The 66,077-nt window shown below is 43.9% G+C and overlaps 1 protein-coding gene across 1 annotated transcript; it reads left to right on the plus strand.

Annotated features, from left to right (window-relative positions):
- Window positions 1-23,350: 23,350 nt before the first annotated feature.
- On the plus strand, window positions 23,351-52,113 carry apln (apelin). Its single transcript, XM_020502598.2, has 3 exons — window positions 23,351-23,991; window positions 39,243-39,418; window positions 47,707-52,113. Exons 1-2 carry the CDS (start codon window positions 23,925-23,927, stop codon window positions 39,410-39,412), a joined length of 237 nt encoding a protein of 78 aa, XP_020358187.2. The 5' UTR covers window positions 23,351-23,924; the 3' UTR covers window positions 39,413-39,418; window positions 47,707-52,113.
- Window positions 52,114-66,077: the final 13,964 nt, after the last annotated feature.

Raw genomic sequence — 66,077 nt, forward strand, 5'->3', positions numbered from 1 at the left:
TCATTAAGTTTTGACTGCAAGTTTCTGCGGTTGCTCTTCGACCAACTTCATCATACAGCCATCGCCTGCATTGTGGGAGGGTCTATTGTCATCCAATCATTAGTGTGTTTTTGTTTGCGAATGAGACCAAAGACATGACTGAAACAGCAACCAATTTGCAGAGATGTATGTGTTCAATGGACATATATAAATAAATGTGATATTTGTGGCTCTCTCGCTAATTGATAGTACAATGTACACGTCATGGTTCCACCTATCACTAGAGGGTGGCAGAGACCGTCCTAGAGACATTAACGACACTCAGGTGTGTCCAATTGACTCATTATGATGTCCCTGTTAAAAGAGGCATGTTTTCTGTTGTCCTTTGCAGAAGCTTGAATTGTTTACCGGGTGTGGTTGTTTCCTGAGTGAGTTGTTGAGACGCTGACGACGCTGTCGTAGTAGTTTCAAGTGTACTGTGAATCTGCGGCTTCTGGTTCTCAGTAAAGTAAAAGTATTATGTTTATCCTTAATCACGGATTCCTCTGGTCTCTTCTCTGCACCTGGGTCCAACCTTACCACATAACAACAGACAATATTATACTAAGATTTTAGTTTGTGAGTGTGTGTGGGATATGGGCTTCAGATACATGTTTATTTTGATATTATAAGGAAAACCTTTTATAAACAATGGCAACACTAGTATGTCTGAGCCTATGTTGATCAGAACTTCCGGCTGTCACAGATGCACATCCACCCGACTTCTCTCCTCGACTTTCTGTTAGCCTGTCGCTTTAGCCTTACCACTCAAATGCACCCAAGATCTGAGGTGCTGCTCATGGCAACGTTATCCTGCTGAGTCTCCCTTTAAATGATAAAGTCAATCTCAATGTGACCTGCCAGAATCAGAAGATTGAAAACCCATTTAAATCTCCCCCAAGATAAATAGTTTCAGTATAGTTTTTCAAACAGTTTTGTTGATTTTATTTCAGTTTACTAAATAATTTTTCATGATTAGTTTTATTTTCAGTTTTAGTTTACTATAATAACCTTGGCACACACGTACGCGCACACACACACAATCTTTCTATCTCTGCTGGTTCCGTGGAGACAGAGAGGTGTTGTGGTGGGACAGAGGCAGCCATGCATCAGTGGTCCGCTGGATGTTTTCACTACTGGCACCAAGTCAGTGAGTCAGTGAGTGGTAACCGCACCAGCTCAATCACACTGAATGACTAACACTGTGTCCGTGTAATTCATCTGTTATGTCTTCATCATGTACATGGGATGTTCTGTAATTTCTGCAAAAACATTTTTAAAGATTTTTTAAAAGGTAGGATAACGTGAGAAACAATTTTATTTATGAGTAGAAAAAAAAACGCTTTCTGTCAAAATTAGAAACGTGTAATATCTGAAAATATCTGACTATGTAGCTATGACGTTACTACCCTGCATGAAGTTATGTGAAGAGCATACACATAACGTTAGCTAGCGAGTGAGCCAGCCAGCTAACATTACCAGGCTAACAGTACACTTTAACTTGACATTAGGTTTATGCAATTTTACTATGTGATACATTAAAAAAAGCAGTGTTTAACACAATTACCTACACATACTAGGTAAATAAAATAAATAAACTTGCACATCTTTTACTCCAGTGTTAATGCTAAATTGTAATTATTTCGCCTTCATGGCCTATTTATTGCCTTACCTCCCAACTCTTCTACATTTATACACTGTACATAGATTTTTCGATTGTGTTATTGACTATGTTTATTTGTGTAACTCTGTGTTGTTTTTTTGTTGCACTGCTTTGCTTTATCTTGGCCAGGTCGCAGTTGTAAATGAGAACTTGTTCTCAACTGGCCTACCTGGTTAAATAAAGGTGAAATAAAAATAAATTTTAAAAACTGACCAGCTCCAACAGACAGCATGCTATATGGCAGACCAATCCAATTTCATCTATCGGCATATCCAGCCCAGTCATTATCTCAGCCAATCATGGATAGCGGGAAGGTTGCTCACTAAACAATAATCGTAATTTAACCATTTTATTCGTATTTACAAGGCACATGAAATTTCACATGTTCGAGAAGTCATTGCTGCCCAAAAAAACACATTTTGATTTAAAAAAAAACTACATTTCATTTACATTCAAACAGCTCTCCTGTGAATTCGTGACTTGCGATACACGCCTAGTTTCCTGAATCGGGTTTGTATTGGCTGATATATATTGTACGGTATTTGTATTCCTTAACACCTCGTAAAAATAAACTTTCTGGGAATGCAGGTTATCATGGTTACCCAGAGGTAGACCCAACTCTATCTAATGTACTCCTTTCCACAGTAGACAAACCAAAAATCTGTAAAAAAAAATCTATGTAGCCCTTTCCTGTAGTCAAATGAATAAATATGATACTTTTTTCTAACACCGAAAATCCGTTGTTTCTATGTCAAACGATGTTGTTATATTTCAGTTTTCTGCGATGTATAAAGTGTATATAAAGTGTAATATTGGGATGCTACCTCAAAATTGAATACATTTCAAATCTATACAGTATATAACATGCTACTAGTGTCTTCTTTTATTTAAGGCCATAACCATGTGTGTGAGGCGTATACTTTTGTTTCAAAGTAGATTGGTTTAAGATTACCAAGAAACACTCTGTGTGATCCTGATTTAGCCCACTGCAGTAAAAGAGCATAGCATAATACAGTAAGATGATGAAAGATTCATCAAAATGTCACTGAAACTACTGTATTGCTCCCTCATTGAACAACATGTGGATGTGGAACAAGCTAAAGTGAGGTACAGTATTCCGAGAATCCAGTCTGAACAAGAGCAACTATGTCATGCTGCTTCCCACAAATAGGTCTCTCTGTGTTTTAGCGGAGATAGTATTAGCCTAAGTGCTCTACTAAATACCAGCAATAAGAGCCGATCAGGTGGAATGGAAATGTCAAATCTGGAACTTTTGGCTAATGGCATATTGAACACATTTGTGATAATCCAACTACTTTTTAGGATGACGCAGTTAAATAATTTCATTTTGCAATCAATATCCAACAACACAGGTGCCTGAATGAACGAACTGGCTTTTTAAATAGCCTTTTATTTTCCACATGTTTACAGTGCATCAGGCCGAACAAATGGATTCCTCTGTAGTCCTCTGGTTCTACAGGAGATGCAGATACTCTCAAGGGAGCTTGGTCCTAGCCGTCAAAAAGTGATGACTCCAACAGCTGTCCTTCGTATGCTTCTAAAACTATTCTAAAAACCCTCGTCCTGTATGAGTGCACACACGCACGACAGCCTCTCATCCTGCCTTCCTGCTCCCAGCTTGTTTTAGGTCTGTCTGCTTCAGGAAGAACACTGTAATCTTGCCTCAATGTCAAATGTGGCACATCCACTCTCCCTTGTCCCCCAGAGAACATGCTCCTTGTCTTTGGGAATCATGTATCAAGTCAAAACAGCGGGGGAACTCGAAATAACATATGGGTTGAAAGTGCCTGGAACCCTTTGAAAACGCAGATTGACACAAAAAAAAAAGATGACGGCCGCCCCCTCTGGTCTACAAAAAACCATAGCCGCTCTGTGGCCCATGAACTCTGAGATAATTGGTCTGGTTTGCAGGGGCTAGAATCCTACTTTAATACCAAATGTTCATCATCACATGTGCGGGTAATGCCTCACTACCTCCTACGTGTCAGTATTCAGAAGGGAAAACCTTATCTTAAACTAGCCTTCTCAATTGGCTCGACACTACACCATGCACATGACTGCACGTACTGTGTATTACTGTATTGCGTCAAAGCTTTAAGGCCTGCTGACTTTACTATTACTTCTAACCAGAACTGCTGGTAGTTGATGGAATCGTACAGGTGTGTTAGCTCCTGTAGGGCACATTGTAGGCTTACTTAATGTTCACTCATGTGTGCCCTCCAACAAAGTCAGTGACAGTATATTCTTGTCAGTTGTTATTCTTCCCCCCCCCCCCCCCTATCTTTGGTTTGGTTGTAGGAACAGATTATGTTCAGGAAGTTTAGTCAACACTTTAATGCCAGCCATAAATCAGCCACTCAGTGGATTATTGAACAGAATCCTATGGCACGGGCTGTTGGTACTGTTCCAACTCCCACGAACAAAGGGGTTCCTCTCTTCTAGCTTCTGCCAAACGCGTCGCACTTGTTGAACTTGGCTTGAGGGTGGTCTTTGAGTTTTCTGTGTTTAGAGCTGCAACTACACGTTTGGCTCTCTGCATTTAAAAAATATATATTTTCCTTCCTCTCTCTCTTCTGCCTCTTATCCTCTTTTCTCATTTGTTGGTCCCCGTTAGAAATCATCCACCTGAGACTTGTCAGTAACTGAAGTCTCTGCCGTGCCTCCGCTGCACTGCAGCGCACAGAGCAACACTTGTTGACAGCCGGCCTGAAATAGACCCTGAAAAACACCTCCTCGCTCCCAAGAACAGAGAAATAATGAGACGAGTGTCCTTTGCATGTTAGATTTCAGTCTTGCCAAGGACGAGGACGACATGAGAAAAGAAACTGGGAATGGGCTACTCGCTATAGACAAATTGCATCAGGGTGAGGGTGAATAAACTCACAGTCAGTCAAGTTGCCGGCTGACACCAATTTAAGTCCGGAATGTGGCCATAATCCAATTTGGAGCCATCAACATACTTGTCTGACATCCTCTGCTGTACTGAAATATTGACTGAGCTGCACTTGAGTAATAAAGGGCATTAAATGGTGATGCTCCATCCCCTTTGAGGATTATGTGCTTACTTGATAGCCTACTGGGCACCAGAGTGAGTGCAGGAAAAAAAGTGTTAATTGCAAAAATGTATTCTCTGCCAACTCAGCAGTGCAGCAAGTCCCCCCACTTCTCCACTAAGGTCTCGCCCCTCGGCTAACAAAGAAGCGAGCAGTCGGCAAGGTTTCGTGAGGAAGAAAGGATAAAAAAAGAATTTCCCTCAAACAGCTTTTCCAACATATATATTGTTCCGCCTCCTATGATTTGTCCCAATCTCTGGAAAGTGTAATGCGCTGCGTCAACTAGGCAAACGAAAACCAGATCCCACTAGTGCAGTTCCGTCTCTCTAGAGTGTGAGTATACATTCTGACCTGAAGTCGAGCTTCTGGAGCCGAGAACGTATACATTATGATATCCAGACCCACACTGCTAAAGTGGATCAGAGCCAGTTGCGATCATTTCCTGATCGGGAGCCAAAAAATGCTGGCCCCCCTCTCACACCTGGCAATGCACGCTGGGATCCTGACGGGCAGGCGCACGGTGACAGTGATGAATGACTGGGTGATGGAACACAGAGGCTGGGTAACCCCCCCCCCCCCCCCCTCCACTCCAAACAGTACCGCCGACCCCTAAGAGGAGAGAATATATTACATTCAGAGCCTATGGCCTTGGAAAAAGTTCAATATGATGAAGCAAGATTTGAGAGGGAGATGTTGGGCCTCACTCAGTTTGCCACAATGGACAGATTTCCTCTCATTATCAGGGGAGCCTGAATATGATACTGTATCCCCTCAGCAAGCCAAACAAAAACTATACTTCTCGCAAAATTCTAGGCATATTAGGTCCCAGTGTGGCCCAAGCTGCAATGATCTCACACAGTTCCTTGTCTGTAATCATTGGTGAGGAAGGAAGCTGATGACGTGATTGTCCTTTCGAAAGGGCCAGCTCTTCCTAATTAAAACAGGAAGAGTGACGACTCGGTTCATCCTTGGTGAGTTATCGCTCTCCAGGCCTCTCCGCTGCTCGGTGACTCAGCTCTCTACATCTTCCTCCAAGATAGCAGAGCCAGGGCAGCAGGCTTCGTGACAAGTCGCAGTTTCACGGTGTCACACCACCCTATACGAACCACTGTCGACTACAGCTTGTTATGAAACAGCCATTATCCAATGTTCAAAACCAAGGCAAACATAGGGGCTGGAACAAAAAACTCCCCTGTAGATTATAGATTTAGTCTTCAATCAAGGACTCGAAGCAGGCTGAGGGAGTGAGTGACACTGATTTTTGAGGTGCTTTGGGGAACGTGCCTTAAGAGCCCAAATGGCCATAATTCAGGGCTATTTAAGGGTTCCCCTTGGCCTAATCTTTAATGAGTCTGTGTATATTTAAACAAGAGGTTCAGCCAAGTCACTCAAATGCAAGTCCACTGCTGCAGCACTGACATTAATCCTGAGGGTAATGTGGCCCTTCCTGTGGCTATTGAAATCTAAAGCCTAATGACACTCCCTAACAGATTTGGAATTTTAAGCAACCATAGCCATTGGGAGCATATTCATATTTCACCCAAAGCTGTCTCCATTCATTCACTTCATTCTTCACCTGATCCCTTCTCATCGCATGTTTGGGTCTGATCATTTAGATTGCTGCTGCCTCCTGTTAGCCTGCTACTATGATGAATCCATAGGTGAGGACGTATGCTAGCAAGCTATCAATGTGCATCATGTCTAAGAAGCGACCTGAGAGTAGGGAAAGAAGAAGAAACACTAATGTGCATTCTGACTGAATGACAGCCAACTTATTTGCCCGCTGCAAGTTTTGAGGACAGGACACAGACACAGTCACACACACCTCCGTGCATTGCTCCGAATCTGATCTATAAACCTGCAGGGAGATAGGTACATTTCCAACATCTACTTAGGCATAATGAAACAGTTACGTTTTTATTCTGATCACAAGTATCAACTGTCAATTTACGGATACATATATAAGAATAGCCAGATTTACCTAGGTTGTCACACCCCGGATAACAACACAGTAGATGAATCTGATACGTTGGCTAAAGGGGACACCCAACAGCGTGTACTTTAGCACTTAGAGGTTCTAGTGTTAGTTGCCTAAATCTCGCACTATCCCTTTAAGGCTTCTTGTAGTCACTGACCGATGTAATGTAATAGATACCCCTAATTTAACATGAAACCAGCAAAAATGGGAATTGACAAGTTATCAACCAATGCACCATTACCAGATCCCACATTGGCCTACACTGTCTCCCACATTGGCCTACACTGTCTCCCACATAGGCCTACACTGTCTCCCAATATAGGCCTACACACACTGTCTCCCATATAGGCCTACACTGTCTCCCACATAGGTCTTGCAATATTTCCAGCCTTTTATTTGTAATGAAACAGGACATGACTGATTTCTCTACACCTGAAATAAATTGTCGTTCAATTATTCCATCCAAATGAGATATACCCAGATGTATTTATTAATGTTACCAATTCTTAATTTTTTTTAAATAAGCAAGTCACTTAAGAACAAATTGTTATTTACATTGACGGCCTACACCGGCCAAACCTGGGCCAATTGTGCGCCGCCCTTACATTGTGTAATTTATTGAAGGCCACTAACTATAGGCTATCCAAAGTCAAATTAATAAAAATGTAAAAATGGATCTCACACCAGCTGGCTGAATCTAACTGGCGAAATTATTTGACCAACTCTTCCCACCTGCAAACACACACACGAGACATCCACATCAAAAGACACCCCGAAACCAACTCACGTTTGAATTCAGTCACGGCCGCTAGCATTTCTAAATTAACCAAATCTAAGCGAGGCAAAATCATAAGGTGCAGTCGTCCTTTAATGTTACATTTTCTGGCCTCACGAGTGGCGCGGTGGTTTAAGGCACTGTATCGCAGTGCTAGCTCTGCCACTAGAGATTCCCGGTTTGAGTCCAGGCTCTATCACAACCGGCCATGACCAGGAGACCCATGGGGCGGTGCACAATTGGCCCAGCGTCGTCCGGGTTAGGGGAGGGTTTGGCCGGCAGGCATGTCCTTGACCCATCGTGCACTAGCGACTCCTGTGGCAGGCCCGGCACAGTGCACATTGACACGGTCGCCAGGTGTACAGTGTTTCCTCTGACACATTTGTGCGGCTGGCTTCCAGGTTAAGTGGGCATTGTGTCAAGAAGCTTGGTTGGGTTGTGTTTCAGAGGACGCACGGCTCTCAACCTTCGCCTCTCCTGAGTCTGTATGGGAGTTGCAGCGATGAGACAAGACTGTAACTACCAATTGGATACCATGAAAAATTAATTTTAAAACGTTTAATAAAAATGACATTTCCTGTTTGGAATTTGGCACCTTTTCTTCATCAACAAGTAGATGAAAGTACTACAGAATATGGGAAAGCTATGGAATACAGTTAATTATGTGCAAAACATAATCTTCATCAAGTATAAATTATGGTATTTTCTTATCTGGTCCCAACTTCCATTTCACTTTACATTTAACACTAAAAGGGTACAATATACTACCTAGTATAAAATGAATATAAAGAATATACCATTCTTTAAAAAACATCTTACATAAATCGCCTTGAGCATGAGACAGGGACAGGGGGAGAATCATGCCGTTTTAGAAGTCATACTGACAGAGCTAACTTGATAAGGAACCATGGCAACAAATAATGACAGGACCAGTCGTTTATGCAGGGGAGCAATCATTGTTCTCCCCACATATAACATCATTTTGACGATAACGGCGCTCTAATAGAAAGGCAGGTTGCTTTGAGATTCAGGATATAAATCAGGATCAGGATCCGTTATGTTACCAGCAAGAGTATTGAAATCCGATTACAGATACTTTTTAAAAACTAGATGATTACTTCTAGGATTACCTTCAAATTCAGAAAGTATGTTTGAAAAAAAATCTTTCTGTTTCCTCAATGACATTCAAATCAGCATTGAAAAAAGGCACAGGTTTAAAGGAAAACCACAACCCAAAAACGATCTCAAGATGTATAACTTTCCCAATACAGAAATACAGCTGGTATGATGCATTTTGCGTCATATGATGCTGCTTTTTCTTTTTTTTACATTTTAAGAAAATTAAACCTTTAAGACAGTTAAACTTCTATTTGATATGCATCTACAGACAGGTGCGTAACTTGCAGGAGACAGGGGGGGTCATGACCCCCCCCCCCCCCCCCCCCCCCCCCCCCCCAATATTAGAGACAGGACAATTTGACCTCCTCAATAATATACCATGATGAATTTGATAGATTGGAAATGATTTTCCCACTGTATCTTCTGGCACTCTGCGGCTTTACAGTACACAATACTACTCAATTCCTTATTTTACGATTGGATCTCCCGGGCCGCGAATTATGCTTTGGTTTGGCCAGATCCTCAAAGGCCTGCACAAGGCTTGTAAAGGAGAACAATGCAATAGCTCCTAAAATAAGTACAGTCACATTTGACATGGTATATTCATAAGAAAGAATAAGAATTATATAGGGTATTTTTCAAATGGAGAAAGTTTCTCATGATGAGATCTTGCATGTGACTGCTTCCACTGGGCAAAAATTGGTTGAATCAGCATTGTTGACATGACATGCTATGTTGTTAGGCTAGGGGACATTTTCATTTTGGAGTAGAAAAGTCACCAGGGCTGCATTCAGTATGAAAAAAACCCCATAATGCAACGTTCAATTAAACGGAAACGGTGCTGTTCTGAACGACCAGTTGAAAAACGGGCAGGGGTTGGGTTGTGGGTTGAAGACGCACCGCTGCCCTTCAAAATATGTCACTCATTGCTTCAAGCCACAGCCACACACAATGGAGAAAAGGTAGACTACCTCAAAGTCTTCAAGAACATTGAAGAACGTTTTGGGGAAACGTGTCGTTCAGTACAAGCCATTACGCAAACGTAGCAAACGTTCATTTGAACTGAACCTTCACCAGAACTGACTTTCTCACATTTGATCGACAAAACAATTACCAAGCATGGTTACTTTCTGAACTGTTTGAGTTAGACCAACAGTTTAAAGTAATACAGAAATTATTGGTAATTTCAGGTGTGGTTGGGATATATTGACCAAACCATCAGGAAAGTGTGGGATGTCATTTTACCTTCAGAATTCAACAGAAACAACTATTTCACAGCTATTTTTTTATTTCTTTAAATTGCCCACCTAGAAGGGTGTTGACCCCTCCAATATGCAACATTATGGTGCATCCATTTAGTCATATTTTGCTACCTTTGAAAAAAAATATTGGTTGCACTGTGGCGAGCTGCACATTGTACCCGGGCACCTCAATCAAAACGTCCTATTTGTTAGGCAGATAAAATCATGAAACAGGAAAGTGCATTATCCTCATGATCGCCGCTGTGCCTGCCTGTTTCGCTGAGGCCAGCTGCTGTAATGATAAGAGCCTCAGACAATCTCTCTCCACCCTCAACATTTCAAAATGTAATTGTGCGTAACAAACACAACTAGTTGTCCGTATTAAAAGAGAAGATGTTCTCAGCTTTCTGCAGGTATCATTTTTTTCCCCTCAACTGTCATTATTGAGCTTAGAGCACACGGTTTTACAATCAAGATATCTGATATGGCTTTAAAATACGAAGTGAGCAAAATACGCATCGGCCAATCTCGAGTGCACTAGGCTTCATTACAAAGTTATTGGACTGGATATTACGTTCACTGTTAGATTAATACATGGCTACTAGCAGTTGTGGGTATAGAGTTAGAGTTAGAGTTAGCAAACTAGCTAATGTGTTTTGAGTTTCCACTTCCTCAGGTGGTGAATGAGCACCAACTGAATTAGGCCTTTATATGTTATTAATGCACATAAAGATGAAGGCAAATTCATCTCTGTTGACCTAAAAAAAAACTTCTAGAACTTCTGAAATTCTGGAGCTCTGTTTTCAAGGTAAAACTGAACAAAAATATCCTAATTGTCAACCCAAAATTCATAACAATCACATTTTGAATCATGCATTCCTGCTTGGACTTGTTGGATGTAACAACATTGTAACAACGTATTGAATGCCATCTCAGTAGCCTATTACACTTCTTAGTTAAGCATTGTGAAAGACTTTATAAAGGACTTTATGAGATGATTACTCAAAATGCTTCTATTGCGTGACACTGCAAAGGGTTTTTTGGGGAGGTGCCGTGCCACCAAATCATGGGCTGGTGCCATCAATTGAAAAAGTTAGTGGCTCACCAGTGCTACCAGGGCAATGTGTTAGTCTGAAGCCCTGATCTGCAGTATGAATCTGTAGGCCTATATCTGTATATCTGTATCCTACATCACTGTAGTGTTGTAAAGTACATCTTTAGACCTATAACTATATCCTACATCACTGTAGTGTTGTACAGTACATCTGTAGGCCTATACCTGTATCCTACATCACTGTAGTGTTGTACAGTACATCTGTAGGCCTATACCTGTATCCTACATCACTGTAGTGTTGTACAGTACATCTGTAGGCCTATACCTGTATCCTACATCACTGTAGTGTTGTACAGTACATCTGTAGGCCTATACCTGTATCCTACATCACTGTAGTGTTGTACAGTACATCTGTAGGCCTATACCTGTATCCTACATCACTGTAGTGTTGTACAGTACATCTGTAGGCCTATACCTGTATCCTACATCACTGTAGTGTTGTACAGTACATCTGTAGGCCTATACCTGTATCCTACATCACTGTAGTGTTGTACAGTACATCTGTAGGCCTATACCTGTATCCTACATCACTGTAGTGTTGTACAGTACATCTGTAGGCCTATACCTGTATCCTACATCACTGTAGTGTTGTACAGTACATCTGTAGGCCTATACCTGTATCCTACATCACTGTAGTGTTGTACAGTACATCTGTAGGCCTATACCTGTATCCTACATCACTGTAGTGTTGTACAGTACATCTGTAGGCCTATACCTGTATCCTTCATCACTATAGTGTTGTACAGTACATCTGTAGGCCTATACCTGTATCCTACATTACTGTAGTGTTGTACTGTACATCTGTAGGCCTATACCTGTATCCTATATCACTGTAGTGTTGTACAGTACATCTGTAGGCCTATACCTGTATCCTACATCACTGTAGTGTTGTACAGTAAATCTGTAGGCCTATACCTGTATCCTACATCACTGTAGTGTTGTACAGTACATCTGTAGGCCTATACCTGTATCCTACATCACTGTAGAGTTGTACAGTACAGGCATTGGATTCAACGAATACGATCACAGTACAGTGGCTAAAAGCGTTACAGTACCTAGTAAAAGTCTACACACTCCTTGCACAGTTGTCCAATTCTGCTGCCTTAACTCGGGTTTGAAGACATACACAATGAAGACATTGTGTTTTTATTTTTTATTTTATATTAATTTAGAAAATGGTCAATTGCTTTTCTTTCACTTTGAAAGTCTGGAGCAGGTTGCCTCGATCAGTAGGAAAAACATGTAACGGAATACCTTTTTTAGGCACTGTAAATAGTCATACAACACAATGGCTGTTCCAAGTTTGGACTTGTTGTAATATCTAACTATAGGCAAATTCTATAAAATTCTACACATACAAGAAAGACATTCTCTGTCACAGTTAGGTTGTCTGAGCTCGGCATTATCAGCGGCAAACGCAGCATTGCTAATTTGTCATGCAACTACAAATGCCCGGGATTCAGAGAGCTAATAGTGACAGAGAATTTTGACTTGCGCACCTGATGGTTAGGATATCTGACAGCCCCCTCTTTGCTGTGTTAGCTATCGCGGTAATAATGAGACGTTGACTCATCAATTCTCAAACGATAATAAGGACATATGGCAACGGATACGTGTGGGGAGATTTGATCTTATTGTAATGTAAACATACAGTACATGCCTGTAATTCAATACATACCAAATTACAACTCCAGCTATGTTGTTGACATATTCTACATTGACACCTCCATGTTCTTCCCATGTGTATACATTCTTTCCTCTAGTTAGAGGCCTCCAGAAAAAGGGGTAAAACATATTTTCTCCTCAAATTGCCAAAGATGTCATATTTCACACCAAGAGAAATTATGATGAGAATACCAGAGACCAATAAATGGAGCAGCCTGCTGAAATATACACCCAAAAGCATCACCAAATGCATACAGAAGCACATTCATAGCAGACTTTTGGTTTTCTTTACAGTATAATTATCTTGTATTGTCTTGCCTGTTTTTCGAGTTGTCAAGCATACAGCTATTTACAACTGTGGTGCAACCAGCCAAACCTCTCCTGAAGATAGTCAAGCTTGTCATAGCTGGGTATAAACATGACATTTGAACCCACATCATTGCAGATACGCAGTAGTTTATCCAAGTATGTAATGTTGTGTGCAATCTTCCACGGCCAAGTAAATCAGTCCATTTACCAACAGCAAAACCACAGAAGGAGGTTTCTCTCGGAGATTTCCTACGCTGTGCCATGGTGAATAAACATCTGTTGAGGAGCACTCAAGCCTATTTCTTTCATCTACAACAAACAAACCATTCCAGCAAACCACCGAGGCACAGGCTGCAGCTGGCAGCCGAGGGAGATTAAGTGTGAAAATGGACAAGACAAGCAAAGCAACAGCATCAGAAAAAAAAGAGAAAGAAGATAATTCAGTTTTTTCACATACACTCCGGGAAACTGTCGAGTGATGCTGGAGGAAGAGAGCCTCCCTTTTTGATGGGAAAGGGTACTTCTCAATACGAACAAAATCTGTGCGTATTTTAAAGTAACACTTATGGAAAGCATTACAGGCTTATCAGAACTACACCCTCCCACAGTACGAAGTAGTGTCCTGACAGTGAACAAGCCTTGCAGGGCCAGATACTTCACTACCGAAACCTGCTCACTCAACTATGTTGACAGTAGTCAGAGTGATGACCCACTACCGAAACCTGCTCACTCAACTATGTTGACAGTAGTCAGAGTGATGACCCACTACCTAAACCTGCTCACTCAACTATGTTGACAGTAGTCAGAGTGATGACCCACTACCTAAACCTGCTCACTCAACTATGTTGACAGTAGTCAGAGTGATGACCCACTACCTAAACCTGCTCACTCAACTATGTTGACAGTAGTCAGAGTGATGACCCACTACCTAAACCTGCTCACTCAACTATGTTGACAGTAGTCAGAGTGATGACCCACTACCGAAACCTGCTCACTCAACTATGTTGACAGTAGTCAGAGTGATGACCCACTACCTAAACCTGCTCACTCAACTATGTTGACAGTAGTCAGAGTGATGACCCACTACCTAAACCTGCTCACTCAACTATGTTGACAGTAGTCAGAGTGATGACCCACTACCTAAACCTGCTCACTCAACTATGTTGACAGTAGCCAGAGGGATGACCTACTACCTATACCTATTCACTCAACTACTGTATGTTGACAGTAGTCAGAGTGATGACCCACTATCTAAACCTGCTCACTCAACTATGTCGGCAGTAGCCAGACTGATGACCGACTGCCTAAACCTGCTCACTCAACTATGTCGGCAGTAGCCAACTACTGTATGTTGGAGGTAGCCAGAGTGAGGGAAAAGGAATGTGCTACCATGCTGGAGCCCTTGCCAGGCACACACGGGGCTGCATTCCCAGCAAATACAGCTGTTTCTGTGGATAGACTTCAACACAGTTTGCATCCTGGATGATAACGTCATCCTCCCACCCTCTTCGACACCCTTCTGGAACAGGCAGGGGCTGTCAGGAGGCTGGGGTGGTGAGACAGATCTGGAACATTCTTCTCAGTGAGAGACCCCAGGGCCAAGGGATCCACACCCAATGACACAGAATACAGTATGAGCCACATGACCAAATTGCTAGCCTCCAGTTTGTGCTCATTCGATTTGTACTTTTTCTCCTCCAAGGATGAGTTTTTGGCTTTCTGTCAAAAAAACGTGGGACATTTAGCGAGCAGGCATTTCCGCATACCTCACAGCAAAACGACTCCACACAGAGTCTCTCAAGCTGGAAGTCGGTGATTGCATAATCTATTGGGAGGCTGGAATTCCCAGTACAGTAACCATAAATGTTTTTCTCATAATTGCTTTGGATGGTGGCCTGGAGCCTTTGAATTGAAGTATATTTTATAATACATTCTCTGATTCATCTGGTAACAGTTATGCACTTCAAATCAGATTTTTGGGGGGTTGATTTCACTAAACAACAACAAATATTTGAATAATTGACCACTGTTCAATGTCCCAAATGTGTTAATTGTCCACTTTTATCATGAGATCAGAACAGTCAAGTCTGAGAGGTCGGTGGGAAACGTTGTGTTATTAGATATTGCTACTAGTGCTGACATGGGGTTCAAGAAACTGTGAACACTTAGATTTATGATATGTGTTTGCTAATAGACAAAAATGATGTGAAACACAATTCCTGCCGAAAGTCTAGTTGCCACGTAACTGAGAAGGGTCATACACGTTGTTCTTTCACCAGAGAAGTCCATTTATCAAGTGCCGCCGACGTGCCGAGCACACAAAGGACAACACATCCTTCGCTGGCTACGTTTCCCTTTTTATGTCTCTTTCTCTGCTATTTAAAACTCTTTTGAACACCACCGCAAAGGTTTCTATAAAACCTTAACAACTACTCACAAAAACAACGAAACAACCCTATTCCTTCTTTGTGAGAAGGACGTGGACTTTATTAGAGAACTGATATGCGTCTTTAACTGTGAGGGAATAAGTCATTTAGGTCTAGTGTTTTCCTTTCTCTAGGGGCCCTTATCCTCCCTTTTCGACCAAACCCGAACACGCTTTTTCAACTACTAGACTACAGTTCTTCAACAAATGCGGCTGCTTTATATTTCCTATTGAATTTAGCTGCCATGTGGAAAATGCTCAAGGTTTTCCATCTGTGTTTCGTTGAGGTACAAAGTCAACTTTTCTTAATGGGTCCATGAGCACGTGTTGAGAAATGCCTTGAAACTATACTGCCCGGAGGCAGGTGAAGACCAGAGTGGCACAACGCAAACAATAAACGATTCATGATTGGGATATCTGAAGTCCCATGTCGGCCATGAAACATAGGTCATCAATGGAGTTACCTTATCATGCCCGTTTCTCTTTCAGTTGATAACAATACACAGCTGGGGGGGGGGGGGGGGGGGGGGGGGGGAGTGTCACAAGACCTCTTGGCACGCCATATAGCAGAGAAAATGGTTCATTATGAATTGTGACTTGTGATATTATTCTTCCCAAATGTGAGCAAAGATCATTATTTGAAGACAAAGTGATAGCACATCAAGGAGACATTTCACAAAGGCATGAGAGACAGAAAACGTTGGGTTCAAAACACAAAACACCTTTTTTTTCATGTAGAGCCTGTTTATTTTCCACTGACTCAAGTCGAAAAGGAAAAGTTTCCCATTTCATCCTACTGCTCCTTCTACCTCACGCCAAACTCAGACGAGAATCTCTGAACATGACACAGGGGGCACTCAAAGAAGCACAATGGCAAACCATCAACGAGCGTCCAAGAGGAGGGCGGTTTCAGCAGAAAGGAGGTAGGGGGGAAAAAAAGAGACCTCTTTTTATGTCGGCATGCCCCGTAAACTGCAGTCGCTAAACCCTTCTCTTTATTGACATTTCTCCCTCTCTCTGCTTTTGTTCACCTTGGCCTGATTGCATCAGCACCAGAATAACCTCTGAGGGAATGGCTGCAGTTTTCCCATGAAAGTCTCTCTGCATTTGCAGAAGCATAGAAAAGAGAACGTTGGCTAATGATGAAATTTACAACACGACTCATTACAGCGGTAATGAGGACAGGAAAAGGATCATAAAAAAAAGAGGGCCAAATCAGCTCACAATAACATGCTGGTTTTTATTATTACTTTTTGAGTGATTTTAAGGCTGCCCACTGAGCGTAAACTGGTTGAATCCACGTTGTTTCCATGCCATTTCAACAACAATAATGTACTGTGATGACGAATCAACATGGAAATGGATTGGATTTACAAAAAGTCATAAAGTCATTCGGGAATTGTTGTCTTTTTTTCACCCAACTTTTAATCTAAATCCAATGAGATGGTTACATTTTTTCACTGATTTCCCCTTCGAATTGACGTTAGTTGACAACTCAGGGTTGAACTGAAATCTGTGCCCAAGGGGTGCTGTTCAACAGGTAATTCTGCCAGCCTTAGATTACCATCTTTTGGGACATGCTAGCCGAGTTTCATGCTCAGAACTGCGTTTATCCTTGAACTTCTCCGAACTTGTATCAGAAAGGAAGAAAAAAATGTAAACAGGAAAAACTTCCAATGAAAGGTTGAGTGTGTCGAGAGCGTAGAGAGACAGCAATCTTCAAGCTCTTATTAACTGATGGAGGCTTTGTGCACTTTCAAAAACCCATTCAGCAACACCTTACGCCTGTCTGCCTAGTCTTTCCTCCCCCATTCCTCTTATCTCTCATCTGTCAAGTCGCATCTCTCCGTCTCTCAATGTGTCAGAGAGACCAAGCCAGAGCACGCTCGGTCCCCCTCCCTCCAAACCCCCAGCACTTTAAATCCCGGGATCCATAAGAAACAAGCAGTCCATTTCCAAACTGCGTGCCACTGCGCTCAACTGATAGAAATCCCGATAAGCACAACAATATTGGAGGGGGAAGAGAGCACTATCCGCTTTGGCTACTTCACACCAACCGTTTAATTTGTTTTGACTCCTTTTGATCTCCTGCTACAATAAAGGAACTGTGGATGATCAACATATCTTCTCTCCAGAAAGAGACAGAAAATCCTCTAAGCATGAAGTGCACTTGAAGTGCATGGAGGCAGGTGAAAAGATGGCAGACTTTCACACTCCATGAGGACATACCCACAAGCACAGCAAAGTCAGGAGTGAGGATCAAACTCTAAGCTTTAGATGATTTCTCTGGCACCCTGATCACTTCCACAGGGCATTGAACACTGCCACTGAGACACACAGTGCCGTAGGTGACGTCAGGAGCAGTGCTCCTCTTACCTGTAACCTGGAGAGAGAACAAAAACTCAGAAGATCTAAGGTTTGATTAGAGGCAATGTGAAATCATTCAAAAGCCAGCCTTTGTTTGTTCTTTTAAGATATCTACAGAGAATCTCCATCTGACAGGCTTATGAGGGCGTGGAGCAGTTCTTATACATTCCCTTAGGGTTTGATCATGCCCCAGCTGCAGGATAGAGCAACACACGCACAGTACACGCATGCTCGTCGTCCAATGCTTACAGTAGGCTTCTATGATGTAAGTGCATAGGTAAAAGAGACGATTCCTGCAGGTGCAACATCACAGGAGACGAACTCTGGTCCCTTTACCACAAATCAGCAGAGGCGGAAGTCACCGAGCATAAATATTATGATTTATTAAACTACCCGAACGGCTCATAGCGGTGCATTGCGGTGCACAGTTTCCCAGTGCTAATTTCCGTTCCCTCTGTCGACGCGGCCCTAAACTGTCAACTCCCATATCGGACACTCAATTACTGCTCTGGGACTGGATAGCCTAGATTATGGAGACAGCAGCTGTGGAGTCACGCAACACTGGAGCAAATGGTCATAGGGGATAATTGTCCCAGGGCGGCTGAAAGTGTGTGTTAGAAATTGGGTAGTGAGGGGATATGTGAAACAAGCACCATGTTATACCTTATGCGTGATGGGATGAATGGCAAATATTCCCATCTGTCAGTAGAAAAGCAAGAGTGTTCATTCATTATTTGGATGTTGGAAAAGAAGGCCATTATCTTGTGACATTTGCACCCGTCTGCTTCCTACGTCAACACTACTGAGGATGTTGTATGAATTTGTTACAATGGGAAGAGGAAGAGGAGGAAAAGGAAGACGAAAAAGATACGGATGGAGAGTTGATATGTATTGTTGGGATTGCGGAATTGGTGGGAATACAGAAACGTTTGGGGACACGTTGAGTAACTGTGTGCGTGAAGTCTCGATGATTACTCTTAAGGGCTTTGTATGTATTTGTTCATGACTCCCCAGACTTACAAGATAAAACCCAGACATCTTGCCATATAGAGACAAAAACAGAAGCATCTCACCCATTTTTCATTCCGTTCGCACAGCAGACTTAACCATTTCAAGACACCTCTGCCTGTTGCCTGTTGTTCCAAGAAACCCTTCATACTACTGCAGCAGTGCTACTGTATACTGAGACTGACCTTATGGAATAAATGGGATTGTGGGACAATGGGATTGTTCAGAGGAGAGGTGACTGAGTGAGAATCAAAGACAGGGCAGCAATTTTCTGCCAATCTTCCATCCAGGGCCTCGGGGAGCAGAGCACATTTCTCAGTTGAATTTCAGAGCCACCGATAATGTTACGATTAAAGGCAGAGAAGTTAATCCACCGGCCCTGTGATTCTTGACATTTGTGATATGAAGCACTGGGCCGCCTGAGGGGAGTATCGCGCTTGTTTAAAGCATCTGTGAAGAAGTGGAGAGCGCTGGCTCGTCTCCTTCAGATCCCTTTCATAAGACACAGACTTCAACAAGTCTTAATGAAGATGTCACAGTTCCCCCTTCTCATCACTGATCACAAGAGAACCACATCTTACTTACTGTCTTACTAACAACTTGCATACAGTGGCAGGCTTTGTGCCTATGGTTGGTGAATGAGGCTCCACCTTACTCAGTCTCGATATGTTCTCCACTTTACAGTAGGCTGATTATGACGGAGGCCTGGGGAGTAGTACCGGATGGTCAGGTATTCTCACCTCTGCACAACAACAATAACAAAAACAACAAACAATCCTCCGCTTCTGCTCATTCACTCATCGGGACAATTAAAACAAACATCCGCCCACATAAGGTCAGACATCTTTTCGAGACAGGAGGTCTGCCATGGGCATATTCAGACTTTCAGATTCTTAATTTAGAGTCAGATCGTAAACAGGAAACACAATCTTGAATCAAGAAAATAATGCCGGAATTATTCAACATGGATCCGGGACCTAGTTGTAGCTGTACAATAAAAGGAGCCTGTTGATTTTTCCACAGTAATGATGGATAGGAATGGGAAAACATGCTTTGGAGAGAAGCACCTATTTCCTCCACTCCTTCCGATTACACACGTCACTGGAATTATGGAATACAAGTTTAACTATTAATAATACAAGTTAACAATCAGGAAAGCCTTGTCATTTACAGACCACAAGGGCATCACCAGTGTCGTCATTGCTGACCAAATCCAGGCATAGATGGAATTCTTTTTATCAGACGGGTTTCCTGTTAACTTCCAAGTGCTTCCTGTGTCAGGGCAGATGTGGTTGTGTTGCGGTTCTGTTACTCACTCCGCTCCCGGGAGGTGCCCATCAGGCAGATCCCCACTGATCCATCAGGAAGACCTCCACTGGCCCATCAGGAAGACCGTTACTGGCCTACACTCACGTCAACACAACAGACCGCGTCCTGAGACTGCATGTTCGACATTATAAGCTTTTCTTTAACGCAAACATAATTAGAGACAATACCATGCAAATGTTTTTGATCTTTATTGGCAAGTTTGTGTCGACTCATACATTCCTATCTTAATAACTCGGGGCGTTTTTAACGGTTTGTAAATCCACAAGCAGTCAATTTCCGCAGCCAGATGCACCTGGAACCCCGCAAGTATACACCAGCTCACTCAATATAAACAGACAAATCCCTACTGATATTCGACAGTAAAAAAAATAAAAAAATGCCTCTAATACAGTCATCCCAAAAGGCATAGAAATGAGTCCTAAAACACGGAACATGTAAAAAAAAAAATTGGAGTATGATGGAATGTGGGAATTATACGCCCAACCCCAGACTGAGCAGGGACTATGCTATTTCCCAAAATGTCAATCATTGTGCAACTTCTGGGACACAGGGGCTTCAAGAGACAAAGGCTGGGCTATGTGAGGTTTAGGGTGGGGCCTTGGGGGGCCGTTCTCAGGTCTCTACAGCAGTAAAGTCCCTTTTTTTGTGACAGCACATAGAAAAGGTATCGGGGTTGTGACCAAGGGAACACCATCCATCATGTGTCACTGTTCCCCTTTAGTGACTCTCTAGCGCTGTTGGCCAGCCTCAGTTAGCTTACGAGAACCATCATATATCAACTTACATATTATGGCAAACACGGTTTGTGTTTGAAGGATTAAAAGGTAAAATAATGAGCTACGGTTTCCAATTTATGAAATATTTTCTGTGTAGTGTGAACCATTTCCCTGTTCGAACGCTAACATTTATTGTTCAGTCATATTTTGACTGCAGCTTCTGTATTCTGCTGGAAAGGGTGGACCTAAGCAAACCTGCAAAACCAATGTGAAGGGTTGGGTAAGGGGGAAATTCTGTAGATATTTCTGATCAGAACAAATGTGTTTTTACCCCCAAAAAAACATCCATATCCTTTTTGGAAATAAACCAGCTGTATTTGTATTTATTATGAATCCTCATTAGCTGGTGCCAAGGAGGCAGGTACTGTTCCTGGGTTCCAGCAAAATGAAGGCAATTATACAATTTTAAAAACATTACAATAAATTCACAACAGATTTCACAACACATTACGTGTGTGACCTCAGGCCTCTAATCTACTACCACATATTGTATCAATAACACAAATCCACGTGTACGTGTGTGTATAGTGCGTATGTTATCGTGTGTGTATGTCAAGGGTGGCAGGCAAGCCAGGAGGAGTCGGCCCATTCCAGGACAGAGGAGTGGACAGTGTTAGGAACAAACATCCAGTTATCTGGGCCCCAGTGGGTTCGGCTGAGAACGCTGCTCCTCACGGACCAACTTCCCTATTCCACAGCTGAGTGCAATTACCAGGCATGGGGTGGGAAGGATGGTCTCGGGGCCCAAGGGTGTAGCCACGGGGCTATAGCGGTGTGACAGCGCATCCGGCTTGATATTCTTGGATCCCGGTCGGTAGGAGAGGGAGAAGTTAAACTGGGTGAAAAGCAGGGCACACCTAGGTTTCCTGGAATTGAGACACTTGGCGGTGCGGAGATATTCCAGGTTCTTGTGATCCGTCCACACAATGAACAAATGTTCCGCCCCCTCCAACCAGTGTCTCCATTCCTCCAACTCCGTTCTTCACTGCGAGAAGATCACGATTTCCCACATCGTAATTCCTCTCCGTGGCGTTGAGGCGATGAGAGAAGAAGGCGCAGGGATGTAACTTGAGGTCCGGTGCAAAACGGGATGGGACAGAGTCTGAAAGGTACAGAACGTCACGGCAGGCAGGCTCAGTGTCAGGCAGAGGTCAGTAGTCCAGAGCAGAGTCTGAAATGTACAGAACGTCAGGCAGGCTCAGGGTCAGGCAGAGGTCAGTAGCCCAGCGCAGAGTCCGAAAGGTACAGAACGGCAGGCAGGCTCAGGGTCAAGGCAGGCAGAGGTCAGTAATCTAGGGTGGTGTGACAAGGGACAGAATGACAGGCAGGGTCATGGCAGGCAGAATGGCCAGGTAAGCTCGAAAACAGGAACTAGAGACAGAAAGGAGCACGGGGGAAAAAAACGTTGTGATGCTTTACAAAACAAAAGGAACTGGCAACAAACAAACAGAGAACACAGGTATAAATACACTTGGCATAATGAGGAAGATGGGTGACCCCTGGAGGGGGGGTGGAGACAAGCACAAAGGCTGGTGAATACAGATCAGGGTGTGACAGTGTATGCATGTGTCTGTGCCTATGTTTGTGTTGCTTCACAGTCCCCATAGTTCCTTAAGGTGCATTGTTATCAGTTTTTTTAAATCTCATTTTACTGCTTGCATGAGTTACTTGATGTGGGAAAAGAAGTTCCATTTAGTCATGGCTCCACGTAGTACTGTGTGCCTCCCATAGCCTGTCGTGGACTTGGGGACTGTGAAGAGACCTCTGGTGGCATGTCTTGTGGGGTACTTATTGCTCCAATGGCGATAGTGAAACAGGTTGCATTCAACATGATGTGACAAACTATTCCTCTTCTCTATGGACAAAGCTGAAAAGAGTACTTGTTACAGTTGTCGTGGTCGCCCAGATAGTTCTCACAATTCGGTACCAGAAATGCAACCTTTCCTCTTTACACGTCTAATAAACAAACGGGGGGGGGGGGGGGGGGGGGGGGAACAAGTGCATTTATTTCAGAGCCTTCACAGGGAGGGTAGCTTTCTGACTGCTTTGTTCACCACAGAATGAAGCATTGGAAACGAAACCAGACAAATTACTCAGAGTCAGTGAAACAAACAACTCGAGAGATTGGATCAAGCCAATGAGTCTGCTAAGTTTTTCCTAAGGGGACACTGACTTGAAATAACGCAAAACATTTCAACGCCATGCCCTTAGTCTCTAAGGACTGGAGTTTTAGACAGAGAATAGCAGAAGGGAGCTACATTCAAAGACTACTTTATCATCAAGGGCATGTGGTTGGTTATTATGATAAACCTTGACACCCCCCACCACTCCTCCTTCCCTACCCCCGCCTGCCTTTCCTTCCCTCTCTGTATTTAGTGGGAGGGTCGATGTGTGTGTGTGTGGGGGGCAACATTGTGGGTGGGGTGGCCCCCTTCTCCAGGACCCACAGAGTCAATGATACATAAGCCACATGACCGACTGGGCTCCTGTTATCCAAGGCAAACAGAGGACTTGCACACACATACAGCCAGACAGACCTGCTTCAAACTGCAAGCTGACTCCCAGCACATTCACAGCTCCACTGAACTTGGCACAGGCTGCCGTCTTCTCCGAGAAGGAGAAAAAAAAAGCTGCACACCTCCGTGGGAGAGCTCAGATAAAGACGTGCCTTCAGTCTTGGAGTGGCGTTGTCACACACTGATATACAAATACGCATTTAGACACACACACATACAGAAATACACACACGCACCAGGCAGGCAGCCAGACACACACACACACTCCCAGGCACACAAACACACGCACACACCAGGGTGCATACAGAGGCACGCGCACACTCACTCTTACACACACACACAGAGAGAGAAGCAAACAGTCTTGCTCTCTCCCTCTCTCTCTCTCTCTCTCTCTCTCTCTCTCTCTCTCTCTCTCTCTCTCCCTCTCTCTCCCTTGCTCGCTCAGTCGCTCTCTCTGCCTCTCTCCCACCCACCCTCCCATCCACACACACACACCACTACAGTATATCAGCTAGCGACTACCGGAGAGCCAGAGGGGAGTGCAGAAATGAATGTGAAGATCCTGACGCTGGTGATTGTGCTCTTGGTGTCTCTGCTGTGTTCTGCCAGTGCTGGTGAGTACAGGGCTCGCTCGGGCTTCTGCCTGTAGCCTCCCTATGCTTTTTCTCCCTCTATATCGGCCCTGAGGCTCGGCTAAGGCAGCTGTAGTTGATCAGTTACCCAGTGTGATTAGCCTTGTGTGCCACTGAAAGGGAAGGAATATCAGTTCAGCACCTGACTGTGTACAGTACTGCAGTGCAGTGGTTTCCATGTTATTGTTGCCGAGGCTGTATTTTGTATTGAAGTTTATAAGGTGCTATAGGTCATATGCTTTCACTTGATTCAGCTTGAGGGACAGCAGAGATTGTGGCTCATATGAAATATTTAGGGGCTTTTATTGATGGCCATTGCTGTCTATGCTGAGTGCTGTGGCTGAGTGTTGTCAAGGCTGTATTGCCAAATGACTGTTGTGACTGTTATGAAACGGACAGTGGACATGGCATGGCACATGTACTGCAAAGGTAGTGTGGGGAAATAAATCAACCATAGCTGGTAGAGGCATAACTGGTTGTACAAATGTAATTTCACCTGATCTAATGCATTTATAATGTATCAGTGTATTGCTATAACTACATTGTAGCAACGCTCATGCCTGTTCTCATGGTAATCCAATGCTCTGATTCATTTGGTGTGCTGCTGATGAGGATTGTATTTAGAATGTCTATGGGGGAGGCACATAATCCTAGATGCATGGTTGGATGGTCTCTTGAGGAGCTCAATTTGTGCTCCTTTGTCACAGTACATTTCCGTAAGGTGCTGCCGCAGCTCTGGAGCCATTGTGTTGGACTCGAGTGTGAAATGAGAATCTCTGTGCGTACAAATTACGACAAGCCACAAAGAACGTGGAGAATAGTATCTGGAGGTATTTCTCAGTGGTGGGTCATGGGAGTAGGAGCCTTGAGTGATGTGGGAGGTGTGTGGGGTGTGTGGGTGGGGGGGGGGGGCTGACCATTGGCCAGCCTGCAGATGTGGTGCAGGTAACAGTGGAGTGTGAAAACACAACAGTGGGTCTTGTGTCAATGCTTCTAGCTACCTCTCTGAGGATTGACATCTATCTATGAACCACTGCTGGTCGGCATGTGCGTGTACATAATTGTGCATCTGTGTATATCTACTTGTATTATGTGCCTGACTGTACATGCATCTGCGAGGTATGCTGGCCACACTAGGCGTATAAAATGGCAAGGTGCAGCAGTGAGAGCTCATGTCTCCCATGCTTCCGAGCGTTGCATTCATGGCGGTGTGACGTGCTATTTTTGGTCTCGGCCACACGAGTAAATGGGAAGCAATTATCCTGCATTACGGTCAGTGTCGTTTTTCACAGCCCCTGCGTGTGCCTGACTATGTTCCACGCCCGAGAGCTCACCACCGCGCTACACGTCCCCTTCCCAGTGCTCTGATGACGGAGGAAAAGAAGCTGTGCGAGCTCAAAAATGCTTATTCAAATTATTCTACGTCTTTCAGGACATGCTGCCTATATCTGCTCTTTCTCCTTGCCTGTTTCCCTGGCTGGTACTGTAGAATTGTCTACATTGAGAGGGAGAAAGGGAGGCTACTGTATAGCAGCGTTAGTGGGTGTGGGGAGAGATGGATGCTGCTAGTTGGAGCTGGAGTCTGTGTCTGTGCCTGTGCAGCACCAGCCTCTGCTACATGCGCTGTGCTGTCGCGGGAAGGTGTCGGGAGAAGGCTCTGTGTGTAGGAAGTGGGTGTGAAGCCTTTCATCTTGAGACAAATGCTTTTCCAGTTCACCAGGAGTTTTCCCGGGTTATCTGTTTTCAGGCGTGTGTGTGTGTGTGTAGGCTGAAGCACTGGCATGGTCAGGCAGGGACTTGTGTGTGTGTGTAGGCTGAAGCACTGGCATGGTCAGGCAGAGAAAGGGTGGGGACTTGTGTGTGTGTGTGTATGTGCTTGCTTGTGTGCCTGTGTGTGTGTGTTTGGCAGTCAGAGCTCATGGTGCAACAGGCGACAGAACCTCAATCTAACACTCCCCTCCGGCAGTTCTTCAGTGTCACCGAGTAGATTCAGTAGCACTACAGTGGCCTTGCTGGTTCTATATCACCATCATCATACCGTACCTCAATTACCCATCTTCAAAAAGGCACACTCTACCTTGAGAGCAAGAGAGAGCAGGCAAAGCCTCAGATGTGGTATTCATAATTCATTCTGAAGGCGATCACTTGTCTTCCTCCCCCTCTAACTCTTAAGGGCTGGTATGTAAACAATCCGTATTGTGGAAACAGTCTGGCCTCTCAGGCCTGTCAGCCGAGATATCAAAACCCCATCTTTCACAGGCATGGAAACACCTCCGCCCAAATCCCTAAATGCAGAGAGTTGCACAGGAGGAAAACAACAGATGCTGACACACACACACCACACACACACACACACACAAAAGGCACAATGCTTCTGAGGTGTGTGATGTTAGAGGTCTGGTTGACTCCCGGTTGACACCCAGGCACATTTGAACAGGTGAGGTGGTTGTTGGTTTTGTGAGGTGGGCATGATAGGAGGGCTCCTCTTACTGGAATTATATATGGGAGACATCATCTGCATTCGAGTAGGGAGGCAATTTCACGTGAGCTGTCAGCAATGCTATTATTCCGTGTTAAACTTTGATGTGTTGTCGGTTCTCGGGATTCGGGCACCAGCATAGTCCCGACTCAGCTGCACCTGTGGTGCTTTCTGGGTCAGGGAGAGCCACAGAGAGGCCCGGAGAAAATAAATACAGGCCCTCATTAAGGCACCTACATCCACACAATGTTTCTTTTCAACAATAAAAAAAAAGGGGGAAAAGGGAGGCGGCGAGGAAAAGCCAGGATATTTGGCGAAACAACATCAATGGGACCTATGCTAACAGTACCCAGGAAGCCTTAAATCATAATCCCAGATCCTTCACACTGGCTCTGGTAATGCAAAGAGTTTTTTTTGTGTCCGCTGTTGCTGCAGTGATTATATGGGCCGTAGAGAGAACAAAAACAGGCAAACTTTTCCAGATGTCCCTCAATAACATAATAATGGTGGGCAAAACATTTGCCACAGAGTAGGCGCAGTAGTTAGGTTATTAGGGGATTATGGGGAATCATTCAGAGGGTCTAGCTTAGTTGGGCGAGTGAGTGGCAGCTGGGTTTGTCTTGTTCTCTCCCACACACACAGATACATATGCAGAATAACACATTGGGAATAACCTGGATTTCCTCTCTACGCAACGCTGGCAGAGAATCAGAGCCAAACCATCAGTTTCAAGATAGGACAGCTAGTCTGAGAGACACGACACAGACACTCACGGCTCTGTCTCTTTACAGAGGCAACCAGACATGCGCAATAGACAGCAAGAATGTTTGACCACTGGCTACAGTATGGTGCATGGTGACAATCCTGAATGGACACATCATGTAGGCCTAGTTTCCTTCTTTCACCCCCAAATGATTTTATCAGCAACCTCTACTAACTACTAACTACTTGTTGCCCTCGCCACTTGCCTGCCATATAAATGAATGACAAACATGGAGAAACCAAAATAAAGTCCTAAATCCCTAGTAAAAATCCATAGCCTGCGATTTACTGTATTGAAAAAAACAGTCGGGTCTTGTTGGCTTCAATAATAAAGTCTTGGGACTTTATTCATGTTTTTGCGATAAGCCACTTCATACTGCACATTGGTATAACTCCCACTCGTCGTGGACTTCATATAAACCGTCCACAATTGAGGGGAGAGGGAAGAGATTTGGGAGGGGAAATCATAAGTCAATCGGTAGGCTCCAAGACGTTAGCATATGCGACTGCTGAGGCGCTGTATTGTAATTCAGAAATCCGCTGAATGAATAAATCAACTCACTTAGAACTTCGGCCAGAGGTGTAGGCCTATGCATTAGGAGAAAGACACACGGAGCGAAAAATAGAAGAAAAAAAAGAAAGGAAAGACAGAGAGAGAGCAGCCATCTTGGAGAACAAGGCTTGTTTAAGCTTTCAGTGGCGAGGGGAGCGCCATGCAACGACACTGAAATATTAAAAAGCCTTTAAAAACTTCACAGCTGGTGGTCTCACTTGCCTTCCCAAATTGTTGCAGGTGGACGAACAAGAGCAATAAAAGGTGGCATGCAACGGTAGTAAAACAATTAGTCTTGAAACGCTCTCTGCCTCTGCCTGACCCAGAATCCATTATGTGGCCCTAGCTGTTCCGGAGTCGGGCCTTAGTCTGTCTCCCTCATATGAGAGCTATGAGAATGCTGCCCTGGGGCAGATGGTTGGGGTTACCCACCATGCTAGCCAGGCCTCTTCTAAGCACCACCAGATCCCTATCCCCAGGCCCAGGTTACTCCCATTCTCGCACCCAATAGCTTAATCAAAGCCAGATATTTTTCAAAAGCTGCGCTAGTTCCACCAGGGGCTCAATATTAACGTGATTTATGACTCCCTGTTCAAACATTAAGTGTTACATTTAAAGTGAGTGTCAATTGGGATACGATCGGAGTGGACATTTTTATTAACAGCACACCAAAAACCACTGAATAAATATTCTGGAGCCGTTGGAATGAATGAATGGAGCTTTAATTACCTACGCGGTCAATTTACGCAAAACATGGAAGGGGAAAATATTACTCTTGAACAGTGGTGGTCACAGGTATCATTTCCCATCATTTCTTGTGGCCAAACACTGTTTTGTTTCATCTCGTTCTTTCATGACAGATATCCATGATTCAATGCTTGGAAAACACAGGAGCAGCTGGACATCACTTTAGAATGAGGTGAAACAGAAAGAGAGTGGAATGAAAATATAACCAAAGGCAACTTTGTATCCCTATTAATGCTAAAACCACGGACAGCACACTCAATATGGACACAGTCCGTTTACCTGGTCCAAGGCAAAACACAGCTGGCACTTGTTAGGGACTGTTATTGATAAGGAGGACTGGGGAGATTCATGCAAACTCCGAAGTCGTGGATCATGCATTGGGGACGATGGGCCGTGCAAAGTGGGCTTAGCAGAGCTTGGGAACACTTACTAGTGCCCCCCACCGGGTTTAGTCTTACCTCCCAGGCCCTAGGCCACAGGATATCCTTATTTCGGCTATGCCTCTTTATTCTCTCAAAGGCACGCATACAGAGTCAAGGTGGTGGAGGTGTACCTCCTTTCTCTCCCCACCCCTCCCGATTTAAATGAAACGCATGGAACTAGAAACCATCAGATCACTTTTCCTTCCTATACCCAAGTGGGCTACGCGGGGAATCATTCATTTATGAAGCAATACATTATTCACGGCGGGAGGAAGTTGCCATTGTGCGTAGTTTGTTTACTAATGGTATTTGACTATTTCACGCATGCAGAAGAGAGAGAGAGAGAGAGAGAGAGAGAGAGAGAGAGAGAGAGAGAGAGAGAGAGAGAGAGAGAGAGAGAGAGAGAGAGAGAGAGAGAGAGAGAGAGAGAGAGAGAGAGAGAGAGAGAGAGAGAGAGAGAGACAGAGAGAGAGCTCCATCATGGGTCAACCAGCCTGTGACTGAAAGGTGGAATCTCTCAATATGTTTCCTAATGGCCATATTTGGAGTAGGGCTGGACCTCCCACAGTACCTCTTTCTCAATCTCATTTACTGATGAGGAGAGAGAACGGTTCCCTCCTTTCTTTGCTGGCCCCTGACCATGAACAGATGTTTGTGAAAGAGGAAAACAAGAAGTGGGATCCATAACCGTATGTCTCGATCAGGCAGAACGTTTAGTCAAGTAGCGGCGGAACATCTCAACATCTCAACGGGGTGACAGCGTAGCCTAGTGGTTAGCGTGTTGGACTAGTAACCGGAAGGTTGCAAGTTCAAACCCCCGAGCGGACAAGGTATAAAGTTGTTGTTCTGCCCCTGAACAGGCAGTTAACCCACTGTTCCTAGGCCGTCATTGAAAATAAGAATTTGTTCTTAACTGGATAAATAAAGGAAAAATAAAAAATGCTTCAGGACAAACACGCACAGGTTAGCATGTGCAGTGCATTTGTCAATGAAACACCGTAAGAAGCTTATATATTGAAGTTTTAATTGACCCAAGGGACAGGTATCTATACCACAGTTTGTATATAAAACCCTTTTAGAAAAGCCTTTTCCCCTTGACTCGAACGTTCACAGTAATATTGTTATAAATGCAGGTGGCATAAATCCTGCTACTACTAGGATGTCTGCCAGTCGGGTAAGAGTAGCTGACTAGGCTGTTCACCTATGTGTGCGTTTGCTGTTTTACCTAACCATGTCTGACGTCAAAATGCCCTCATTAGCTGAGAAACAGCCTCATGCAATGTTGATGCTATGTTCCTTTAAATCCTACCCTAATGGAGAGGCACTGATTCCTAAAGTAGCAGAACTGCAGTGAACCTTTGGCGTCTCACATACACACACACACACACACACACACGCACACACACACACACACACACACACACACACACACACACACACACACACACACACACACACACACACACACACACACACACATACATACACACACACACACACACACACACACACACACACCTCCCCTATAACATGGGAGAGGGCACGTCAGTTCACAGCAGGGGAGCAGTGATGACACAAGAGAGGGGAGGGGCGAGAGCTGGTGCTTCACATTTGATTAGCGTGCCCATGGAAACGGGCGGTTAGAAGGATGCCTCTGCCCTTGCCTTGCTGTTTCTGGAGATTAAAGCTACACCCACCTCACCTACTCGCTGATTAGACTACATACCGACCGACCTGCTGGGCCTCGGCCCGCTACTGCTTACTGGAATATCCAGGTCTAAATCGCCATTCGCCTACTGCTACCTCCAGCCTCCTACTCGGGGTGTTAAATCCTCTTTCAGACAGCAGGCTGCTACCGAGTTCAGGGAGAAATCTCTCTTCAAATGCTATGCGTGATCGGCTCTCTGATTTTGCCTTGTATTTAAAAGGCCCTAAAATGCCGTAAACTCCTCGCCATAGACTCACACCAATCCACTGAGTTGGATGGTGGATGTATGAAAGCAGCCAGGAGGTCCAGTGGTGGACTCCGTTGCCTCAGTAGTTGGTGCCTTCAGCATCGCTGGCGCCGCCCGAGGCCCTTTGAACATGCAGAGCTCTGACCATAGCTACCAGAGCAGGCTGCCCCGTCTCACACCTCATCACGAAGCACTCTCGCTCATTTGGGAGCATGTGCAGTTCACTCAGAGGGCTGCAACCTCGCAGCCGACCTAGGGGGTAAGGTGGGGCACAAAGGGACATCTGCCGAAACAGAGCGGTCTGCGAAATTCATTTAAAAAATAATTATAATTCTGAGCCCTCAACTTCAGTGAGTGACAGTTAGCAGAGTTTATAACTGGGGTTAAGTTAGAGCTGGGAACGTGCAGCGGGCGCTACGTTTAATGCACTTTCATTTCCTCTGGGGAGTGGTTAGGGACAAAGCCAGCCTTCATTTCACCCCCACAAACCCATTATTATCACAGACGAGCACCACAATGCTACATATCAAACAGGGAACAGTGGAACACACTGCTTGGAACCCTCTGCTCGCCATGAAAGCAAAAAGCTGACACACACACATACAGGGCCCAAGCCCCTCTCGCCCAGGGGAAAGGTTTGAACAGAATAAGCTGCCCAGTCAGGTTAATTATGCGCTGAAATTTGTAAACTGGGAAACCTGATCCATTTCAACTGACAATGTCATTCTTTTTGCTCCCCGAGTGCCTTTCACAGTGGCTGCCATGGTAACGTGGGTCTGAAAGTCCGCTAGGGAATGGCACCAGTTTCTGCCAAGGCCCAGAGTTACTGGTAGGCATGCGATTAGCAGCACACTGACAGACTCCAGCTTCAACGGGCAGAACATTTCCAAATGGGGGTTCTGAATGCTGAACAGGGCAGGGGTGTCTGCTCCTTCCACTGTGTTTCCACATCCGAGGTAGTGGTAGATGCAAAGGCGAAAGCTCGACTAGCAGACGGCTAGCAAATCCACCACCATACTTCAGCAGCATCAGCAGAAGCTCTGCTCATGCTAGGGCCAAAAGAGCGAAGCTAGGAAAATGGGTTGGCTTGTACTGCATGCACTTGCCTGATTAACGTGTCTCATTTGTGCCTAAACATTCTTGATCCCCCTCATATACCCCTGGAGGGTGTGGGGTGTGTCTGTGTGTGTCTGGGTCTGGGTCTGTGGGAGTACTAAACACACAGGGAATCACTGGCTACGCGTCCGTGCCTTATTTTAGTGAATGAAGGAAGCATGTGATGGAGACAGTGTGGGCTCGCTCCTCTTACCGTACGTCACACTAATAACCATAGCTACACTCACTAGGGTATCTGTTCTTACTCTCACGTAAACACATCCCTAGCAGTGTTCCCCATAAGGATCCCCCAGGCAAATGCACGGAATTAGGTGCAAAGCAAACTGTCTCAGTGTTCTGTATGTACAGCTGCAGACTATGTGTATGCAATGGTGTGTCTAAAATGCTGCAGATGGTGTTAATGGTATGACATACACATAATAAAGTGCCATCGTACCATTCACCGAAGATGGCTCTTCCCTCGGCTAAGTGGACTACCATGAAGCAGAGTGTCTTTTCTGCGGGGGTTATTACTTCCACGGAAAAGGGACATGCTGTACTGTAGGCTGCACTGATCCATGGTCTTGAACAGAAAATGCATGGTCTTTGAACAGAAAATGCATCTCTGTCTGAATCAATGGAGCTCATTATCACGTCCCCGTCACCTGTGACATGAGGCACTTAGCCGTTGCCAGCATCAAACATGAGCCAGACGATGCCCCATGGTAGATGTGGCATCAAGCGGCGAGGCAATGGGCTAGGCACTGGAGCCAGTGTTTTACCAAGCGAGGCTACTGGTTCTCTTCTTTTCTGTTCATTCCTGTTCTCTCCTCCACCTTCTGGTCCCTCCCCTTCTCATCTCTTCTGTTCTCCTCTCCTCTTTCTTCCACTCTCTTCTCGCCTGTTCTCTCATGTCCTCCACCCTCATCTCTCGCCATGGTTACTGCAGAGCAGAGCCCGGTTCCAGTCCGATGCTCTCGTTTCCACTCTATGGCAGCTGCTTGTTTACACATCAAGGGCCTCTCAGCTTGCCTCATCCTCTGCTTCCATGGAAGGATGGAACGGAGAGAGCAAGATGTAGGGTGTGGAGGAGCAGGAGGAAGGATGGATGGAGGGACAGATGAAGAAAGAGAGAATACAGAGCAAGAAGGATTGTTTTCCAATTGCTCTGTGAACCGTGAAAGATAATCAATGAGATGGTGCACTGATTCATAATCAGTTTAGCTGAGCAATGAGCAAAGACTAGTCCAGTTAAGAATCAGATGAGATTAGTTGAAACGATGTATTCATTCGCTTTTACGCACAGAAAATGAAACACTGCAAGGATTCAATTTCAGTGCGACACGCTTGAGGTGCCTTGTTGATTCTGTATCCCATCCATAAATAACCAGTTCAGCCTTCTCACCTGTTGCTGGTTTACTCATGGACCTGGAAAGAGAACAAATCTCACATTTCCTGGCGACAGAGTTAAGTCTAAAGCCATTGGTCCAGAGATATGTTATGTGGGCCTCTTGGCATCCTACACAATCAGCTTTTCTCTACAAAAGAAACAGTGCTCCTCATTCTCCATCCCCTGTGCGCTTCCTCCATCGGCGTGCCACGTCTCAGCAATGTGATATCCAATTTGCCCATGCGGCTATCGATCGCTAGACTTGGCACCAGACAGCAGGCATCCATTTCTCCCTCTCTCTCCGACAGAACGACGAGCGCTGGGAGACGTACAACTCGGCCCGGTTGACGGGGATGCAGGGGCATTGACAGGGAAGGGCTGTCAGAAACGCTGTGTATCGGCCGGTTCTGAAATGAGATCGAGAAAGTGAAAAAGGCAACGTAATGGATGGCACCTGAGGAGTGTGGTGAAACAAAGGAAGGGGAATTAGATAGCAGCCGACTGGCGATGTATCATTAAAGCCTGGACGCAGGCCAGCTTGTGACACAGCTCTGCTTCTCTCAGTCTTCCTCTCGCTCTCTTTCTCCCTCTCTCTCTCTCTCTCTCTCTCTCACCACTTCCCTCTCAGATAGGTCTGGAGAGGCAGCAGCGGTAGCTGCAATATTTCCGGCATTCCAGAAATTCCCTATCAATTCGAGTTTACTTAGGGAATTACCGGGGAAGGGGAAGAAATGCCTGAGTTTGGTTGTGATGAGGGCCTGGGCTCTGGGGTCAGATGTTGAGATAAGGAGGGGTGGTATCTAACCTCTGCGATATTGCTTCCTTACCCGCTGATCATGTTTGTGGGAATCCCACAGTGGGAAAACATCAAATGGGATGCTACATGTGCTGGATCCATTTTCACAGCAATACGATAGTATAGTGGTTTTTGTTTATGGAGATGAAATGTGCATTAACAAATGATTGCTTTGAGTTGGGCCTCATTTACAAGGTATTATGTCATTTGGATGGCTGCCTTCTCATCCCATCTATCCAGATATGGCTAAAGATACATGCCTGGAACTGGAAGTTGCTATATCATGTCTGGCCCAGCTTGATACCTTCTCTCCTGGTGGGAAGAGTCAATCCATAACTGCCAGTCTTATCACTGGGTCCTGGCTTATTTTTAGCAGCTTTCATTACACCTTTCTTTCCTGTGGCCAGACGGGCGGTAGGGCTGAGATCTGTCAGGAGATGTGCTCCCGTCAGAGCCCAGAGTTGAGCAGCGGCTGACAGCTCGCCATGGCAGGAAACATCTAAATTGTCTCATTACAGATCCTGGTTATGACAGACTGAGCGACCCAGAGAGGAGAGGGAAGCGGGTGATGAGTTGTGTTCAGCACAGCCGGCCCGGGTGTAATTACTGTGTGTGTGTGTGTGTGTGTGTGTGTGTGTGTGTGTGTGTGTGTGTGTGTGTGTGTGTGTGTGTGGTGTGTGTGTGTGTGTGTGTGTGTGTGTGTGTGTGTGTGTGTGTGTGTGTGTGTGTGTGTGTGTGTGTGTGTGTGTGTGTGTGTGTGTGTGTGTGTGTGTGTGTGTGTGTGTGCGTGTGCGTGCATATGTCAAAGTGCCAGTTCCAACATCAGCCGTAGTGGGGGGGATGTAGCTTTAGATGCTGAAATATGCAACAGAGCCTTTTCCCCGGTGCAAATGAATTAGCCCACTGTTTCCTGCAAATATGTTATATGTGCCCAGAAGACGATTAGCCCAGGAAATGAAACTTGAGATGTCTGGCATTTCATGGGGATATGCATCGAAAAAAAAAATTAAATGACATTTGCCTTCTGGTACAATAACGGTTATTCACCATTGTGTAAAACCCTTCAAATCGTGGCGCTGTCTCTATTTCCTGATTCTAATGCCATTCTAAACTGTTTAGAACATGATCAATGAATATCAAGTGTCAAAATATGTTGGGGGTTCAACCACTGTACATGATATGTGTGCTGATATGTCTGCTTTCACTGTAATGGCAGGTGGATAATGAATTCAATTCAGGCAAAAGCTGTTCCCCATTCAAATGTGTTTACCTTGTCAGCTGGAGAAGGGGTCTGCATGTGTGCAGCGAAGAGATGTTAATTCAACCCTAGCCTGAAAGCTCCTTAACAGAAGATGAGGATCCACCATCCACCACCCCACTGACAGCCCTTGCTAGTTCATTCATCAGCCTCCGTTTCTCCAGGTGTGTTTTGATGTGCTGGATACAGGAAGCAGACATGGGGAGAAAGTACTGGTCTCCGGACACTTTCCATAAACCTAGTCAATGGGGAGAATCACTAGAGGCTAAACGTAATCATGGCTTTGACAACTTCTCTATTGCTGCCCTTAAGTATCTCTGCTCCTTTTCCCACCTGTACGGGAGGATGTGGATGATTGTCCAGTCTAGGAGAAGACATAACACCTAAAGAAGGTTCTTCCCAGGAGAATTCTAAAAATGGTGCCAGTCTCTCCTATGGGAGGAGCCTGGAATGTCATGACACCATGTGAGTGATGTCACTTTGGGTTTTGACAGGAAAACCCTAATGGGAATTGTTGTTTATTTTCTCAGGAAAGGTATTTATGTGTCTCTCAGCAAAAGATGCCTCTTTTAGGAACGCACACGCATCTTTGGTTTCGGATGGACGTGAGGTTGAGAACGGAAATGTGTGACGAATTCTGATCGACGAAGTATAGCTTAGATTTCAAATGCAAAAATATTCACTGGGTCGGAAATAACCCAGCTAGCATATTTGGTTCCTTGGATGTTTTGGGAACATACTATGTTTTTGGTTTCACATTGGTTGTGGGAATGAAGCCAGATGTTTCTTGACCGGGTCAAACAGAAAGATTTGAAAACGTTCTGAAAACAGAAGTGAACATTTTGAACGGTTCTGGGGTTTTACGTTCATTAGGTTGCAGGAGGAGGTCCTAAAAAGGTTTTACTCCTTGAAGGTTTTTCCCTGGGAGGTTTTATTACCACTCTGAGAACGTAAATGATAGGTTATTTGGAGGTGTTTGAATAAGTTCCTTAAAACTTTCACTGAATGTTTCAATGAGACTTTTCATAACAACTGTTAAGTTATCTGCTTCTCTGAATTGCGTAAGATCGTATTTTATAACTTAGCTAGTCATGTTGGCAATAGAACAAGCTGTCAAATGAGCCCCACCTGACCCAGATTGCAATTCATAATGGACCGTTTTTGGATTGCGTAAACAACAACAGTAAGTGTGTGATGGTGGGGATGCAGTGATTGCTCTAGTTCCTCAACGGCACAGCTAGGAGAGCTCAAAAACACACTTTATAGTCGAAGACTCTTCTTTGAGTCATAAAAGTGCATTGAAATTTCACTTGGAGATACCAGTTTGGCCTCTAACTCAAACCTTTGTCATTTTGTTGTGTCTCATGTTGCACCTACCCCACATTTTAAAGAATATTTGTATGTTACTGAATGTATCCAGAGTATTTTCACACAGGAAATGTAAAATGCACATAAAATAAAAAATGTAATGTTTGGATTCAGTCTTGTATCCATATAAACCAATTCCTTCAAGTTGTTATTCTTTTTTTAATTTAACCTTTATTTAACCAGATGGGCCAGATGAGAGCAAGTTCTCATTTACAACTGCGATCTGGCCCAGATAAAGCAAAGCAGTGCAACATAAACAACAACACAGAGTTACACATGGAATAAACAAGCGTACAGTCAATAACACAATAGAAAGATCTATATACAGTGTTTGCAAATGAAGTAAGGAGGTAAGGCAATAAATAGGCCAATAGTGGGGAAGTAATTACAATTTAGCAATTAACACTGGAGTGATATATGTGCAGATGAGGATGTGCAAGTAGAAACACTGGTGTGCAAAAGAGAAGAAAAACTCTAACAAATATGGGGATGAGGTAGGTAGTTGTATGGGCTGTGTACAGCTGTAGCGATCGGTAAGCTGCTCTGACAGCTGACGCTTTAAAGTTAGTGAGGGAGATACTGTATGTCTCCAACTTCAGTGTTGAGTTAGGATCAGTGGTGGCCAATCAGTGGGTGTGGCCAACACAGTTGAACACACTTAACAAGATGGAGGACAGACAGTGTTGTTAATGCTAAGAACGGAATGTATATGTTTTCAAATAACAGTGTTAGAACGTTCTCTGAATGTTACTAAAGTTTTGTGGTTTTTAACGTTTTTTTCACATTCTGAGAACGGAATGTAGATTTTTAAATAACATTCTTAGAACGTTTACAAAAGTTTTCTTGTGTTTTTTTATGGAAAGGTTTCTTAACGTTCTCGGAACAATTTGTGAACATGACTTTAAATAGAACCATGAGGAAACCTGTGTAGGCAATGTTATCCTCAAGTACTGACAATTCCCACAGAAGAATGTTGTTTCTGAACATTCTCTGAACTATTTGAGAGAATTCCCAATGTCCAACCAGTTGGAGAATGTTCCTAGAACATTACCACAGTTGTGATTAAATGTAACCATGTTTGAACTTTTAGGAAAAGTTCTGTTAAAGTCATGAAATACTAAGAAAATAACATTTACTTGTCAAGTTCCTTAAATGTGCTGAGAATGTTCCAAAGTCAAGCAACTATCCTATACCATTTCCAATTGTGGGAAGGTTGTGTGCAATATAACACACAGGACAACCACGCTTTCACCAAACACTAAGAACATTATATGCTAGCTAGGAAGGGTTGTGATTGATGGATTACATCATGTTTTGCGAGGTTGTCAACTTGTTCAGTTAATTAGGTTAGCAAATTGTAAATTAATTCCATACAAGAGTTGATTTCATCCATCTTTTAGTTACTATAATAAAACATTTAAAAAATGTTTTAACAAAGCCTTTACTAGAATTTTCCACTGTGAGACATTCAATCTTTTTGACAGGCTCAGACAAAAATTCCAACTAAACTAAGTACTGACATTTTATGTGACTAAAGCAATGAATGGGGGTTGTGTGAAAGATCACCCACATTAAATATCATATAATGGTATCAAGATACTCAACAAACAAAAAACTTGGAAGTCTGTACTCTCTCAAGAACGTCTTTGAGTTTGCAAAAAGGTCGAAGAGGTTACGGAGACACTGAAGTGGATCAAACCATTTGGAGAAGAGGCTTAAAAGATCAAGCCACACTTATTGAGAAATGACTAGAAACATCTGGGTTCACTCTCTGACACACACACACAGACACACACACACACACACACACACAGACACACACACACAGACACACACACACACACACACACACACTGTGGGACACATACTACTATTTAGCCTGTCCCTAATCTTGGGTCAAACACAGGGTGCTGTGGTATGTACCTTCACCAAACCTGGTGTGTGAGACATCTGTAATCTTGAAGTGAGTCACAAGGGACATGAGACACTACGGTTTGAGTTTCTCACCGAGGTCGAGCTACATCTGCTGTGTTTTGGTTCCACCACATTGACTTGATGAACTTCAATGCATGGGTGGGCTAAGAGAGGCCCACACACATGCTATCTTTGCATATCTTCGATTGGCTCATCCGCCATAGCTCTTATCCATATTTGTGTCTTATATACACATGACTGAGAGTGGGATCACGGAATTCACAATCAAAATGAGGATCAATCTAGCTGAGGATAGAAGTAGCGAAACTCATTGATAGGCTACATACAGTACATGTGCACAGGGAGGCCATTTTAGGGTGCTATAACATGCATCACCTCTGGTCCTACAGAAGTAGAAAAACTAATTGATAAAGCACATGTGTGTAGTGGTGGCCATTTTGGGGTGCTCACAAGAGTTTACTGTCATTCTACAGGTCCCATCATGGCCTCCACGGAGCATGGCACAGCACTAGAAGAGGCGGGCGCCGTGAGAAGGCTGGTCCAGCAGAACCCCGGCAGGGGTGGCCAGAGCCACAGACCGGCCGGCTGGAAGAGGAGACGCCCACGACCCCGTCTCTCCCACAAGGGGCCCATGCCATTCTAGAGCAAGGTGAGTTCCATACCGCACCACACATCTCGATGCATAGGCCCCTGTTGCCAAAGTTCCTTCCCTTTCAAGAGAGTATCTTACCCTTTATCTGGTCATCAGGGCTGATGATGAAAACGGTCTAGTGTGAGATCCAGGCCTTTGTGACTGATCCCTCTCTTGGACGTATCACTCAGCATGTTTAGTCAGTGTGTGGAAAAGTCAAACTGTAACAGGAAGAAAAGGACATCTGTAAATGGCTATCACGTCCTCCCCTCTCAACTCAATCACAACACAGGGACGTTATTGTTGGCACAGGCAAAGCCTACTGGTTTAATGTATTCATCTTACTCCAGAAGTGTTGTTTACACAGTGAAAGCTAATATACTGCTTTTTGAGGGAGGTCGATTATACTCAGAAACATAATCTGGGTGAGTTACCTCTAGAGGAACAAACGTTTTCCTTCAATCTGATAATGTCAATTAAAATATTTCACCAAAGATAATACTTAGAGGGGTTGAGTTCGTAGCAGTGCCACCGTAGTGTATCTTTCACGTGAAAGAATATTTTACTTTCCGTCAATAAAAACAAGACTTTGTGTGAAACGTCTTTCGTCCCAAAATGTGTGAAAATATTGTCTTTTCACCTTCTACCGGCACTGTCTGCACACACTTTTCAACGCTGTTACAAAAACATACCCTGTGTCATTCAATTGACTCCAAGCAGGTTTTACGGGGAAAAATAGCACTCACGAAAATCACACAGCACCACAGCTATTATGTTAGCACAGCTGAAAACTGTTGTGCTGATGAAATAATCAATAAAACTGGCCTTATTTAGACTAGTTGAGTATCTGGAGCATCAGCATTTGTGGGTTCAATTACAGGCTCAAAATGGCCAGAAACAAATAACTTTCTTCTCAAACTCGTCAGTCTATTCCTGTTCTGAGAAGTGAAGGCTATTGCATGCGAGAAATTGCCAAACCCACAAATGCTGATGCAGTTTTATTGATTATTTAATCAGAACAACAGTTTTCAGCTGTGCTAACATAATTGCAAAAGCGTTTTTTAATGATCAATTAGCCTTTTAAAATGCTAAACTTGGATTAGCTAACACAACTTGCCATTGGACCACAGGAGTGATGGTTGCTGATAATGGCCCATTGTACACCTATGTAGATATTCCATTCAAAATCAGCCATTTCCAGCTACAATAGTCATTTACAACATTAACCATTTCTACACTCTATTTCTGATACATGTTATGTTATTTTAATGGACATAAAATGTGCTTTTCTTTCAAAAACAAGGACTTTTCTAAGTGACCCCAAACTTCTGAACAGTAGTGTATGTTCTACCATGATGGTCTTGAATGGAGGGCCATTCAGCCAGGCATGTGCAAGAACTGCCATGAATTGAGGAACCCAAGACCCATTCACATGTCTCTCCCAGATCACATGAGATACAGGGGGAGCTTGGCAGGATACAACATCCCTGCAGGAGGTGCCAGCCACACAACGCCAGCCTGCCATAAATTAATCCCAGTAATAAACGAGGCTGCTTGGGATGAGGAAGATGTGTCATTCCCCTTAAGGCATGCTTAATCAGTTTAAAAGGGAAGTGGATAAAAGCCCTAGAAGGTGAGAAGCTCCACTTTCTTTTGTCCCCACATGGGTTTTACAATCTATGGAAAATTAAGGATTGTTATTGTTTTTTGTAGCATTTTTGGAGAGAGAATTATTTAGACTTTCCTCTCCAAGCCCAGGGGAACTTGGCACAAAGGTGCAAGCAAGGAACAAGTCCCAAGCTAGGAGATACGTGCTCGTGGGACAACACAGGACCTCAAAGGTTCAATGTTATGCGCAGCCCCAAAAAAATTTGCGTTGCGCAGTCAATGGCTTATTTTCAGTGTCAGAATGGCGGCCGCACAATGAGGGAAACTTCAGGAAGTTGGTGGAGCTCTATAAAAGAGAACGGCTCACTGACTCACAATGCTTTCACCGCTAACAGCACTTCAATCACAACAAGACGAAGATTTACATGTTCTCTGGCTCCTCTTGCCTTGCTATGTTCATAGTTCACCTCATTTAGAGCTTTTCCCCTGCAAATCAATCAAATGTATTTATAAAGCCCTTCTAACATCAGCTGATGTCACAAAGTGCTGTACAGAAACCCAGCCTAAAACCCCAAACAGCAAGCAATGCCGGTGTAGAAACATGGTGGCTAGGAAAAACTCCCTAGAAAGGCCAGAACCTAGGAGGAAACCTAGAGAGGAACCAGGCTATTAGGGATGGCCATTCTTCTTCTGGCTGTGTCGGGTGGAGATGATAACAGAACATGGCCAAGATGTTCAAATGTTCATAGATGACCAGCAGGGTCAAATAATAATAATCACAGCGGTTTTCGAGGGTGCAACAGGTCAGCACCTCAGGAGTAAATGTCAGTTGGCTTTTCATAGCCGATCATTCAGAGTATCTCTACTGTTCCTGGTGTCTCTAGAGAGTTGAAAACAGCAGGTCTGGGACAGGAAGCACGTCCGGTGAACAGGTCAGGGTTCCATAGCCGCAGGTGGTACAGTTGAAACTAGAGCAGCAGCACGGCCAGGTGGACTGGGGACAGCAAGGAGTCATCAGGCCAGGTAGTCCTGAGGCATGGTCCTAGGGCTCAGGTCCTCTGAGAGAGAGAAAGAAAAAAATAAAGAGAGAAAGAGAGAAAAAGAGAAAGAGAGAGAGAATTAGAGAGTGCATACTTAAATTCACACAGGACACCGGATAAGACAGGAGAAATACTCCAGATATAACAAACTGACCCCAGCCCCCTGACACGTAAACTACTGCAGCATAAATACTGGAGGCTGAGACCGGAGGGGTTCTGGAGACACTGTGGCCCCATCCGAAGATACCCCCGGACAGGGCCAAACAGGCAGGATATAACCCCACCCGCTTTGCCAAAGCACAGCCACCACACCACTAGAGGGATATTTTCAACCACCAACTTACCATTCTGAGACCGAGTATAGCCCACAAAGATCTCCGCCACGGCACAACCCAAGGGGGGGCGCCAACCCGGACAGCAAGATCACGTCAGTGACTCAACCCACTCAAGTGACGCACCCCTCCTAGGGACGGCATGGAAGAGCACCAGTAAGCCTGTGACTCAGCCCCTGTAATAGGGTTAGAGGCAGAGAATCCCAGTAGAGAGAGGGGAACTGGCCAGGCAGAGACAGCAAGAGTGGTTTGTTGCTCCAGTGCCTTTCAGTTCATCTTCACTCCTGGGCCAGACTACACTCAATCATAGGACCTACTGAAGAGATGAGTCTTCAATAAAGACTTAAAGGTTGAGACCGAGTCTGCGTCTCTCACATGGGTAGGCAGACCATTCTATAAAAATGGAGCTCTATAGGAGAAAGCCCTGCCTCCAGCTGTTTGATTAGAAATACTAGGGACAGTAAGGAGGTCTGCGTCTTGTGACCGTAGCTTACGTGTAGGTTAGTACGGCAGGACCAAATCGGAAAGATAGGTAGGAGCAAGCCCATGTAATGCTTTGTAGGTTAGCAGTAAAACCTTGAAATCAGCCCTTGCCTTAACAGGAAGCCAGTGTAGAGAGGCTAGCACTGGAGTAGTATGATCAAATGTTTTGGTTCTAGTCAAGATTCTAGCAGCCTTGTTTAGCACTAACTGAAGTTTATTGAGTGCTTTATCCAGGTAGCCGGAAACTAGAGCATTGCAGTAGTCTAACCTAGAAGTGACAATAGCATGGATACATTTTTCTGCATCATTTTTGGACAGTAAGTTTCTGATTTTTGCAATGTTACGTAGATGGAAAAAAGCTGTCCTTAAAACAGTCTTGATATGTTCGTCAAAAGAGAGTTTAGGGACCAGATTAACACCGAGGTCCTTTACAGTTTTATTTGAGACGACTGTACAACCATCAAGATGAATTGTCAGATTCAACAGAAGATCTCTTTGTTTCTTGGGACCTAGAACAAGCGTCTCTGTTTTGTCCGAGTTTAAAAGTAGAACATTTGCAGCCATCCACTTCCTTAAGTCTGGAACATAGGCTTCCAGGGAGGGCAATTTTGGGGCTTCGCCGTGTTTCATCGAAATGTACAGCTGTGTGTCATCTGCATAGCAGTGAAAGTTAACATTATGTTTCCGAATGCAAAGACCTGCATCCTCATAACAAGTCATTACAGTTAGCTCAACCTGACCAGCATGCCAAACAAGCCATTAGTTTGCATTGGTTGGAATGTGTGAGAAAGTTAGGAGACCCTATAGGAGGATGCCATTGTCTACTGTGCTCCATTGACTCCATGATAAAACCATCAAAACCCTTCATAAAGAAGAATCTTCTTTTATCAACATGTTCAACTGAACCAGAGAATATATAAAACATTCTCCCCCAGCTGAGTGCAGTCTGGGAATGATCTCTTCACGAGGCATGATAACCAGCAGGGATATAGCCGGCAGGCATCATTGAAACCACTCTGTCTTTGTTCATGCCTCCTCCTTTCTTTTCTTTTTCTGATGGAAGGATGCATGTCTTGAGAAAAAGCTGTTGCAGCACATTGTTTCACCCCGGAGGAAAGATCTAAGCTCGACCGAGTTCAACGGAGGCACGAGTTGGAGAAAAAAATAGATTTCTTAATATGCCAGAATAATTACCCAAGTCATAATTGTCCCTAATTAGCGTACGTTATGAGTAGGGAAGGTGCTTCACTTGACAATATCCATCACTCTACTTAAACCACACCAGATCCAGAACCACAACCTCCACCTCCCTCCGTTTCATTGTCAAAGGCAGCTCATCCATTATATTCTGACACCTCAGGCAAGAGGGTGGTGAACTTGACTTTTAGGCACGTTACACAAACGAGATGTGCGGAAATATTCGAGAAGAGACTGAGACTCGGGTCATCCCATTGAGATGCTGTTGAGTCGCCGAGCTGAGGAGGTGCTACAGGATTACAAAAATGTTGAACGACGGTATTGCAACAGAAGCACGTTTTCAACGGTTCCTTAGGGAGTCTCCATAAATCGGGCAAACGAGTCCTAAAGTTAGCTCTCTATCACAACAATATAGAGACTGTCTGCGGACTTTTTGTCCAAAAATTATTTGTTAAATATGCTTATTCAGAGTAAATATTGCTAGTTAGCAATCAAGATTAAATGTTTTTATTTATTTATTGAAAAGTTCTCATTCAACTTACCTCTTGGATATGGCTAGCACAAAATAACTTTTCTAGCTAGCACGCTAACAGGCACCTGCCATGGTGTATTGTGATGACGGTCAGACTTAGTGAAAAATATTGCCGTTGCCTCACATAAAACCACACCTCTTTAACTTTTTGCAACAAGAAATGATAACTCTTCTGCCCAAAGAATAGAGTTCGCTACACTTTGTTAATCTGCACTTTGCACCCCTGACACGGACTCTCTAATACATTCAGAAAATCTGCCCATACTGAGATCATACCACAGAGAAAATAAACAATAGAGTACAGACACAAACAACGCCCCAAAGGGTGAGTAAGATTCACATCAGAACACTGGCATTCCACAACCACAGAAATATGCCATCTGGAAAAAAAGGTTGGGCTCTCGTCAATCAATGAACCCGGATGTCGAGCAACAAAGTATACCGAGAGCACTAGCCATCTGAAAACATAAAAGGCCAGGGAAAGATAAAAGATTGTCCCATTGACAGGAACTCATCAAATCAAATCCATTTTTATTTGTCACATACACATGGTTAGCAGATGTTAATGCAAGTGTAGCGAAATGCTTGTGCTTCTAGTTCTGACCATGCAGTAATATCTAACAAGTAATCTAACAATTTCACAACAACTACCTTATACACACAAGTGTAAAGGAATGAATAAGAATATGTACATAAAAATATATATGGATGAGCGATGACCGAACGGCATAGGCAAGATGCAGTAGAAGGTATAGAGTACAGTATAGACATATGAGATGAGTAGTGTAGGGTATGTAAACATGATATAAAGTGGCATAGTTTAAAGTGACTAGTGATACATTTATTACATCCAATTTTTAATTATTAAAGTGGCTAGAGATTGAGTCAGTATGTTGGCAGCAGCCACTCAGTTAGTGATGGCTGTTTAACAGTCTGATGGCCTTGAGATAGAAGCTGTTTTTCAGTCTCTCGGTTCCAGCTTTGATGCACCTGTACTGACCTTGCCTTCTGGATGATAGCGGGGTGAACAGGCAGTGGCTCGGGTGGTTGTTGTCCTTCATGATCTTTTTGGCCTTCCTGTGACATCGGGTGGTGTAGGTGTCCTGGATAGCAGGTAGTTTGCCCCCGGTGATGCGTTGTGCAGACCTCATTACCCTCTGGAGAGCCTTACGGTTGTGGGCGGAGCAATTGCCGTACCAGGCGGTGATACAGCCCGACAGGATGCTCTCAATTTTGCATCTGTAAAAGTTTGTGAGGGTTTTTGGTGACAAGCCGAATTTCTTCAGCCTCCTTCTTCGCGCCTTCTTCACCAAGCTGTCTGTGTGGGTGGACCATTTCAGTTTGTCGGATCGGATCCCAACCGGCGACCCAGAACAACGGCGCCGGAGGAGGGGCAGAAGATGCGGTCTTCTGGTCAGGCTCCGTAAACGGGCACATCGCGCACCGCTCCCAAGTTTACTACTCGCCAACATCCAGTCTCTTGACAACAAGGTAGATGAAATCCGAGCAAGGGTTGCCTTCCAGAAAGACATCAGAGATTGTAACGTTCTTTGTTTCATGGAAACGTGGCTCACTCGAGACACGCCAACAGGGTCGGTATAGCCACCTGGTTTCTTCACGCATCGCACCGACAGAAACAAACATCTCTCTGGTAAGAAGAAGGGTGGGTGGGTATGCCTTATGATTAACGAGACGTGGTGTTATCATAACAACATACAGGAACTCAAGTCCTTTTGCTCTACTAACCTAGAATTCCTTACAATCAAATGTCGACAACATTATCTACCAAGAGAATTCTCTTCGATTATAATCACAGCCGTATATATCTCCCCCCAAGCAAACACATCAGCCCTGAACAAACTTTATTGGACTCTATGTAAACTGGAAACCACATATCCTGAGGCTGCATTCATTGTAGCTGGGGATTTTAACAAGGTTAATCTGAAAACAAAACTCCCTAAATTTGATCAGCATATCGAATGCGCGACCCGGGCGGAAAAAATCCTGGACCATTGTTACTCTAACTTCCGCAACGCATACAAAGCCCTGCCCTGCCCTCCTTTCGGAAAATCTAACCACGACTCCATTTTGTTGCTCGCAGCCTATAGACAGTAACTAAAACAGGATACGCCCGTGCTCAGGTCTGTTCAACGCTGGTCCAACCAATCTGATTCCAAGCTTCAAGATTTCTTTGATCACGTGGACTGGGAAATGTTCCGCATAGCGTCGGATAATAACATTGATGTATACGCTGATTCGGTGAGCGATTTTATTAGCAAGTGCATCGGTGATGTTGTACCCACAGCAACTATTAAAATCTTCCCCAACCAGAAACCGTGGATTGAATGCAGCATTCGTGCAAAACTGAAAGCGCGAACTACTGATTTCAATCAGGGCAAGACGACCGGAAACATGACCGAATACAAACAGTGTAGCTATTCCCTCCGCAAGGCAATCAAACAAACTAAGTGTCAGTATAGAGACCAAGTAGAGTAGCAATTCAACAGCTCAGACACGAGAGGTATGTGGCAGTCTACAGTCTGCAGTCTACAGTCAATCACGGACTACAAAGAGAAAACCAGCCCTGTCGCGGACCAAGATGTCTTGCTCCCAGACAAACTAAACAACTTCTTTGCTCGCTTTGAGGACAATACAGTGCCAACAACATGGTCCGCTACCAAAACCTGCAGGCTCTCCTTCACCGCAGCCAACATGAGTAACTAAAAACGTGTTAACCCTCACAAGGCTGCCGGCCCAGACGGCATCCCTAGCCGTAAGCATAGCACAATAGAAACAACTAGTGTTCTTTTCCACAATGGTTTATTATTTTTTTATTTTTTTATCCCTTCAGACAGTAAACTGCAATTTCTGTTTTTATCAGCTGGTTATATCTTTGTGTTTGAGGGCGATTTGATTCAACATTACTATTTCCAATCAAACATTGCATTATTTAACTCAAGAACTAATGTTGTGAAAATGACACCAACCAACACTGAATCCTAGAGGGCTTTCTATTGTAAGGGGGAAATAAAATGGCTGCATGACTCACATAAATGCTCATGAAAATTTCACTGGACTTACGGCACTTTTGTCGTCTCTGTTTTTGTTTTGCAGGCACTGCTTCGAGCGCCCACCCCCAAGTTCTGATTTCTATGCTCTTCCTTTGCCTTGGGGGGCCTTGCAACGATGGGCCTACGCTTGCCCAGCCTGAAGAGTGATGTCCCATAGCACCTGCTGGTTCTTCAAGCAACTCTTCTCTGTCCACAAAACAATCAGGACAAGCCACTCACCCTCAGCTCTAAGAAGAATTGGGGGCAGAGAAGGGGGGGAGGGTACTGAGCCCAAGCTATCAGATTCTATTTCGCTCTCTCTCTCTCTCACTCCCTTGCTCCCTATCTCTGTCTCCTCCCCCAAGTGTTTTCTATAATTTGCTTTCTAGAGCCCTGTCATAGCTGGTCTCGTCGGTGTTGCACACTTTGCATGATGTGTGGTTGACAGGGAGCCTGGTTCCAAGCCGTCTTAGTCTTAAAGAGTCAGTCACTTCTCCATGGTGTGGTATTCCCGTCCTCTCAGATCCAAGGTGACCACAGCCATTCGTTCCATTGCCGTGTAACTACTTCTGGCTTTACTAGTAAAACGGGTGGTGATAGTGAGGAAAGGCAGTGGCAGAGTTCCACAAGTTGACTGCATTTATTCTACAACATGTTTCGCAGATCCATTAAATCCAGGTTAGCAAATTCACTCAAGACATTCTCACCTGTCTGCAGCAAAACTCGATCCGAGGTTTTCCTTTCAGAAAGTAGAGAAAGGGTAAAGGATAATGATTCCTTTTTTATTTCATGATAATTTCGGCAAAAGATGTGAAGTAAACAAAAATTGGACCCGAGTGAGGATTCCATTTTACCATTTGAAACAGCATGTGTAGTCAAAACAATCATGATAATTACTTCACCTGAAAGATTATTTAATCCAAAGCTCTTTACATGTTACTAACCCCATTAACACCTCGGGGAGGTTAAGCAATTTTCCCAACGTTACAGACACGTTGTCCCACCTGAGATAAGAGTCCTCTGATCCCAATTCCCAATCCTCAGCCTCCTTGCCACTCTGAAGCCCCCAGTAGCTTCTCCACACGACTGTTAACTGGCAGGGGGGGTCTGGTCTGCTCTCTGAACGACAGACTCCCTTGCCTTTTAATGAAGTGCCAAATAATAAACTACTCCACAATGCTGCCAGGAACGAAGGAACGAAAGGAAGAGAGAAATGGTAAACACATTACCTCTTGTTTGAAGTCTCGATAACACTGACACATGTGCATTACGATACATTTCTAGACAACAAGAAAAATCCCATTTACAGGCAGTGGTAGCAAGGAGTCCAGTTAAATTAGACCAAAAACACGTTTCAAGCAGACATGCTGTCAGCTCAGTAAATATACCACCATGTTCAGCCTACCAATAGTGCTACTCTTCTCTGACTGTTTAGTGTGAGGCTGTTTCGACCCTTTGACCGAGATCTTTGATTGATGGAATGTGCTACGCCTTTCCATCATACTGGAATATATTACTGTTTGGTTCAGATTTTTTGTTTCTGGTTTCATTTCTTTTTTCTCAGGGTGCTGTGATAGAAGCTTGTGCCAGAGCAGTCTCTATTTTGCACATTTATTTAAGAAACACAAACATTTATATATGATAAGCATATTGACGTATACTGTATCTTTACTCTCCCTGCCTATGTATAACACCACTATAGCCATGTATCCAGATTCAGTCCTTGCCTATGTCATTATGGTTCTTTACACCTCTGTTGGGTACAGTTGCCTTTTTAGCTTGCGCTTCCACAGCACAGGTGGTCATGGCTTTGATCATGATGTTCATCAAATCCCATGGCTCATTTCTCTCAGATGGGCCTCCCCATAGGCTGGCAGGGGACACTCACAGGCTGAGTTTATTGTCAAATTGGCTTAGATTGGAACCACACCCTCCCCCCCCCCTCTACAACCTTAATCCCCCTGATGATTTATGTAACATGCTACAATTGGGACATTTAGAGCAGATGCCATCCAATCAGCATCCAGTTTGCTATTAGATATGGAGGGAAGGGGGAAATCTGTTTTTCGGTTGGTCTCTTAATCCAAATCTGGTTTCAACTACAGTAAGAATGGCTTTCACTACTAGACTGTTACCAATCACCCCACAATTATTTTTACATGTGGCCAAGAGAGGAAATTGTAAGGTTGTTTTTTTAAACTGCTTGGTTTCAACCAAGATTTCCAATATGTTATCTTTCCCCCATTACTGTTTCTCACCCAGAGAATAGAATTGAAAAGCAGTTTCCCGGCACCTCTGCCTCCCAGCATGAGACGCTCTTAATAAGAGAGCATCTCAAATCACAGTGGAAACTCACCCAGCCAAGCTCACCTTGATTAAAAATGTATTCAATCTTAAGGGCACTGTGAAATCATCATTTCAGTCACACCATGATTATTTCATACCCTCTCAGACAGAGCATTTATTAATGCTCCTTCTAAATAAGACAGCTTTTTCTCAGTGTCTTTACTCACATGTTATTATGAGGGGAGGTAGCTAGTAGGGAGATAGGAGCTGGGGATGAGCATTAACCACAAGAGTTGGGCTGGATTGGCTCAAAATAATAGGTTTAAAATCACTATTTTCCGGTCTGAGAAGCTAGTGTTAAGGAAGCAGAGCAATGTCTGTATCCGCACTGCTCTTCATGAATGTATCCCCACCATCTGCACCAGCCGAGCCGCCCCTCCATATGCAGACCCAATGTTTATGTATGGAGTACAATTTGAGTCTTGGTCTCCCCAAATCACTGCTACTCCACCCTGGTTGGTTATCAGTTGGATCCAAACTTCCAAAGCCAAATATCAATCACCTGGCTTTGCTCCAAGACTACTTTGTACGGGCAAGCCAGGCTGCACTTTTGCAATTCCATTATGCTGCTGGTAAAAGAAAAACTGAAAACCCTTGGTATAAAATGGCTCTCCAGTGTTTTGTGACAATTTTTGGTCGTCTGATTCTTGTCTAGCTGGTTGTCCAAAGCGTACTTTTTTTTTAAATAACAGTGTGGAATACAGCTGTATGTTTTGTGGCCGTAAATAATAATAGAGCATTTTGTCTGCAGTGCAATATGTCGTAGACAGGTGAGAGCTTCACGCATTCTTCTCCCATAAAACATGCCCCACGGGCCTCCATTTTAGGTTCATGGAGCTTGTGGTGTAGAAGGACATCCAGGCTCAAACTGAAATGGGAAACCAATACATTTTCCTTAATGGTCTTTTCCAGCAAAGCTCACGCAAGAGAAACGATTCCCATCCACTCATCTTGTTTCCTCTCAATCCTCTTATTTGTGACATCACAAGGCCTGAGTAATGTTCCTATGCACATGTTAGCATGTTTTCACTGGTTTGTTTGTTTGTTCCGAGAAGAACGTACCATGTTTGTGCTCAGCTCATTTTCCACTTTTAGAAATGTTCACTTGGCTGGGAGTGTGTATGGAGTAGGAAGCAGTGGAGGGACGCATGTGTATGACTGGTGGAGAAAGGAGTCTAGCAGCTAGCAAGCTAGTGATGAAAACTGCAGCTTAGCCATGGGTCACTGTCTCGCTCTAGCTGTAGGCAGTCCCCACAAAGAGTCAATCAAAACCACTAGGTTTTTAATCTTTGATGTCGCTGTCACTTTCTCTCAGCTCTTGACAAGCTACAGTAAAACCCCTTTTCCAAACGTAACACGGTCCACCAAGAAAAACGACTTAGCTAGCATGCAATACATTCCATGGTTTTACCTTATGCATCTAAACACGTCATACATCACACGCACAGAGTGGGGGTATCTGCAGGATCAAGTGGCTAAGATTCAATCCCGATGCAGTCGTACAATTCCACAGGCGGGACAATCCAAAGGATAACTAGATTTGATCTCCCGCGGGAGATGAAAATTATCTGTCATTATCTCGCTGCCTCAAATGAGACCTTCATACCCCAGGATAGAGAAGGCCCCTCCTCCCATTGATTACAACAATGTTCTCCATCTACATGGCAAACTGGGTCCACCATCAATACCATTCAGAGTAGTTGAGGGAGCTCCAGAGTGTTTAGGCTGAAATGCCATTGCAACAGTGTTACTTACTAGGTCACAAGCAAACTGCAGTTAAAAAGACAATGTATTACACCTGAACTTCTTTACTACTGTCGAAGGTATGTGCTCATATTACTCACCAGGCCAACTGTACAGTCCCTGTCTCTGTTTTGATGTTGAACTGGGCAAAAATTAAATAAATAAATGAAGAAAACAAGTGTATCAGAAATGGTTGAAATAATGTGTACATATTTGAACTTTTGGTTTCTAATTTATAAAATATAAGCTTTAGCTCTTGGAGTACTTATTTTATTTTTTTCCTTTCACGCGTAGCTTTGTGTTTTTATTTTCTATTTCTGTAAAGTGTGTAAATATATCTTTATGATAATAAGTCATATTAAAAAATCTTATTTTAAGAATCTATTGTGTTTTGTCCTCTTTGCGATGGTCCCTCCGAAACTAAGCATGTTAATGGGTGTTACTACTGAAAGCAATTGATAAAATTGCAGCATTATTGCAGAGGAAATAATAAAAGTATGATCATGATAATTAAAGTATGTACACTACCGGTCAAATGTTTTAGAACACCTACTCATTTCAAGGTTTTTCTTAATTTTTTACTATTTTCTACATTTTAGAATAATAGTGAAGACATCAAAACTATGAAATAACACATATGGAATGTAGTAACCGAAAAAGTGTTAAATAAATCAAAATATATTTTATATTTGAGATTCTTCAAATAGTCACCCTTTGCCTTGATGACAGCATTGCGCACTCTTGTCATTCTCTCAACCAGCTTTTTATTTTATTTTATTTTTCTAGGCAAGTCAGTTAAGAACAAATTCTTATTTTCAATGAGGGCCTAGGAACAGTGGGGATTTTGTACCTTGTCAGCTAGGGGATTTGAACTTGCAACCTTTCAGTTACTAGTCCAATGCTCTAACCACTAGGCTACCCTGCCACCCCCAGCTTCATGAGGTAGTCACCTGGAATGCATTTAAATTAACAGGTGTGCCTTCTTAAAAGTTAATTTGTGGAATGTATTTCCTTCTTAATGCGTTTGCGACAATTAGTTGTATTGTGACAAGGTAGGGGAGGTATACAGAAGATAGCCCTATTTGGTAAAAGACCAAGTTCATATTATGGCAAGAACAGCTCAAATAAGCAGAGAAACGACAGTCCATCATTACTTGAAGGAAGACATGAAGTTCAGTCAATACGGACATTTTCAAGAACATTGAAAGTTTCTTCAAGTCCAGTCTCAAAAACCATCAAGCTCTATGATGAAACTGTCTCTCATGAGGACCGCCACAGGAATGGAAGACTCTGCTGCTGAGGACAAGTTCATTAAAGTTACCAGCCTCAGAAATTGCAGCCCAAATAAATGCTTTACAGAGATCAAGTAACAGACACATCTCAACATCAACTGTTCAGAGGAGACTGTGTGAATCAGGCCTTCATGGTTGAATTGCTGCAAAGAAACCACTACTACATGACACCTGTAGACTCAAAATTGTAGATTTCTTGTTCCAACCACCGTGTCTTTGTGAGACGCGGTGAGGGTGAACGGATGATCTCCGCATTTTTATTTCCCACCATAAAGCATGGAGTAGGAGGTGTTATGGTGTGGGAGTGCTTTACTGGTGACACTGTCTGTGATTTATTTAGAATTCAAGGCACACTTAAACAGCATGGCTACCACAGCATTCTGCAGCGATATGCCATCCATCTGGTTTGGGCTTAGTGGGACTATCGTTTGTTTGCCCAACACACCTCCAGGCTGAGTAAGGGCTATTTTACCAAGAAGGAGAGTGATGGAGTGCTCCATCAGATGACCTGGCATCCACAATCCCCCGACCTCAACCAAATGAGATGGTTTGGGATGAGTCGGACTGTAGAGTGAAGGAAAAGCAGCTAACAAATGCTCAGCATATGTGGGAACTCCTTCAAGACTGTTGGAATAGCATTCCAAAGCTGTCATCAAGGCAAAGGATGGCTATTTGAAGAATCTCAAATTTCATGTGTTATTTCATAGTTTTTCTGTCTTCACTACTATTCTACAATGTAGAAAATAGTACAAATAAAGAAAAACCCTTGAATGCGTAGGTGTTCTAAAACTTTTGACCAGTAGTGTACATTAAATTATAATATGTATATTTGCATTTGACATTCAAAAGCTATCCAAGTCAGCCCTGTCATCAGCTCTTGTGCCAGTGTTTACCAGTCTTGTAACTCTGCTATAGAATAGAACTAACTTTGGTCCCTAGAGAACGCTGTCAGAAGCCCCGTTTATACCTGCCAACTAACATGCGTCCTTATCTTGTCCCGATCTTGCCCGTTTACACTTATAAGATCTGATCAAAATCAGTTCACAATGCATCTTTAAATCATCTACACCTGTCTAAAAATGTGAGCACAATCAAAATGAGGACAAGCTCATGACAAAGGGCGCATGTTGGAACCAGGTATAAAACGTGGCTATAGCCAATGCCAGGTAATAGGACACATGCAAATAACTCCACCCACATCTCTGTTAGAATGCTATATCAAACCCATGACCATCAAGTAACACCTTGCCTGTGACAGGTTCCTAAAGCTTGAACTCCTTATTAAGCATAATGCACATTAATACAGCATAATTGCTGAGTATGAATCTCACGGAGAAGTCCAGCTGTATTAGCGTTTAGCGATCATGCAACGTATTGCTACACAGGAACCCCTGATTCTCTGATTACACTCAGCTGCGGGATAATCTTAAAGGAATCCAGCTAAAGCAATTACAGTTGACATATTGAGTCATAACATTTCTCTTCCTCCGTGAAATATCCGCGTATTACTCAACCGTCGCCTCAGGCTTCAAGCTGCTCTCTTCTAGCTTCTAAAAACAGTAACGTCTTGAGATTGGTTTATATCACCACCTGCATCGCTAACCCCTACTTTTGCGCTGTCCTTTAATTGACCCCCATGAACACATAGACCTATTAATATTGCCTATTATCACAAAGAGTAAAGGGTTTACCTCTAGTATTTTCTCTGGTCTTAAAAAAATGGCTAAACTCAAGTGACGCCACTGACTCCAGTGAAGTTCTATCAACTGACTTGGAATGTAGGTGACTTACTTTAACCCTCAAAGTGAAGTGTCCTACCGAAAGAGGAACATAATGTCAATTTGAATTTACGAAGTACCCTCTTTAAGTGTCTATTATGGTCTCACCTATCATGTAAGGAATCTTTGAAAAGACCTCTGACGGGAGTGTGCGGGCGAATAAGTTAAGGTAGATGTCTAAAGTCCTGCGTGGGAGCCACTCTCCTTCCACTAAGTCCAGTGGGACCACTCTGGGAAGTGCCTTGTTAGCATGCAGAGTTGACACGGCATGACAGACAGGAGGTACCCCCTCTGTGCTGCGGCACCCCCAAAAGCTGCCCAAGGCTATGTCATCAACCCCGGGTCAGCTGTATAATTGGGCTGGGGGTCACTGGGGCGATATGGAGCGTGACAATGAGGCTACAGAGTTACAGTGCAGTGTGAGGCAGAGAGCGTCGCCAGTGGGGCGTTACAGCCACCGGACGGCCCCTTTCAATGGTTAAAAGGCTCAGTACAAAGAGCGGCTCCAGTCTGTTCACTGTCATTGCTGGAATGCGTGTCACTGCCACTGCTTTCCAATCACAGAGGTTGTCAACGGGCTGGGAGAAGAGGGGGAGGAAAGGTGCGTCCGCTTCAGTTGGGAGAGAAAAAGGTTTGAGGCGTAGAATATGATGAGCAAGGCACCATGGGAAATAAGTGTCAGAGTCCCTTGTGGCTCTCTTAATTATTGACAATATCCCCACGGCAAGCGAGGGAGAGCAGGGGAATCGACTGTGGAGGAGGCACACAGTGTGCTGTGCCTAGCTAGCTATGGAACACAGAGACAGGCTGCAGGAGGCAGAACATCTGTACTGCTGTTGGCACTGAGTCCCAGGATCACTTCTTCTGCCACATTATTTAAAAAACTTTACCGCAGTTGGCTGGCCCATTATACAACCAACAAAGCCCTCAGAACCACTGACAGATCAAATACTTGCAGATTCTATCCAGTCCAAGGCTCTATTTTGCTCGCAAGGACTGGATCGAAGATCTCACTAAATTGTGATCAAGTGGATCTGTCCACACTGCTCACTGCTGGATAGGCACCGGTTCAAAGGTAGAACATTCAGGAAGAACTAAAGAGAACACAACACCATGGGCAATCAACTACACAACAGCCTGTGAGAGATGCCACTTAATTGTGGTGAGGGGTGGTGTTGTGTCTGCAACTGCTCTGAGATGAAAGGAAAACACTACGGATGGCAAGCAGAGAGCCTGGAGCCAGGTAAGAGGCAGGAACAACAGTCTGTCTAATTCACCTCAGCTGTGGTAACACCAGCAGCCTCTGCAGTGGGCCACGGATCACTGGAGTGGTCATAAAAACAAGGCCAGTGCAAACACAGGACAGCCAGGGGAGTGGGGAGGGGAGAGGAAACTGGGAGACTGGGAGAGAGAGTGACTTCTGGCACCTTCTGTTGTTAAAGGTGGACAACAATATGACATCATAATAAAAAGGGTGATTTCCTAATTACAGACATGAACCGAAATCAAATATGCCAAGACTGCCACAGCTTTTCCTAATTTGAATCTTTCCTTTGGTGAATGTCCACATTGGGAATAGTCGGAGGGTTGCCAGTTTGAATCCCGGGTCCAACGGGTTATTTCTGTCAGGAAGTGAGCTGGCAGCTGAAGGGTTACTGGTATCAAATCCTAAATGCTGTTATGCCCTTGAGCAAGGCACTTTACCCCCCACAACAACAGCTCCCCACTACTCTCAAAACCTGTATGTGTGTCTTTCAGGGGGGTTGAGTTAAAAACTGAAGCAACATTTTGGTTGGACCTTGTGTGCAATTTACCAATAAAGTGATCTTAATTTCTTAGTGGCAGTCTTTGAAGATTAGAGTTTTGTTATTGTTGATTTCTTAAGGAGGAAGTCGCCCTGCGGTACATACTACTGCTGAGTCTAACTTTAAGGTGGAAATTCTCTCCAATGGGGAATGTACTGTAGAGAGGGTGTCTTATGATATCATCCCATGTTCCTTTGAAGTTAGAGAGCACTTCTAAAAAGGTATGGTGAGAATGCGGTGGGGGATGTTGGGTAATGTTGCACCTTTCATTGAACTAATTTCCCTCGTCACTGAGCCTAAACTGTCCTCCAGGATTAAACCTCACACTGTACAGCTCAGCCACATTAGCCCTACATCGCAGGATGGGAACAAAGCAAGTGCACTGGCCCATAGGCTAATGTATTCAGGGTCATACTGCACCTTTCCCATAATTCTATTGTTACACATTTGTGATGCGAAGAGACAGAGAAAGTCACCTTCCCCAGGCCTAGTCTAAAAGCACATTTTGGGGGCATTTGGAAAAATGACAATTCCTTCCCAAGACATAGGCCGCTGTTAGTGACGGTCTCTTTCTGTGTGTCTGTCGGCTGTGGTCAGAGGAGTGTGGAGGAGAGGTGTGGTCAGAATAGTGTGGAGGAGCGGTGTGGTCAGAATAGTGTGGAGGAGCGGTGTGGTCAGAATAGTGTGGAGGAGCGGTGTGGTCAGAATAGTGTGGAGGAGAGGTGTGGTCAGAATAGTGTGGAGGAGCGGTGTGGTCAGAATAGTGTGGAGGAGCGGTGTGGTCAGAATAGTGTGGAGGAGCGGTGTGGTCAGAATAGTGTGGAGGAGAGGTGTGGTCAGAATAGTGTAGAGGAACAGTGTGGTCAGAATAGTGTGGAGGAGCGGTGTGGTCAGAATAGTGTAGAGGAACAGTGTGGTCAGAATAGTGTGGAGGAGCGGTGTGGTCAGAATAGTGTGGAAGAGAGGTGTGGTCAGAATAGTGTAGAGGAGCAGTGTGCAGAGAGGCCTGAGGTCGTAGGCTATGGTCAGAATAGCGTGGAGGAGCGGTGGGCAGAGAAGCCTGAGGTTGTTGGAGGCCGATGCACACAATGCTGCAATCTTTACGTGTACATTTCTGTCAGTAAACACAATCCCAGAAGGGGTTCCGGTGATATTGCAAAATGGAGCAAGGCCTTCTGCTGTGCTGTCATGTTTAAAATAACCAAATAACATTTTATAGGTGTGTTTTCTGTTGTCATTGGGAGTCTTGTATGATTAACACTTGCTGGTTTTCAATGGTTTGTTTGTCACCAGGATGACACGTCAATAGACAAGAACAGCATTTGAGGTGTCCGTTTGTCCTTGAGTTCCATGAAACAGGCCTGCCTCTACACCCCAGAGGCAACACATGCAAGAGCCAACATAGGGCAGGGAGGAAGTCAGATCGCAGTTGTGTGCATGGTAGAGATTGCCGGATGACAATAGCACATCATGGGCCCTGGAAAGACCATTGATGAATACCTTTGAAGCTCACACCAGTAAACCTTTCTCCCTCACCCACACAGCAGCCCACCCAATCCCAAAACAACATTTAAATAAACATTTTGCTGCTGTTCAGGGGGTGCATTGCCGTGCCGTTATCTTGTTAGGGCCAATTAATTAAGAGGAAATGTCTTTAAGGGGCCGAAGCAAGGCTTGTCAGCAATATTTAGGGTGATTTCTTTGACCAAACTGTTGTGTTTTTTCATCCTTTTTTTCTGCCAACAGTGATAATTGACTGGAAGTGCAGATATAATGAAGTTATATGGGCAGCTTCAAGTTGAAAGAATGGGACAGTGACAGTGATAACAGGGGGAAAAACCCATCACAATGAAAATCCATTCAGCTTCTCCCTCCCCCAGTTCCCTTTGTAACTTAGCGGTATTCCAAAAACACATCACACAACAATGACTCTTGAGTACAGTGGCCATCTCCTTACTGGATGTCTTCCCAGTCAAAATAGAACAGGAATAAACATATAACTGAATGCAGCAGGAAACAGGGCACAAAAGCATTCAAAACTGAAGACAATGATGCTGTGACACACACTAACCTATAATTGCACACAGCACAGGATGCGAGGCCAGTCATTGGCTGCCTCTCCAGGGCCCTGTGGCCTCCGAAGATGAAAGCCATCGTGAAATTGCACAGGATCAGCAAATCACTGTCAGATGGCCACCGGCTAAACCTTTCCAAAAGAAACCCATTTTCCCATAAGCGTGAAGAAGTTTACAAAGCACAAGGTAGGGAGAGAGACAAGGATAGACTACAATTTGTAGTGGCCTAATAGACAGATGTCAACGCAATGATCTTAAAACACAATCCCCGAACAGGCTCCATTAGCAAAGGAGAGGAGAAATTGAGCTTTTAAATCTCGATAGTGGTCCCCCACAATGACAACATTACCTCAAGCTGCTCGAACGCATTAGGTTACTTGGAAAGTAGTGTAGTAGTACTCGAAAGATCTTGGCTCTGGAGATTCATTCATCCGATGAGACAGAAACAGGTTGCCTTAGTGAATACTATACAGCTCATAAATGCATTAGCTTGGAGACGGAGACATTAAGTGAAGCAGCAAGTATTTGGGCTACGTCCAGACAGCTCTAATCTGCCAGCATGGATTAGATGAACCCTATTAAAACTGTAATAGCAGATTTCCCTAAATCACTGCCAAAGCTTTCCTCTTTAACAAGCTTTTGAAGATGTGCACTAAGACCAGCCCCCTTTAACCGTCAGGCTGTTCTTGATGCCTTAATGCAGGTCAACTCTCAGGTGCCACAAACCAGCTGCAGAGAAAAGAGATAGAAAGAACAGCAACATAAGAACACCAGAGGGAGAAATACTCCACATATTTGTTTATTGAATGAAAAGGAGAGCGAGAAGTAGAGAGTAAGAACATGGAGTGGACCCAGAAACCAGCCAATTCCCTTTTCCTCCTATATCTCTCCCTCTCTCTGACAGACACAGCATTTCAGGCCCAGCCAGTCGTTTCTGGCACCCCCCCCACTAAGGAGAAGACTGTGTAGACCCATCTACACCTCAGTGTGAAGCCAATGCTCCACACATCAACATCAGTCAGGCAGCGGCAGTGGCAGGCGCATCATTTATGGCAGACAACCGCTCTCTAATCGTGCCAAGTGGAACCATACTGTGCTGGCTCAGATATTTTCTCTTAACATTGTCCAGTTCCAACAACTACGGTGGATGCGTAGCCAGGCCAGCACAATACAGTTTGGCTTGGCTCACTGGTATGGAAAGGGTATTAGACAGCCACTCAAACTGTATGTACTGCAGATCACTGTATACATGGGTGTAAATATGAGCCATATGCAAATATAAAATAACTGTCCTTGGCCCCCCCCCCACAATCCCAGTGGAGTAAATCTGCATTTTCTAATTTCTCCCTTTAGGTCCTTAATTGATTAAAAATGAATATGGTATGGTAATATTAGGCAGGCTTTTAACTGTGACTGGTTGTAGGCGATATTTGACATCGGATTCCCTGCGGTTAATGAAAGTGATGTCTTATCATCTAATTATTTTCTCAGAATTGTTTATCAAACACAAACCCTGAATTCCTTTCCTCCTCCACTCTGGGCATGTGTGTGTGTGACATATCTGGTTAGCATTCCGAGCCCAGGGTTAGTAAACACAGACGGGAGGAATATACAGAGCAGATTACCGAAAAGACATGCATAGGGTGCTAAGAGCTAGCATCGTGAGGCCGTGACTGCTAGCGGATAGCATAGCTATTGCTACTACTAACGCATAGCATGCTAGTAATGTATAGCATATGCTAGCAATGTATACCAAGCTAATGGGTATTATAGATATACAGCGCCTCGTGAAAGTCTACACACCCCTTGCACAGCTTTACATCTTGCTCCCTTAACATTTGATCTAAAAATGGGTTACGTCAAAAAATGAAATCTGCCAATGTACATAACCTACTCCACATTTCCAAAATCAACGAAAAATAAAGCTTTCCAAATAAATAAAAATAATAAATGAAGATTACAGCCACAAAACATTTTGAAAAAGATTCAACATACATCCATATTCTTAAGCTCAGTGAATTTGGTTGGGAGTCATTGATGGACAGCAATATTCAAACCCTGTCTCTGGTTTTCAAGCAAATTTAAGTCAGGACTGAGACTTGACCATTCAGGAACACTCAACATTTATTGGAAAGCCATTCTGAGGTGTCTTTTGCATTAACATTTGTGTCATTTTCAGCCCTGAAAAAAATACAACTCTATCCCAGAGTTAGGTATTCAGAAGCCTATGGCAAAGGTTCCTTTAACTTGTGATCTGTTCTTTGCTCCTTTCATATCTATTTTGACCCTGACAAACTCCACAGTCCCTGGCAGTGACAAGCAGTCCTATAGCATGATGCTGCCACCACTATACTTGAAAATACAGAGGATCAACAACATTGCATTCACTCCACATTACTGGCCTGTATGACAAAGTTAAAAGAATGAGGCCTGTTTAAAAAAACAATACACTCCAAATCATCCATTATGTTTGCAACAAGGATGTTTAGTAATACTACAAGACAACACGGCAAAGAAATTAACCTTTTGGCCTCAATAAAAAAATAAATACAGGCTTGGGTCAACTCCAATACAACACAAAACAGAGTGAAAACCTCTGTATTGTGGGTGGCAGGATCCTATTATTGTTATGCTTGTAACCGGCATGGACTGGGGAGTTTATCAGGATCCAAATAAATATGAAAAGAGCAAAGACCAGGTAAAAAGTTTGAGGAAAACACACCTGCTACGGTTTTCTTCCGGTGAATGAGAGGAGGACCAACATGCAGCGTGGTTATTTGTATACATCTTTAATAAAGTTGAAAACACAAACAATACAAAAATCGTGAAAACCTAAACAGCCTATCTGGTGCAAACAAACACAGAGACAGGAACAATCACCCACGAAACACTCAAAGAATATGGCTGCCTAAATATGGTTCCCAATCAGAGACAACGATAAACACCTGCCTCTGATTGAGAACCACTTCAGGCAACCATAGACTTTTCTAGACAACCCCCACTATACCACAATCCCAATACCTACAAAACCCCAAGACAAAACACACCACATAATAAACCCATGTCACACCCTGGCCTAACCAAAATAATAAAGAAAACACAAAATACTAAGACCAGGGCGTGACAACGCCTCAGTTTTCTAAAAACCTAACCCTGGGGAAGAGTTTTTCTTTTCAGTGGGACAAATCCAAAAACATGTATGCCAAAGACACACCAAAATGGCTTTCAAAGAGGTGTTGAGTATTCTTGAGTGGTCCAGCCTTAGACCTGTCTTGAAAATCTGCTTGAAAATCAGAGACAAGGTTTGCTATCCATCAATGACTCACAACCAAATGTGCTGAGCTTGAGCAATTTTAACCAAAAACAATGGATAAATGTGGCCCTAAGAGTTGTCCAAAGTTGGTAGAATCTTTTTGAAAATGATTCACAACTGTATAATGGCTGCCAAAAGTGCATCCAAGACATACGCAATCAAGACATCTTAAGGCAGCAAAATGCGAAGACCGTGCAATGGGTGTGTAGAGTTTCACGAGCGGATAGGGGATGTGGTTGCTGTGCTACAGGGATACACAACATGGAGGTGCAGCCTGGGATAATAGTCTCACTCTCAGCCGTATGGCTTCATAACATCAACGTTAACCTGGCTGGTTAAGGGAAGGCAAGCTCATGAGTTCTCAGAGTTCCCGGGGATCCTGGGGAATGGATTGTCCACCGCGAGGGCAGGTAACTGCCAAGGCCACGTGACAGAGCGTGCTGTCAGGCAATGGACCAACCAAAACCTAGCCAATCACAGCTCAGACAAACACAGAGGATTATTAAATGATTATTAAATGTACACACAGAGAGATAAGGGTAGCACTGGAGAGGCTATTTGGCAGGCTAGTTGGACCTGTTCTTCAAAGTTTACGTGTGTGTCAACCATAACATGATCACAAACATAATCTAGCATTGTATTGGAAGTCATTACAATGTTATTACTGAGAAATATCAGAAGTATTTTATATATCTACCTGTGTTCAGTATTGTCTGTGACATTTTGGGAAATCAATATTGACAAGCCTAATATTCTCGAGTTAACTACTCGCAGCTGTAAACCTGGCTACAGTAACAGTCACATACTTTACTATGTTATGAATAATGATATGAATAATGATATGAATCATGTTCATCGCACTGCGGTCAAAGCACTTCAACTCAATAGCCTCACAGTGTATAGAGAGACAATTCCCAAGGTTTTGAACATTAACAGCCAAATCACTTTTCTCTCTTTGCTCAGGAAAGTGGTATCCACATGGGTGTCATCTCCTCAACAGCTCCTTTAGTTGTGTAAACATGACGTCGAGCACACGAACAGCCTGAAATATTGTCAGTGTAATCTAATTTGAACAGGAACACAATGTAAAAAAAACAAAGCCATACACTTTGAGGAAAAAAAGACAGTTGGTTGCTAAATCCGGTACTAGGAAAGGCTTGCTGGAGCTCATCTGAGCGGTTGGCTGGATATGCCCTCACCCGCTATTTTCTGCTGATTGGTTTTGGTTCTGCCCATTATTGTGCTGTCCGGTTATTAAAACGTGATGTTGAGGCCCATTACTGTAACTTGGCCACCACACACACACACACACACACACACGGACACAGCTGCTTCCATTCGAAAGGGTTTCATATAAGTGTGGTTCTAAAAAAGGGAGAGCAATACAATCCTTAGGATCCACTTACAAGAGGCTATTGAGATAAATAGATGCAATACAGCAGACATGCAAACTATAAGTGGAGATCAGGAAGTGTTAACATATGACCTGATGAAAGCATATCAACGAATGCAATAATAATACAGGCTAACACGGGGATATTCACACATCAGCAATGTAAACATATTGCCAGAGAGGAAAGCTGCAGCTGTACATAGTCTATTGGTAAATAGCCCACCCTTTCTCACCTACCTCATCCCCATACTGTTTTTATTTATTTACTTTTCTGCTCTTTTGCACACCAATATCTCTACCTGTACATGACCATCTGATCATTCATCACTCCAGTGTTAATCTGCAAAATTGTAATTATTTGCCTACCTCCTCATGCCTTTTGCACACATTGTATATAGACTCCCCCTTTGGTTTCTACTGTGTTATTGACTTGTTAATTGTTTACTCCATGTGTAACTCTTTGTTGTCTGCTCACACTGCTATGCTTTATCTTGGCCAGGTCGCAGTTGCAAATGAGAACTTGTTCTCAACTAGCCTACCTGGTTAAATAAAGGTTAAATAAAAAAATATATATATAAAAAAGAGAACTGAGTCTAGGGATATTAAGATGTATGGCCCTCTATGGCCTGGCTACAGATCTTATCTGGGGCAATTAACAACTGCATGTGTGGGGGCACGAGAGAGGCTGTACTTTGCAGCGGTAGCATGTAAACAATATAACCATTGTTAGCACACTTAATACTGAGTAAGCTAGCTGCACTCAGTAAACACTCTTGTAACAATGAATAAACAATACTAACTGGATGAGGTAGCATGCACAGGGTACATATAACCAGACAGTGCTACCATTAGCTCAGAGCTAGCAACATCAATTCAAACCTCTTACTTACAAACGTATCTGCACCGTTACATTGCACAGTATGGTAACCATCACTCACTAATATTACATCTAATCTCATCCCATTAACATTTCCAACACTTAACTTCGTTCACATTACCCATAAGCACTCTGTTACGTTGCACCGGATGTCATGCATTTCAATGGATACATCCACAATGGAGTGGAAGCGCAATGCCCCCTTCCGGTTGAAGGATCCGTTCGAGACTTTACGTTGTCTTCAGTCCAGACAGAGTCCATCGAGGAACAGAAGTTACTAAACCACAGGAGAAGATGAAAATATGTGGTTTTTGGTGATGGCTTTATGGGATAGATAGCAATTTGTAAACTATTACTTATTCCTATAAGTGAGTACTATTGTAATAGTAATGTTAAATAATACACATTAATACACATTGTCTGTTAAGCCAATTGTATTATATGACTGTTGCCTCCCATTTATTGTGATGGTTTGTTTTTGATAATAATTATGAGGTGAAGGTCACTAGATAGACTCAAACTAGCCTATCTTTTAGTTAGCTAGCTAGCTAGCTGCTCTGCAGTGCAAGCTTGACTTGCTATAAAATTAGAGTAACAAGTTGAGGAAAAAGTAAGTAAACAAAACATGTTTTATTATCACCTGAAACAAAATATTTATCCTGTCTTGAATGAAAAGGTCATATATTGCAATCTCCCAAAAGAAATGCAATCTCTGACGAGAACTCACGGGGCAAGACTCCGTGAAGATAACGTACGGCATAATGAAATACATCACAATGCAAACAGGGCATTACTTATTTCAATGGATGCACACAACACTTTGGTTAGAAAACAGCACGAGAACAGTCCGTAGGCGTTGAGGTGTAGCACTAATGGAGCTTACTGCTTACCTACTGAGGCTGGGGGCTGCTAACCAACTGAGGGCAGAGCCTGTGGATCAAGGGAGGCAGGTAACCGAAAGCCTGGCAGAGCAGAGGATCATGGGCTGACTAGGGCTGGAGACAGCAAAGCTAAAATGGCTGACATATACTAGTGCTGATAGCTTTGGGCCTGACAGGGAAATGGACTCTGGACCTGACAGGGAAACTGACTCTGGACCTGACAGGGAAACTGACTCTGGACCTGACAGGGAAACTGACTCTGGACCTGACAGGGAAACTGACTCTGGACCTGACAGGGAAACTGACTCTGGACCTGACAGGGAAACTGACTCTGGACCTGACAGGGAAACTGACTCTGGACCTGACAGGGAAACTGACTCTGGACCTGACAGGGAAACTGACTCTGGACCTGACAGGGAAACTGACTCTGGACCTGACAAGGAAAAGTATTATAATTATGCAGGATTGACTGGACCTACCAGGAAGGCAGGGAACTCTAGACCTACCGCAGGGGCAGGATACACTGGGGGAGGACACTCAAAGCCTGGACACTTTACACCTGCCAGGTAGGCAAGAAACTTCAACTCTGACCCTACCAGGAAGGAAGGTACTCTGACTCTCCAAGGAGGGAAGGGGACTCTGAGTCAACAAGGAAGAAAGGGAACTCTGACCCTACAGTGATGGCAGGGAATTGGATGTCTAGGTCAGGGGAGACATTAGGGATGACTTCTGGTCACCCAAGGTGATGTCCATATGGTTCCCAGAGGTGAGATCTGAAAGGTCTGGAGGTAGCAGGACCCTCGGGGATGGAACTAGCACAGTGCTAGCAGACAGGGCAGGAGAAGCCTCAATGTCCTGGCTGCACTTGACATCTGCAGTAGCTGCCGACTGTGGCTCCATCCTACGAACAGACAAATAATCCCACACTGGCT

This window comes from Oncorhynchus kisutch, linkage group LG15 (genome assembly GCF_002021735.2).
Source record: "Oncorhynchus kisutch isolate 150728-3 linkage group LG15, Okis_V2, whole genome shotgun sequence".
NCBI lineage: Eukaryota > Metazoa > Chordata > Actinopteri > Salmoniformes > Salmonidae > Oncorhynchus > Oncorhynchus kisutch.

Bases quoted from the DNA above. Each gene is read 5' to 3' on its own strand.
- apln (XM_020502598.2), top strand. From the start codon at position 23,925: ATGAATGTGAAGATCCTGACGCTGGTGATTGTGCTCTTGGTGTCTCTG. The intron at 23,992-39,242 runs GTGAGTACAGGG...GTCATTCTACAG, and splicing joins GCTGTGTTCTGCCAGTGCTG to GTCCCATCATGGCCTCCACG.